The 72,089-nt window shown below is 40.1% G+C and overlaps 5 protein-coding genes across 5 annotated transcripts; 4 read left to right on the forward strand and 1 right to left on the reverse strand.

Moving 5' to 3' along the window:
* The first annotated feature begins 18,549 nt into the window (after nucleotides 1–18,549).
* Nucleotides 18,550–19,557, forward strand: LOC102510954 (olfactory receptor 145). The gene has a single exon (XM_006174350.2). The coding sequence runs from the start codon at nucleotides 18,550–18,552 to the stop codon at nucleotides 19,480–19,482; it is 933 nt and encodes a 310-aa protein (XP_006174412.1). The 3' UTR covers nucleotides 19,483–19,557.
* A 5,510-nt stretch (nucleotides 19,558–25,067) lies between these two features.
* On the forward strand, nucleotides 25,068–26,000 carry LOC102511179 (olfactory receptor 8B4). Its single transcript, XM_006174351.3, has one exon. It carries the CDS (start codon nucleotides 25,071–25,073, stop codon nucleotides 25,998–26,000), a length of 930 nt encoding a protein of 309 aa, XP_006174413.1. The 5' UTR covers nucleotides 25,068–25,070.
* An 11,322-nt stretch (nucleotides 26,001–37,322) lies between these two features.
* Nucleotides 37,323–38,522, reverse strand: LOC102516127 (olfactory receptor 143). The gene has a single exon (XM_006174367.2). It carries the CDS (start codon nucleotides 38,517–38,519, stop codon nucleotides 37,587–37,589), a length of 933 nt encoding a protein of 310 aa, XP_006174429.1. The 5' UTR covers nucleotides 38,520–38,522; the 3' UTR covers nucleotides 37,323–37,586.
* A 14,669-nt stretch (nucleotides 38,523–53,191) lies between these two features.
* Nucleotides 53,192–54,151, forward strand: LOC116661128 (olfactory receptor 8B3). The gene has a single exon (XM_032472428.1). The coding sequence runs from the start codon at nucleotides 53,207–53,209 to the stop codon at nucleotides 54,149–54,151; it is 945 nt and encodes a 314-aa protein (XP_032328319.1). The 5' UTR covers nucleotides 53,192–53,206.
* An 8,448-nt stretch (nucleotides 54,152–62,599) lies between these two features.
* Nucleotides 62,600–67,783, forward strand: LOC102519468 (olfactory receptor 8B3). The gene is made up of 2 exons (XM_006194879.2): nucleotides 62,600–63,500; nucleotides 67,588–67,783. The coding sequence occupies exons 1-2, from the start codon at nucleotides 62,600–62,602 to the stop codon at nucleotides 67,614–67,616; spliced, it is 930 nt and encodes a 309-aa protein (XP_006194941.2). The 3' UTR covers nucleotides 67,617–67,783.
* The last annotated feature ends 4,306 nt before the right edge of the window (nucleotides 67,784–72,089 follow it).

The raw sequence follows: 72,089 nt of genomic DNA on the forward strand, positions 1-72,089 counted from the left end.
ACTAGAGTTGTTAATTCTTGTCTTGTTTTGAAGTGGACATTATATTTATTCCTAGGAATTTGGTATCTTTTGCTGTTTTAAATGGATTTTAAAATTTAATTTTCAATTGTTTATTACCAGTATATAAAATACAATTAATTTTACATATTGATTTTGTACTCAGTAACCGTGCTAATTTTGTTTATTGATTCTAGTTATTACTTTAATTAACAAAAGAGGAAATAGGAAACCTTATTTCTCTTTGTATTTCTACATACACAATCATGTCATATGCAAACAAAACCAGGATTGATTATTTCTTAATGATCTTTTATTTTCCTCATTGCACTAAGACATCCAATACAGTGATGAGTAGAAACAAGAATAATGGACATCGCTATCTTGTTTCTGACCTTGGGGTAAAAGCATTCAGCCTTTTACTGAATATGATGTTTGCTGTTGACTGTTTTTAGATAGCAATGATCAGATTAAGAGTGGGTGATTAACTTTCATTTAAAAACTAGTATTTTTTTCTAGAAAATACATGTGCATAGTAAAAAATTAAACAGTTCAAAAAAGAATGTAGGAAAAATAAGCCTTCTTTTTCCCTTTGGTTCTCCCATGCCTGTATTCTTCCCTTAGGTGTACCTATTTCTAGAAATAATGTAGGCATATACAGGCATATCTCTATATTTATTTATACTTATTTACATTTCTATCTATATATTTATGTCTAAGACCCCTTTTTGTTTTAAAGTTCTATAAAAGGGCATTTAAAGATGCAACTTCCAATAGAAATCGTTTAAATAGGAGTGAGTAGGGGACATTGTTGAGCAGGAAGAAGAGGAATCAAACTCAGAAGAGCCATGGGACAGGATGTGAGTAGGAAAGAAGAGAAAAGAAGAGGCAACACGGCAAACTCAGGGTAGCTTCGGCTCTGGTAACATTTTAGATTCTCCTGATTTTCTGTCCCCACCCTATGGTTTGATTTACTTATACCTTTGTTTGCTTGTTGCTCTGTTGAGGGCAGAGCCATTGAATGCTTACAGTGCCAGAATGGCAAGCACTTTCAATTCAACAGTATTTATATATTTGCTCACTTATCTATTTAAAATTAAACAAGGGTTGGTTTCAGCTTCAAGAGGTAGAGAGCTTGTAAGTCATCACACTCATTCTCACAATAAGAAAAAAATTTGAACGAACTGAAAATCAACAACTCTTCTTAGGTCCAGCAGAGAATTGAGGTTACAGGACAAAATGACTCCCTGAAAACTGGAGAGAGAGGTAAGAATACAGAATCCCAGCTCACTTGGAGCAGGAGCTGCTGGAGCTAGCGTTTGTGCATCGGTAGCAACACCTAAATGGTAATTGATGAGTTTCTGGAGGCTGATTATGGACTAACTAGAAATATAAAAAGCTCATGGAGACTCAGTCTCAGAGAAGCCACTACACTTTTGTGAATTTTACCTCCAGGAGCACCACCAGGTTCTCATGGTGAAGATTGAGGGAAAATCTCCTTCAGCTTTAGGTCGGGGTTGGGGGTGGAGTAACCACTCTGAAACATACTCAGTGCCTTCTGTCCTCCGCCTGCCCTCAAGGATATTACTTTACTAGAACCTAAACTATGTTGGAGGTGAGAAATACCGAACTCCTGATCTTCCTGTTCCCTTGAATCTTCCCGTCCCAATAAGTCTTCTTTATAACAGGGTATAACCCACTGAAAGAGCTGCAAGGCTCAGACTCTAATTAAGAAAGAGTTTCTAAGGGGAGAGAAAAGGACACTAGAGAAAACTGAAGCCTCAGACACCTACAGCTATAGCAAACAGTAAGCACAGCACAGCTCCTAGCCAGATACTCCCAACAGTAGATAAACACCTTTATGAAATGTCTCCTCTTTGCCAGACACACTGTACTAGAAAGGCTATAAATAGCTCATGAAAAGTAACCACCCTGGTTATTTAAACGCAGTTTACATTTTTACATTATTCTCTTCTTTCTGCTTGCCTCTCTTAGGATGACAGTGAAAGGCCATCGTACATCTACCTTTTCTTCCTATTTTTCTCTCTGGGCACATAAACCTTCTGCACTAAGACTTGATCTCATTAATTTTACCACATTTTTGGCATCTGCGAAATCAGAGGACAGAAATTAGTGTTTTGTGAAGCAGATAAGACACTTTGTCCTTTATAATAAATCTTTGAGAGATTTGTAATGTAAATGCCCATTTCTTCCTTTTCCTTCTTAAGATTAGGTGCCTCTACTATGTGCCCCCACACCACCCTTCGCTTAACCTGTTAGCACATTTCCTGCACCATAAAGCAGTCGCCTATTTGTAGGGGCTGATCCTTACACAAGAATATAAATTCAAAGAGGGCAGTGTCTGCGGTGTCTGGCTATCGCAACATGGCTGGGGAGAGTAACCGGTACACAGTAGATGCTGAATAACTGTTTAGTGGGGGAAAGAATGATGGTTCCAGGAGACCAAGGGGACTATTTTTCAAAAGGCTGTGTCTGATTTCCAGACCTACGATTTTAGTCACACTTGAAGAGAACACATAGCATTTCAAAACAGAGGTGAACGGTGCACCTTCCCCTCAGCGGCTGCTCTCTGTTCTTGCTAGTTCCTCTGGGTACGGGCTGCCTCCCACCCTCCTCTGACTCTGGATAAGAAGGATCTTTTCCTAACTCAGTGACACTGGTCGAAGAGCTGATGCACACTGCCAGAAATTAGCCTTGTTAGGGCGGCATTTTGTAAGAAGTGCAGATTCTACTTAAACGTTTTTGTCAACTCTCATCGCCATAAACTCTCAGTTTACCTTACATTTTTGAGCTGACTTCATTAATGCTGAGGGAGCTGGAGTAGTTATGCTTTCACACTACTCAGTCACTCATTCTATGTGGCCTTCAAAGCAACACACGTTTTCAGGAACTTCTGTCTCTCCTGTGCCTGCAAACAAGTCTCCAGTATCCCGAGCATCTCCAGCAAAGAGAAGCAGGGATAGGGGCTGGAATTTTGTGAACGCTTACTTGAAGCTGGCACACATGAAAATTTGATAAAGGGATCTGAGGGACAGTATGAAGAACTGACAGTATGTAGTACACTTCCCAGCAGACAGAAATGTTTTTATGTTCTGCTGTCATGTTAGTGAAAAAACAATAACAAAAACCACATTGCAGCTGAATTGTCCATTTGTCCCTTGAGCTTTTCCACCTACTGGTGCACTTCTCTACGTTCTAAGGTTCTTACGTTGGGTGAGGTTTTGGTTGTGGAATCAGTTGCTCCCTTTTATAATGAAAGGCAACAGACCTGTTTTGCTATTAGTGGTAGGTATCCTGGTTTCTGCTAACTTTGCTTTTCCCAAGGCATTTAGATCTGGAACAACTGATTCCTTCACGTATGCTGACCTTATTCCAATTCTGACAAAAAAACAAAAACAAAACAAAAAACTGGCAGTATTCTACAGACTTAATCTTGCTAGGCGAACGTGGATGTGTTCTTGCTGCTCCCAGCGTTCTGTCTTTGCCCAGGATATGTGAGCAGCCTGCATTTTATCAGTTTATTCTTTCTGTCCGTTTGAGTCTCATATCCAGGGCTGTGCTTATGCCTCTGCTGATTATCCCCCTTTTGTCCTTCCAGATCCAGTCTTCGCACTTGTGCATCCTGCTCTGTCCTCTGGGAGTCTAACTGCGACGGGCTGCAGCAGCAGACTCTTGCCCTCAGTCTTCAGCAAACGAGGTGGGAAAGGGAGAGTGAGGACAGGGTATTCATTCCTCCTGCCCCTCCCTGTGGGAGTGCCATGGGCTGCACCATCCACCAGGAGTCCCACTCAGGTGAGCAGCCCTCCCCTCACACCCGCTCTCCTTGCCTCATACCAGGCCTCTGGGTGGTACCAGTCCCTGCATTACCCCTGTGGTTTGCCTCCATCCAGCTACAACCTTGTAAACCATATGGCTTTGCTCTTTTTTACTCATTAGAGATACGGCAGGCACGGGTCTGCAGCTCTGTTCTGTCTTTTACTAACCAAGTGTATTTAAGCCAATTATTTCACTTCGTTAAACCCAGTTTAGTTACCTGTAAAATAGAAATAATACTAGTGTCATAAGGCTGCTACTAACATTAGTGTACATAATTTGTGGAAAGCATTTTGCATAGTGCCAGAAACTTCCCTTTTCCCTCTGATTTTCTTCCTTTCGAGAGGAAATGTGAGGTTTCACATTCCACATACAACTTAGTGAAATTTGTTCTTGAAAATCTATACGCTGCATAAAGACAAAAACGGGATCCACTTCCTGAGTTGCACAACAGTGAGAGGTTGGTCCTATTACCCCATTTAACAGATGAAGTGACTGAAGTTTAGGGCCTTTAAGTAACTTGATACTCGTAGCTAATATGCCAGAATAATTTTGAAATATTAGATGTTTTTTCTTATTTCCCCTCCTCTCTCACAGGTACAGTTTTGCAATTTTTCTGCCCTTCCCTGGGCTGGCAGAAATCTTAAGATTTACTCTTTGGCGAGTTTGAACCAGAGGGATCTTGGACTCTGGACACCAGGCACAGGTACGGGGAAGGGGACTGAACTGAAAAGACAGGGACTACGTTACATTCTTGGACTTAATCACCAAACTCTCTGAGTCCCGGCAGCATCATTATTAAGGCTACTCTCCCTCCACTCTTAAGTGAGGAGATAGGGGTCTCCTTGCTGGTGACACCGACCAGCCTATGAGGAAAGATCTGTAGATATTGAAGTCAGGGCTTCTCCAGGAAAGTAGCCCATGTGATCCATTGAAGGGTGAAGTCCTCCTGTTTCCAAGTGTGGCCCCAACCCACTGAGCATCCTCAGGACGCTTAGGACATTCTTAGTTTCAAGAGAACAGCCGAGGATCAAGCAGCACTTGAAGAGGGGTTATAATGTGAACAGAGGACACTCGATGACGCTGCCACTGCTGTCGCACACAACACACGGTATCTAGAGGCAGACTGTGAATCTAACACAGGAAAGCGGGACCTGTCATCTTGTCTCGGCCAGTCTTGCCACATTTGTGGTGAAGCTGGGCAGTTCCGATACGGGCTGACCGCAAAGGCACCCTGCCAGTTACTGAAGTTACTGGGAAAGAAGCCCTGACGGGAAGCCCTGGGACAGGAATGCTCGTCGCTGCCCTCCGCTGGATGGAGGATGAGAGCTGGGACACAACCCACCGGGAATTCCCTGGGGCCTGCTTCTTAGGCTCCTTCCAGATCGTCACACTTGGCAGGCACTGTCCATCTCCTGTGCCCAAGCTTTCTGGTTGGGCCTTGCTGTGCCACGGTAGGAAAGGGGACAGCACTCACTCTTGTGTTGGCCCCAGGCCAGCTGGATGCGCTGCCTCAGGCTTCTGGTCTGGGAGTTCTCTTTCCATCCAGCGGCTGGCTGTGCCTGCTGCTCTGCATTTTGGCACCGGTGCTCCTGCAGCATGATGCTGGCGTCTACTTTCTGGGATGGGTGACATCTTTCAGAGGATTTATAGTCTCAGTTTCGAGCTTAGATGCAGAGATGTGGTGTAGGTTAGGAGCAGTCTTGGAGGAAAGAAGTGAATACAGTGGGAAAGCCCTTGGCTTTGGTTTTCCCTCATTATTCCCCAAGAAAGAGAAACTAGAGGCACTGATGTTTTCCCCTACTTTATGGTAAAGAAACAGGCAATGTGAGGTCGATGCCCCTCTGTGGGTAATTTAGAAGCAAACAGCATTACAAGATAAAAGAGGGGTCAGGTCTCCCAGCTCCCAGCTCTTCCACATTGCCTTTAACAGGGATTGTGGAGAGGCTGAATAAATCAAGAGCCCAAACAGTACGAATAATAATGGTTTAGATGGGGTTTATAGGAGATGGGAGGAAATGCAGAGAGCAAAAGAAGCCGCATTTATCCAGCACATACTACGCACCAGGCAGTGTTAGGCACTAACAAAATCTAACCAACAGTGTTGGAGATGAGGAGCAAAAAGGCAGCTCAGAGATGGTAACTGTCTTGCCGAAGAACTGAGGCTTCTAAGTCCTGAAGAAAAATATTGTGCCCCAAATAGTAAGAACTACATAATTAGAAATTTTACTTCTCAAGGTAATAAAAACTAACCTGAAGATAAAAATAGCTTGTTTATAGGTCCTTAATTGAGAAATTATGGAGATGATAATAATTTAAGAGATGATAGTTATGGAGGTGATAATGTAACTATCTTACATTTCTTTGGTCTTTTCTCTTTGGTCTCCAAAAGACATGTATGCTTCAGATAAATTTTCTCAAGCTGTGGGCTACAATTCAAAAGTGGACCATAGCAGCAACTCACTGTTGGAGAATTCTTGAGAAAATGCCATATTAGCAACAATGGGAAGCCTGCAGCTATGAATGTGACCATCAGATCCAAGGGATGCACGGGGCACAATCCCTTAGGGTGGGGCCCCTATAGAGGCAGTGGGGTACCTGGGAGCAAGCATGTGCTCTGCAGTTGTGTGAGCAATGAGATGCTACTGAGTGTGGGTCTGCAGAGCTGTCAGGATGGAGTCCCTGAGTGGGCAGAGTGAGGACACGAGGGTTTCAGGCAGCTGGCTCTGAGCACAGAGTGTCTGCAGTTCCAGTACTGGGAGTATTTTTGCCAGGAGCAAGAGACGCTTCCCTAAATAGCATGCCAGGCTGTGGGCCAGGACACTGGTAATTACAGGGAGGCTTGACCTGGGCTAGGTCCTGCTGGTGGAGGATGCAGAGACTGGGACTTCAGCTGGGACTGGTGCCAGGCTGCTCCCTCTCAGTAGGTGGAGCCCTGTGGTTTTACGCTGCCCTTTCATTAATGAGGTGTGTAGGGGAAAGGGAATGTTGTAGGGCCAGGCCGTCCATTTAATTGCCGTGGGACTTGGTTTGATTTTTTTTTTTTTAATGCATTGAAGGCTGTCATTTTGTTGTTTGGGATGGGACTGGAGATTCAAACTCATCTAAGACTGCTTCCCCTCCCAGGACACTCTGTCCCGGGGACACTGGCTCTGGGTCCTGATTCATCCCCCAGCTCTGCCTGCATTTGGTACACATGTTATCTCCCTGGCCCTGATCTTCTTCTAAAATGTTTCAATCTCACTGTTAGAATTTCCTTCTAGACCCAAAGTTCTTCTGGAAAAGTTAGGGGACGAATGACAGAGTAGAATATTAGAAAGATCATACCTGAAATTTGGAGGCAAAAGACTCCCACTGGGGTTGTAGAAGTTATATATGCCCCAGCTCTCTTTATTTTTTTCGTAAAACAGGAAAATCGTACATCCTCCCAGAGTTGCAAAGACTGATTAAAATATGATATGAAGTAGGTTTTAAACCGTACAGCGGGGTACATGTGTCAGCTCCTGCTTTAAATGTGGGTTTTGAACTTATAGAGAGAGGCAGGGTGACAGTGGGGGCAGAAGTATTAGAAATACATCCTTCGAGGCAGGAAAATGCTGATGATTTGATCAGGATTGTATCCCTTTCTTGCTCATATGAAAGAGGTTCCCTCTAAAGAGAGGGAGTTGAGGACAGACAGTGGAAGGAGGGGATCTAAAGAAGTTATTTTGGGGGAGGTATTGAAATTTGAAGTGTTATGTTTATGCAAAAGGATTAGGCTGATGTACAAAGAGATTACACGCTCAGAGAAAATGGATTCTCTTTGGCTAAGAATTTCATTACTAGAGTAAGACAACTTGAATTAGCTTCCTGGGTCTCTCACTTCTATGAATTCTAGAAAATTACAAACTTCTGTAAATTTCAACTTCTTCATTTGTAAAATTAGTATAATAGTCTGTTTTGTTAAGAGTTAAATGAGATAAAGTACATAAACACTCAGTACAATGTCTGGCTTATATTAAGCATCAAAGAAAAAACAACTATATTATTGCTATTAATTTGAAAAAGGTCGATTCAAATATTTAAATATTTATTTGTAATAAGCACATGTCAAAATTTTATTTTATTTATTAATGAGACAACCAACAAGAAGACAAAGAAGCTGGTTTTAAGAACAGCTTACACACACACACACACACACGATTTTATATAGGGATGTATAAAATCAAATACATACATGCAGATAGTTAGAAAAAAAATACTGAAAGATTGCCATGTTAGATATATGACTGATTAATGTCCTACAGGGTAATAAAATCATATTCCCTTTAGGGTTAACTTCTTTACTGAACTATGCAAATTATGATGACATCAATTCATGTAAAACTCTCACCTTACAAGGTTATAAAAATGCCTGCCCCTTTATCAGTTGTGACTTGTTAGTTAAACACACTGTGATATTCTCCAAGAGTATCAGATTATGGTCAAATAAGTATTTTGGAAAATGCTCTAGCCTGATATCAAATGATTAATCAATCATCTATCTGCATTTTTCCAGGTTTGAGATACATTTTTCTTTACCATTATTAAAGGCATTTTTGGAAGGGATAACCCAGAAGATACTGAGCAGAAATGAGACAACTGATTATAGGAACTTCCCTCGATCAAACCAACTAGGATCTTCTTGATTCTGAGATCAGGACATTGAGAAGAAATGGGGCCCAAGACTTGGAGCTTTTACTGCCTGCAGCAGTGATCCTCAACCTTGGCTGGCCTTTGGAATCACCCGAGGAGCTTTTAAAAAAAATACTGCTGCCAATGCCCGTCTCAAAACTTCCCATCTAATTGGTCGGTAGTGTGGCTTGGGAATCAGAATTTATAAGGAGCTTAAGGTGATTCCATTGTGCAGCCAGAGTTAAGGAGTTTGGGGCTGCAACTCTCATGAGCACTCTTAAGAGGTGAAAACCAGCCTGTTTCATTAGTTGAGCTTGCTGATTTACTTTACTTCAGAAATCAACTCTCTCTTTTCATCTGGGAAGTCCCCAGTTCTGCGTCTGTGGATTCAACCAACCACCGATCAAAAAATATTCAAAAAGAAAAAAATTCTAGAAAGTTCCAAAAAGTGACACTTGAATTTGCCTCATGCCAGCAACTATTTACATAACATTTACATTGTATTTACAACTATTTACATAGTATTTACATTGTATTAGGTATCATAAGTAATCTAGAGATGATTTAAAGTATACGGGAGGATGTGTGTAGGTTTTATGCAAATGATACTCCATTTTACATACGGGACTTGAGCTCCATGAGTTTTGGCAACCACGGGGTAGGGGGAGTCCTGGAACCAGTCCTCAGCAGATACGGAGGGACGACTGTATATACCCACACATACATGCATAACTTTGCATTAATACATAAAGGCAAACACGTGATTTTTTGTGAATGTGTGCATGTGGTATAAGGCTCAAAATAAGGCCGAGCATTATGTGCTGCCTCAACATCTGAGGGGAACCAGAAGGGCCTCGAATGGTCTGACCGTGAGTTCTCCTCCCCACTCCAGTCCCACTGGTGAGATCTCCCAGGCAAACCCCTCCTTATCATGGGGTCCAGGCACAGCCCCTGCTTACTCCTGAGTATCCAAGAGTTTCCGTGCCCTGTTAGCCTGAGAATGTATTCAAATAAGCCAATTACCTTCTCCTATGGGAACCAGGGGGCATCTCATCCTCTTGATACTAGAAAGCCTGGGTTCATCTTAGCCAGTATGGACTGACTGGATGTTTATCTTCAGAGCTTAAAAAAAAATACTGGTACTGACCATTGGCCAAGGCTATGGAATATGTTTACTAAAGATAAACAGTGCTATGTAACCATGGGTCCCTGAACTGTCTTAGGGCAGGATGTACCAGCCTGCCAACATTGTTTGGTAATACTAATTGGATTATAATAATTCAACAATAATGATAATAATAATAATAGCATCTGGTTTGGCAGAGCCAGGGGCGGTTTCAACACTGCAGGCTGGTAACATAGGTAGACTATGCCTACAAGACCAGTTCATTAAAAGAGAAGCAGACTTGGGACTTCTTGGTACCAAGAAGCTTCCCATGTACGCAGGTGGACAAAGTGCACCTGTGTACTTTGGGAGGACAAGGAAGCCGGTGCCAGACATACCCGGACTCCTTTTCATTGCATACCCTTCTCCTGCTGTTGCTGCATCCTTTACCTGTGATGAAGCTGTTCTGTTGAGTATAAAAGGTTTGAGTCTTGAGAGACTTTTCAGCAATTGAATACTCAAAGCAATTAATGCATAGTTAACACATCGTTTGGTGATATTTAAACCACAGGAGTGGATGGAATTATTCTGGGAAATTGTTTGGGATGAGGGGATAAGAGAGGTGAGGCTGGAAATTTGAGAACCTTCACTTCACGATGAGCAGGGAACAAAACACCTGGTGTACTGTGGATAATCCCAGGAAGCAGACGAAGCAGAAGAGGAAATCACAGAGTGGAAAACATTTTTACTTTCCCAAGGCCACACAGCTAGATCTTTAGACTCCTAAACTTGGTTCCTTCAACTACATCACGCTGCATCTTGATTAAAACTAGTCTTTAGGAAAGCTCCCTAGAGAAAGCTTTGAAAAGTACAAGAACGTTTTACAGAGGTTTGCGGCTTCCCTTGACCAGTAGAGATGTTAAAAAATAGCATCGTCTTCACCATCCTGCAATTAGGATTCCTGAGACATCTCTGCCCAACAAGAGAAGTCTGTTGCTTTCTACAAAATTTAGTGAATCTTCATTTTTAGGATTTTTTAAAAACTCAATTGAGACATCCCCACTAATGCCTAGCATAACCTCCCTTCCATCACATTGCCTTTAAATACAAGGCCTTGCTATGTCCTTGTATTTTCTCTCTCTGCCACAATCTTGGAACATGGTGTGCCCGTAACACACCTTAAATCATATATTTTACATTGCTAGTGTTAGTGTGACTTGCTTTTTATAGCAAACATATTCCTGAGATAAATGTCACTTAAAAATGGATTCCTATTTTAAGAGCCCCAAACTGTGGGCTATGATGAAACTGAGCTCTGGGCAGCTCCTGACTTGGGAAGACTTTGCAGCTCTTTCTGTCACTGAGTAACTTTCCTTTGCCATTCCTCAAAATATTGGGAGGTTCCTTCTTTTCTGTAAATATCTTGACCCTGGAGCTCACACCCAGTAGGTACATAGCATGTAATGTAACTGTCTGTTCAGTGTCAACATTAGCATATTTAAAAAGTCAAAATATAGTAAAACCAGTTATGTGAAATCTATATTATTTATCTTTTGTAAATGGGTTTACCATGTAGCTATTTATAGGAAACGTCTAACAAATTCCTTTAGTATTTGAAAAAAATTAATGTATCCCTGAACTTATCAATTTTTAAATCTGGACTTTTACTAAACCAAATTTACACTCTTTTCTGCTGAACTTAGTAAGTATTCATGAACAATAGGTGAATCTGTCATTGTGTTCAATATTGGCTGTGTAAGTGAAACAGTACTTCAACATATGATCTTGCCTTACAGTCACTTACGATATAGTTGGGATTGGGGAAATTCAATCCTGAAACAGTGGATGAGAAGCAAAAGGCAGAAAGACATGGAAACAACCTAAATGTCCATCACTGACAGATGACTAGATGAAGAAATTGTGGTACATTTATACAATGGAATACTACTCAGCCATAAAAAAGAATAAAATGCCATTTGCAGCAACATGGATGGACCTGGAGATCGTCGTTCTAAGTGAAGTAAGCCAGAAGGAGAAAGAAAAATACCATATGATATTGTGGTATCTCATATGTGGAATCTTAAACAAAAGACACAAATGAACTTATTTACAAAGCTGAAACAGACTCACAGACCTAGAAAACAAACTTATGATTGCCAGGGGAAGGGAATAAGAAGGGATAAATTGGGATTTTGAGATTTGCAGATACTAACTACTATACATAAAATAGATAAATGACAAGTTTATACTGTATAGCACAGGGAACTATATTCAATATCTTGTAGTAACCTATAATGAAAAAGAATATGAAAAGGAATATTTATATGTATATGTATGACTGAAACACTATGCTGTCCACCAGAAATTGATACAACACTGTAAACTGACTATTCTTCAATAGAAAAAAAAAAAGTAAAGGGCAGAATTGTACTGAGTGGATAAAAAGAGATATGGAAGAATAAGGACCCTGTGATACTCCATTAATTCAAAATTACTTATTAACGATTACGGTAATTGCTCCTCACAACAATTTTACATTAGGTTTTAATCTCTCTGCTGACAGATGGGGTCCCTGAGGGGCAAACACTATGATCTTACTCAGCCAGTGAGGGATGTGATCAGAACCTAGGTCATCTGACTGCAAAGCCTGCTCAGAGCCAACACAGTGACCTTCTCTGTCACATTTACTAATGACTTCCTCCTCCTTTTGTAATGAAAAGTTCTATTCTTAACCCTGACTCATGGTTCCTGTGGTCACCTCTGTTTATGTGATTTCCCAGTGCATGTCTCCATGACCTCCTCCAGGCTCACATCTCATACAGCTTTTCCTGACCATTCCTCTTAGAGGTACTTTCAGCACTTGACAGTCAGGTCTAAATTCTAGCTTTTCATTTGCCACCTTTACTTCCTTCTTCATCGTCCTGGGATTGAAATCTTAGTCATCTTTGATCCTGGATCTTTCCTCTCCATTCTTTCCCCCACGATCATTAATCTCGCAAACGTGTTAATTCTTCCATCACTACAAACACCTGGAGGCTTAAAGAGACCAGGCTGTCCTAACTAAGAGATAACCAAGTTTGATCCTTTTGAGTCAAGGAAGTGTTCTTGTGTTGAATAGGATAAAAATAGTACCTACTTAAAAGGATTTTTTAAAAAATTAACCACTCTAATATGTGTGAAGCACTTAGCATAGTTGTTGGCACACCGTAAGCATTTAAAAATATGAAATATTAGGACGACTATTAGCATTCTTGAATCCACTGGATGATATTTTTAAGCGTGCCAAATCTGTGCATCTGGTAGATTATTCATTTTCTATAAATGACATAATGTATGTAAAACTACTAGCAGAGTGCTTGGTACACAAGTGTCTGATACATGTTCATTACCCCCAATACAGACCTCCAAGTTCCCTTCTAATTCTAGGATTCTATGTTAAATACATATATCATTTATGTAGAGATTTGTATGTTAAGGAGTTGAAAATGTTTAATAAAAGTATATTGAGATCCAACGTCATGCAGAAGTACGTAACTCCTGACATTTGTTCTCTTAGGAGCTGACTGAGGCCACTTCAAATGAAGATCTGTCAGCTGTCATCTTTCTCCACGGTCAGGTTCCCTACCTGTTCTTATGAAACTGTGCCTTGTGCTTGGCCTCCAGAGGTGGGCAGTGATGGTCACCGCACTTGGGGCCAACCTCGTGCCACCAGAAATCTGAGGGTTAATGCATGTGCATGAGAGATATTGTATTTGCATTTTCATGTGTCACACATGGAATGACACAAATAGATCGTAATTTAAAAAAAGACAGAAAAAATAGAAACAAATAAAATAAAGAAGCACTATATAGAGCTTCAAGTTTTGGAAAGAGGGCAGTTCTGCAACAAAAGGAATACGGTTAAGAATAGTCCTTCCTACACTGCTTCCTGCTTGGGCTGCATCTGCTCTTCAGGGAACATGACTTTAGTGAAGCCCCAGCTGAGAAGATTTTTGAAACGTAGTTCCCATGGCAACGGGCTCTGAAGTGACATAAATCCAGAGAAACTTTTCTTGGTTGTTCTATCATCCAAACACGAATCCTCTAAGGCTCCTAGAGAAAAGTCAACTTTTAATGAAGCTTAGGTCTTTGCTTTCTGTGCCCCCAAGGAGCCCCTTTCCTGTGGGGCTCATTTCCGGTTTGTAATAATGATTTATTTTCTTTAATTGTGAGTTGACTATAGTGGAGGTGAGACCAAGATGGGGATTTATTGTAATCACCAAGGCAGTGGCAAATTTCTAAGTGCAAGATTCATGCTTGAGGCCTCTTGTTATTGAGCTGTGATCAAAATATACCCCCTGGAATGGAGCATTAGCAAGCACTGAGTATGTGCAAATGTCACCCAACACACACACACACACACACACACACACACACACACACACACCCCACACACACCCCCCACACACCCCCCACACACACACCCAGGACTTTATAGGGGTTATAATCAGCTTGCCAAGTGGAGAACAGGCAGCTGCCAGTGAGGTTCTCATTATAAACCCAGTCCATGATGACTCCAACTGCCCCATTCTAACCAAAATGTACCCTCTCATCCACTGAATACCATCTGAAAGTTCATCATTAGAGATTTGTGTTTTCTGGTTAAAGATTTTGTCTTCATTTAAAAAAAAAAAAAAAAAAAAAGGCCTGGAAGAGGGTGTGAAACGTTTATGATCCCCAACAAGCTTTGAAAGACTGATGATGAATTTGTGAAATCTTTTCTGAGAGTTGGTTTTGACACAAAATTGAAGGTAAAGAAAAGGACTTTCTCTTTAGGACTATGAGGGTTCGGGGAAGAGGGATTTTTACCAAGACCAGAAGTGGGTACAGAGAGATTGGAGACTGTAAAGGAAAGCTCACCCGACTTCGTAATTTGGCCTTCGTCATGTGGTAGAGTCTGGGTTATCTGAAAAAATAGAGCATTGGTTTTGGACAGGAAGTAGGGACAAGGTGAAATATTCAACGGCCTTGAGCCTGTCTGCGGATTAAGTTGAATCAGAGAGATGGGCCTGACATCAAGTTTTGAAGAAAAAAATATTATTTCAGAGCTCCTCTCGCTCCTACCAGCTCCCATCTCCTTCCATCCTGTATTAGCCTCTCTCTTGCCTCTTGAAAGGGTCACTCACCTCTTAGCAAGCTTGTTCTCTTCCTCATTCCCTCCCTAAATTATACACATTTTATATTCGTCTTATGTATATTTCCTGTAACATTTATCAAGGCTCTTCCATGTGTCCACCTCTTTGCCAGGCTTTTCCCTTATACGATTTAATTTAACTCTCACAACAACCCTGTGAATTATTATCATTATCCCCATTTTATAGACAAAGAGATTAAGAATTTGATATTAATAAACATTTTGTGAGTGTCTGCAAGCCAGGTTCTACAGTTGGTTTAAAGATATAAAAGTGAATAGACCTAGTTCCCATCCTCCAAATCACTGGAAGGATGTGGATGTTCACAAAGACAGTGACATGTTGTGAGGAGAGCTGCGGTAGATCTTAGGACAAGGTAGGATAGGATTTTTTTGCTAATCCCCATCAGATCTGAGATTTGAGGTCCTACTTTTTCTGGCCTCTTGGCATTTTGATAGAACTTACTCAAAATTCTCTGCAACATGGAATTTCAGGTACTTGATGAATTTCACAATTCATTTTTGGTTTCCTGACCTGGGATCAAACAGCTTTGGGGAAGGCTGCTTCCTCCCAGGTGGAATAACAAACATTTTGGTCAGACCTGCTCCAAATTCTGCTTTAGGAGTACTTTATCTGGGGTTTCCACAAAAAGCCATGCTGGAGACAAGGATCTGTGTGCAGGTAGCTTATTTTTGGAAATGATCTCAGGGAAAAGGAAGAGTGAAACAAGAAAAGACAGAAAGCCAACCCAAGGGTGGGTTACTGGGCTGTTAATTTTAATGGGAAATTTAGGATCAATAATCTCAGGCCTTTTGAGATGCTATGAAGAATGCATCACTAGAGACCCAGAAGAGGGGAGCACTTATCCACCGGCTCCCAGGGTGTGTTGACTCTTTTACACTTCCAGGTTTGCACATGTAATAGTACGGCTGAGCGGATTCCCACACACATTCCACATGTGGTGGCAGAGACATCCTACAGCAGAAAGCAGGGCGTGTGTAAGTGGTGCAGCTGAGAAGCTGCTGTTTGGCTACAATTGCACGCAGCCAGCTGAAAACATAGCCTGAGTAATGTGACATGCGGCATACAATGTGTCTAACACAGAGAGCTTGCTGATGGCACCTGAACTCAGGGTCCTGTAAAAATGTTGAGAGTGGAGGGTAGAGGACAGCCCAACTGTAAGGCAAAGCCCACATTATCTGGTTTGCAATGAGCTAAAAACTTAGAAAGGCCTCTTGCTCCATTTACTTGTGATTTATTCTGAGAGTCCCTCCCTTGTTCCTTATCTTATTGCTGTGTTTTGAGTTAAGGCATTTTGTCTGGATTACAAGATGAAACAGTGCCTGGAGGGTCTGTGGCACCAAGTCACTGACACCCAACAGCTCATTACACTAATTGGCCTCTCTCAGCACATCTGATCATGTCATTCATTCTCCTGTTCAGAATGTTCCGCGGACTCACGTCGCATAGACATTTCCTGTCCTGACAGTCAAGCCTCTCTCCAGTATGACCCTGGGGTGCTGTTCCAGATCTGGTGTCCAATTACATCCTTTACTTGTACTCTGCATTTCAGCTAAACTAAAGACCAGGTGGGCTTCCTCTGGATAAGGTGGAAAACTTCAACGGCAGAGATTAGAGGCCCATGTTTTATTCCATAATCTACCAGCAACCAGCTCTGTGATTAGTTTTGTCTGGAAGATACAGGGTAGGAGGATTATGTTAGTGTATTCCCAAACCTGGATAAATATCCAGATCACCAGGGGAGAGTTAGAAGAGAAAAACAGATTGTAAAGCCCCACTCCTGGAGATTCTGATTTGTATGTGTAGGTTGGACCAGCAGGGTATGTACTTTTTAAATTAGCATATACATACCTAATTCAATTGTAAATCTAGTTTTGTGAACCATAGGATTAGATGATTTTTAGTATTGCTTCAAACCTGTGAGGCCCCCAATGCGTGAATAAGCTGTCACTAAGCTCAAGAAGGCTCTAAGAAACTGGGACACAAAGGGATAACTTTTGTCTTGACAGAGGGGAAGTTGGGAAAAGAGCAAAGCAAGCAAAATAGGGAAACAAATACTGGGTTCAGTGGAGTGAAGAGGGATCAGCCATCAGGGTCAGTCTGAGGGTACCAGGACCCCAAAAGAGAGCTGAGAGGATGGAGACAGGGGACATTAAGGCGAATTCCAACAATTTAGCAATTTGGGAGGGGGGAACTTCTTAACTGATGGGGATTGTTCTTTACTGTCAAGCTCAAATTCCAAGATGGAAGGTTTGTTTTTCCTGGACCAGATATTGTGCAATTTCTGTGATAAACTGAAATGTAAGTGGTGTGTGGAATGCCCTCCTCTAAACTTGCATGGTGTTTTATTTTTAATAAATCATTTTTTTCTGGATCTTATCACATTTTTTGCATATTTAGTTAGATACGTTCTATCTTCTCTTTTCCAGTAGAATGTCAGAGCCTCGAGGGTGAGAGTTTGTATACCGCATTATCTCCCACAGGGAGATAGTAAATTCAATTGTTAAGAAAACCAGATTTGGAGTTAGACCTAGATTTTATATGACCTTTGTGATTTAACCTTTGTTACAAATTACCTTCGTAATCTCGTAAAATACTTCATCTCTAACATGGAAGTGATAAAACCTAGTTCATAGGATTTGGGGGAGAATTAAAACAAAGTATTATATGTAAAATGCTTTGGATGCTGGCATGCTGGGGTCCACATACTAGTGCTGGGACAGAAAGAGCATGGGGTGTACATATATGATGAGTGTTCAGTAAGTGGTAAATGATTATTTTTGCATTTTACTGAGGAGACATTAACTGAACAAATGTTTCTAAAATTGTACTCAAATATTACCAAGGGTATAAGCAAAAGTTCCGTTTTTTTAAGTTAATTTTTAGGGCTGCGGTCCCAGGGGAACCTCTGGCTTTTTCTACCTCTAATCAGGTCCCCAGATCTCTAAACCCAGAATAAAACTGCTCAGTCTCTTGTCACTGCCTGGCACTGATTACAGACAAAGATGCCGTCTTCCTTCTGCAAGCTGGGAAAAAGCCTTGGGGCAAAGCCTCAATCAGACGTCTCGTCTTTTAGTTCAGAAAGAATTCTAAGGCTGTCCAAGCTCTGATCCCCCAACCAGAACACGGACTAAGGGAAGGGGTGTCCTCTTAGTTCCTTCATCTGTGTTAGCACCGCAGCCATCTGTCTGTCTGTCTGCTAAGAGTTGAACCAAAAGGGACACGGCTGAAGCTTCAGGCTGAAGGAGGTGAGTGACTGTATCTGGGCTGAACTTTTTGCCTAACCCCCCAACCTCAGGTCACAGAGGCTCTGGGAAGGGCCACCTCACTTTTCTGGTCTGTCTGAGTCCACCAGTCTGGCACAGCTGGGCTGGCTCCATCCACTCAGAGGACTCTCCCCAGAGACTGACCTGCAGTTATTGTAAACCTGAGCAGACACTGGAGGTAGAAGGGCACAATAAATGGACCAAAGTAAAGATCCAGATTCGTCAGCTCATCCTTGGGTCTCTTCTTCCCAGCAGAACCTGCCCTCATCTCGGAGGCAGATGGGTCCTCCTGATGGAGGTCCAGAGGCAGAGTGACTAGGGGGTCATGGGAATAGACCCACAGGCTTCCAGAAAGGCCTTTCTGCTGAAGTCAAAAATATCTCTGTGTGGATCTAGTTCTAAAGAACAAGGAGGTGACAGGGAGGGCAGCAGTGGTCTCTCTCTCTCTCTCTCCTTCTAAGTGACTGTTTCCCCTTGTTTCCACAGAATTCCTTAAGTGACAATGATGCCTGAGAATTCTTCCGTGACAGAGTTCATCCTCGCAGGCTTAACCAACCAGCCGCAACTCCAGATGCCCCTCTTCTTCCTGTTTCTAGGTTTCTACGTGGTCACCGTGGCAGGGAACCTGGGCTTGATAACGCTGATTGGACTCAACTGTAATCTGCACACCCCCATGTACTTTTTCCTCTATAACTTGTCCTTCATAGATTTCTGCTATTCTACTGTCATCACTCCCAAAATGCTGATGAGTTTTGTCTCAAAGAAGAATATCATCTCCTATGCAGGGTGTATGACTCAGCTCTTCTTTTTTCTTTTCTTTGTCATCTCTGAGTCCTTTGTCCTGTCCGCGATGGCATATGACCGCTATGTCGCCATCTGTAACCCACTGGTGTACACGGCCACCATTTCTCCCCAGGCCTGCTTACTTCTCTTGTTGGGTGTGTACGTGATGGGGTTTGCTGGGGCCATGGCCCACACAGCATGCATGGTGAGACTGACCTTCTGTGCCAACAGGCTGGTTGACCATTACATGTGTGACATCCTTCCCCTTCTTGAGCGCTCATGCACCAGCACGTATGTAAATGAGCTGGTGGTTTTTGTCATTGTGGGCATCGATATTGGCGTGCCCACAGTTACCATCTTCATTTCCTACGCCCTCATCCTCTCCAGCATCCTCCGTATTCGCTCCACTGAAGGCAGGTCCAAAGCCTTTAGCACCTGCAGTTCCCACGTAATCGCAGTTTCTCTTTTCTTTGGGTCGGGGGCGTTCATGTACCTCAAACCACCTTATCTTTTACCCATGAACCAGGGGAAAGTGTCCTCCTTGTTCTATACCATCGTGGTGCCCATGCTCAACCCGTTAATCTACAGCCTGAGGAATAAGGATGTCAAAGCTGCCCTGAAGAAAACTTTAAGCAGAAAATCACTCTCCTGAGAAACGAGCAATACTTCGGAAAGGGACTTTTTTCCTTCCATAGATGATTCAGCTTCCATTGGTCACACAGAAGAAATCTGAACTCTTTCTCAAACAAGTTTGTCTTTCCCATCTTAAAAGTCCTTTGATTTAAGAAGATTCTTAAAACGACAGGATACTCACATTTAGTGGGCCTTAAGGATGAGCTAGTTAAGTTCTCTCCTGTTTCTGAGACTAGATCCAGGCTTACATGCCTTCCCCCAGGTCACGCAGGTACTCAGCAGCAAAACCGTGACTAGAACCCAAGCTCTTCATCTCTAACACTGATTTCTTTCCATTATGGCTCACTTTCTTCCTCCCTCAGCCCTGGAAGATTTCATTTCAAATGTGAGCTGGTCTAGGACATCAAAATCTGGTTCTGTCTACAGAAATCTCAGGCAACTTTTCAAGGGCTAATTTTAAATATCGCATTTTTGCATGAAGGTAGGAGGTATAACATTTTGTTGAGATGGTCTTGGCTAAATGACCAGATAAATTCTTGAAGAATTTTGCAGAGTGTGGAGGAAGTGTGCTAGGACCCAGAGAGCAGCAAGCATGGTCCCTCCTGAGACAGTGGCGTGGGGAATTTGGGGACTTGGCCTTTATGGGATTTGGTGATGCTGGCTGGAAGACCTCATAGAACATGTCTAGGCTACAAAGGACAGGATTGGGGAATTACTTCACACATAATCATTTCTTTGTTTTCTAATCGTGCTTTTAAAGCGAGAGTGAGAAGTCTGTAGCTCAGGGTAGTCAGTTAAGGGTCTGGAGACTGTTTCAGAACCATAGAAAACCTTGTGTTATAAGCCAGTAATCAGGTTAGCACAACAGGGCGGCCAGTCACAGAGGAAATGGCCACAGACTGTTACAGTACCCAGACAGAGGCCATGTGGGGTGTTCTCTGCTTCTCCAGATCACCTTTCTGCCCTTTGTAACTTACTCCACAAGTTAGATTTTATTTTCAACTTGATTTTCATGATTTTGTAAAATTCTACCATATGGCTGTATTATATCTAATGAGCAGTTTTCTACTACTGTAATTAGTTTAATTTTTCCAAATTATAAATAGTGCTTCATTAACACACATTCAATAAATCTTTGAGTGCCCCCACCCCACCCCCAATTATATTCCTAGATGGGGAATTACTGAATTATACAAAATCCTCGAATTGTATTGCAAAATCCCTTCCTGAAAGTTTATCCCAACTTGCGCTCTCACCACCAGCATAAACATATCTGAACTGTCTATTTTGGCCAGATTCTGCACTGGTAAGGGTGGCACTCATGAAAACTTATTACCTTTAATTTTGGTGGTAGTGGTGTTTGTATTACTGTCTCCTCCTCTTTTATCTTTGTTTTTCTTCATTTCATAAACTACTTGTGGTATCTGGATGGGTAAAGAAAAGTAAAGAGGGAAGAAAATTGAAAATGTCTTCTCCCTCCTTCTTTTCCTTCCTTATATACTTCTTTTCTTTTTTTTAAACAGCTTTCTTGGCTTAATCATACTGCTGGTAAGCTTTTTCATCCTAGGAAGGGAAGGTCTTTGGAGCCTTTACTCCTGTGATAATCTGCTGCGAGGTGCCCTTCTGGAATATCTTCCTCCGACCCCTCTGTGAGTTACAGGACCCCTGCTCCGTGTTCTCATGGCACGTTGCACTTCACCTGTCAAGTGCTAGTCACCATGTTAGGGTCCTTGCCCACCTACTCTTCTGTATCCTGCCCCCAGCACAAATTAGATTGTAAGTTTTATGTGAGCAGAGTCCCTGAGGTCCGTTCTGATATGTCCCCCACACCGAGCACACGCAGAGTTGGGGTTTAACAAATGTGTCTTGGATGCATCCAGCAGTTTTAGCAGCTAACTAGCTAAAGGGGCTCCCCTGTTCTCGCTCTTCCGGCAACACATTACAGATAAACACGTGTTCATTTCTAATACCCCATTGCTGATGCCTTGATGATATTTTTCCGATGTTCATTCCTGATTCTCAGTTTTAAGCACACGCTGCCAGGTGTCTGCAGCAGAAACCGGACCCTGTCTAAGATTTGTAACCTCCCACCTTCCATTCCTTTTGACGGTAAAATGCATAGTGTTACATAAAATGGTTAACTTCAGCAAACTCTAAATCACTATCCAATTGAACATAAGGTTTTGAGGGAAACTTTATAAAATACCAACAACTGGGCATTCATTTCATACTCCCCATTGTAACCAACATCCCAGAGGCAACACTGAAGAAAAATTTGTACGATGAAAAATGAATCATTCATGTATGAAGCTCCCATTTTCCCCAGAGTAATGGAAACATAAGGTCGAATGATTGAGTTCAAAAGAGAAATATACTTAGGAAAAAGTCACCAAGACCACAGCCTGATTCTTCTTTGCTGACTTTGCAGGGCACAAAACTGCTTCCTCGAAGGAAAGCTTCCTTTTTCTTTACTCTCACAAATGGTATTCATTCTACATCCTCTCACAGTTGTTTCTGGGACATTTGATAATGCAGAGTTTTTGGAACTTTGCAAGTTCCTTAGTAATTTATTGGAGAAGATTACTACTTTTTTGCTTTGTAATTAAAAGTAATTACATGTGGGGAGACATGAGACTATGAAATGTCACATTCCTTTTCAATCTTAGTTTTCGCATCCATTGATGATTCTTGCCTGAATCAATTATTACTCTGATGGATGTAAAATGGAGATTTTCTAACTCCATTAACCCTTGTTATTTAGTTTTCATTCTGTCAGGAAGAGCCTCTTTTTCCTCCTGTATTTATTTATTCATTCATTCATGCATGTGTATCATTGTGGACTCATGCATTCCAATTTTATCTGAGCTATGATTCATTATTGTCATTATTTACTTTGATCCTCAATTTGTCCCTGATTTGTCTAGTGTGACCCTCTTCACACTAGTTCTTATGTCCTTTTAGTCTATCTCCCTTAGATTTGGAGCACTTTATTACTTTCTGCCAAAACAATCAGGCTCACTCCGTACCTTCCCTGCCCCAGAACCAGTTCTACGTAGAGACAAACGGTCTTTGAAACGAAGATATAAATGCTAGATGAAATGAGCTGTATTTAATGTAATGCTGCAAACAGGTATTTAATGGGAGAATATCCATGTCTGTAACGTACTCGTTTATATGTTTGCTCTTTGTATACCTGTCTGTGTTCAAGCGAGACATGCTTTCTGTGAATGGGCCAGTGTTTTGTGTCCCAACGCCGATGACTCTTAAGTGTTGCCTCTGGTCTCCTTCTCACCACCTTATACCTGTTCACACAACAGTTTCCCCGGGTTCCCTCCCATCAGCGACCAGCGAAACCACATGAAAGGAAGAACTAGGCATGGAGTGGGAGCAAAAAAAGCCCCAAGACTTTATTGTACCATATACAGCAACATATAACAATGTTATACCATTGTATCAATGGTTACAATGTATAATTATACTGGTGTTTATTCCTTGTTCCTACGTAATTCCTCTCCCTTCATTCTCCTTTCACTTCAGACAGGTAGCTTTGGCTTGTATTTATTTGCTTTAGGTGTTTTGGCTAGGTATAAATCAGAAGCACCTTGCAGTTAATACCCCTTCTATTTTTGAAGCCAAAATCTACTGAAGAAATAGTACTGGTTGGCCAGGAGGAGTAGGTTCAGTGAAGGAGAACTCTTAGGGCAACGAGGTGAAAGACAGAGAGAGGCTCCTGTAGTCAGAAAGTGGACAGAAGTCAGTGGGTTTAGCAGACAGCAGGGGCCAGAGGACCTAAACAGCTCCTTATGCTCTTTTTAGTAGGGTGACCATATAATTTGTTATCCAAATCCAGACACTTTTGAGAGTGAGAGGGTTTAGTATTAATAATTATACAGGGATAATGGATGTAAATCAAGTCTATTCAGGCAATCTGGGGTTATTTTAGGCAGCTTCAGTGGAAATTTACAAATGTAGTTGCTCACATACCTTTGAATGTTTCTTAGAATATTCATGTTGCAGATCACATGGTGAAAAATTTTGTTATCTGAACGATGATGGGATTAAAACCTGTAGGTACAGCTCCTGTTAATACCTTAGCCGGCACACATCCGTGGAATAACTTTGTGCAGGGGTGTGTGTGTGTGTGTGTGTGTGTGCTTCTTTGCATGTGTGATGTGATATTTTAATCTCCTCATATATAGTAAGAGCCTGTCTATAGCCCTCAGCAGAGCTGAGGGTGGGTGGTGCTTGTGGTGGTGGTGGTGTGGCATCTCCACTGTTCTGAGCAGTTTATGGTGCTAGAAACATTTTGTCTGAGGTGCTTTCCATATCACCTACAAGTCTGACCTAACTTTTTTTTTTTTTTGTCCCAGTCTCAAAACTCCCTTTGACAATTTGGAAATAGGGGCTAAAATAAGTTTGGGACCATCCTCCCTTAAAGTCACGTGTAAGTGCCAAAAGTTAATGAAAGAGAGGAAAAATGAGCCTCTCCCCCTCCCCAATTCAGCACTAAATAGCATGAAATCCTTCGAGTTGAGGAGAAGTTTGAGTACAACACCCGAGTCCCAAGATGCCAGGTAAACATCATCATTCAGGCTGTAAACAAAGACAGTGCAATTTCTTCCCTATAGGGACAAATCTCTGAGAAATTCCCAGAGGATTAAAACTGTATCTAATCAGATCCCTGAGTTCATCAAGTAGCATAAAGTTCTTCACGACATGCCAGCTGGGGTTCTGATGAAAATGAGGGTTGCTATTTTTTTTCTCCTGAAGTTGATGTATGCCATCTGGGAAAATCTACAAACAGAAATCTCGGTCTATTCCTAGAGCACCTTGGAGACTGAGGTCTGTAAAAGCTCTAATTCTCAGCAGCAAGGGAATCGGAAGAGTTAAAACTTAAGACTGCCTGCCTTATGCCACTTTCTCCTTTGGGCTAATGGAAAAAGAGATTGCATAAGACCTAAGACTGTGGGGGGCCAGGGAAGAGGAAGGTGAATGTCTGACTGTCCATCTTCCCTCATAGTTTTATTTTTAATTCACAACCAAGGGGTCTCGTACATATTGATCCCTGCCCTACTCTTAACACAGACACCGGTGTGAAATGTAGTGAATGGACTCAGAGGAGGAAGGTAGGACGTGCAGACAGAAGGGACACTCATGGCTTTCTCTCCAGGGCAGGAGCCCTGTATCTGGTTGGGACAGAGAGGCAGAATGAATGGAGACAGTGGTGGACAGGAGACCTCCTGTCTCTCAGAGCCTGAGTCAGCGGTCTCGGGTTGGACTCCTGGCCCTTAGAATGTCTTTCTGAAAGTCGCTGGGCAGCCAATTCAGGTGCTCCATCTCCTCACCTCCCAAGTGGGGACAGAATTCTTGCTGCCCATACTAACAGACTCTAGCTTGGAGTCACGATCAGCCCAGGGGAGCTAAGAGATAGTCATAGACACATTGTCAGTAGCTTGGGGGGAGGAGGCAGATGAGAGGAAAAAGGCAAAAAGGAGGGCATCCAAGCACTGGCTCATCTTCTAGACCTTTTTTCCATCAGCTATGCTTGTGCCTATAACCAATTCATGTATTTCATCCCTTGTTCCCACAGCAGCTCCCCAGAAGAGAATGCCTCTAAGAAACAGCTCCTCAGTGACTGAGTTTATCCTTGTGGGATTATCAGAACAGTCAGAGCTCCGGCTCCCCCTCTTCCTCCTGTTCTCAGGGATCTATGTGTTTACTGTGGTGGGCAACTTGGGCTTGATCACCTTAATCAGGCTGAATTCCAGCCTTCATACTCCAATGTACTTTTTCCTCTTCAACTTGTCTTTCATAGATCTCTGTTATTCCTGCGTGTTTACCCCCAAAATGCTAAATGGTTTTGTGTCAGAAAATATCATCTCTTACGTGGGATGCATGGCTCAATTATTTTTCTTCTGTTTCTTTGTGAATTCTGAGTGCTACGTGTTGGTGTCGATGGCCTATGATCGCTATGTGGCCATCTGCAACCCGCTGCTCTACACCGTCACCATGTCCCCTCGGGTGTGCTCTCTGCTGACGTTTGGTTCGTATGTGGTGGGGTTTGCTGGGGCCATGGCCCATGCTGGAAGCATGCTGAGACTGACCTTCTGTGATTCCAACATCATCGACCACTATCTGTGTGAAGTCCTCCCCCTCCTGCAGCTCTCCTGCACAAGCACCCATGTCAATAAGCTGGTGTTTTCTGCTGTTGTTGGAGCGGTCATCACAATATCTAGTATTGGCATCTTAATCTCTTACGCTTTAATTCTCTCCAATATCCTCCACATTCCTTCTGCTCATGGCAGGTCCAAAGCCTTCAGCACGTGTGGCTCCCACATAGTTGCTGTGGCTTTGTTTTTTGGGTCAGGGGCATTCACCTATCTAACAACCTCTTTTCCTGGAGCTAAGGACCAGGGTAAATTTGCCTCAGTCTTCTATACCAACGTGGTTCCCATGCTTAACCCTTTGATCTACAGTTTGAGGAATAAGGATGTTAAACTTGCACTGGGGAAGACTCTGAACAGAGTGCTCTTTTGATAGTTCTGTTTGTATCACTTACTTACTGGTGAGCATCGTTTTCAAGTATCTTTTTATCTACAGCTGGAGGAATTTTAATCTTTTTTCTTAAGTAGCATCTTCTCCCTATTTAAAAATTGCAAATCTCTTACTTACACTCTTTCTGAGGTTTATACTACTTAAATTGGCTCATTGCATGCAATTTAGCATCTATTAAGTGCCTATTGTTTACTGGACTCTATACTAGGTCCAAGAGTTCAAGGCTCTATGCCTTCCATCCTTTTCTTTGTGAGCTAAATGGGTTTATCCAAGCAACTTTTCCAGCTAGGAGACAGGGCAAGTGGTAGTATGAAGGTCCAGGAGAGTGATTTTTTTTTCCTTCAGTTACGGAAGCATCCTTACCAAAGATAAAAGGTAGATACACCTTGGGCCATAGGTAAGATAGTCTCCCAACCCCTAGGGAGGTTGCTTGTCCAGGAAGACTGTAAATCATCTCTTTCATATACACCCACGTACACACAACAGAAGGCCCCACCCAAGGGTTCTTTACACGGCCTGCTGAAATGTAAAGATAAATCAAACTAAAATCTCTTTCCAAGTTTCAAAACTCTTAGGCCTTGGATTGGTAACCATGGGTTAGGTCGTCTTATAATTGGGCCAGATTCTTGGGCTCTGGGTTCCAAGGCTGAAAGCAAAAGAACAAAGGAGAAATTCCATGGATTCACATGACTATGTTAATGGCCACCCCTATTCTGCCCTGGAGACACTGTGCATATTCATAGGCATTTAGGACAATTTTTTTTCTAACTACTTTGTTTTTAATGGAGGTACTGGGGATTGAACCCAGGACCTTATGCATGCTAAGCATGTGCTCTACCACTGAGCTAAACCCACCCCCAACCCCAGGACAATTCTTATTCTTTACAGTAGATTCAGATTTTACTGTCTCTGAGAACGTGTGTGTGTGTGTGTGTGTGTGTGTGTGTGTGTGTGTGTGTGTGTGTATACACTACAGTTAACCATTAGAGAATTAGGAAAAAAGAGGAGTCATATTACACTATTCACTTGTAGGAAGACTTGGAAGGGATCCCAGTTTTGAGTATCAAAGACTGGTCTGTACTAACCTGTGGAAAATTCTGCTATTCTAAAATAGCCCAGATTGTGAGGAGTACACCCTCATGAACTTCCCTGAGTGTAGCAGAAGGTGGACGTAGGGCCAAACCAGCCCATATGGAAAGATGGGCGGATGGGGCCTCATGGTGTGGTCGGAAGAATGGGGCACCCTCTGTGTAGAGGACAGAACTTGGGATGTCCATGAGGAGACCACGTGTGAAAGCATCTGGTACTCTTCTTTTGGATATGGGGAGAGTCACACCAAGTACTCAGGCTTGATATTTCCTTTTTCTTATATTTTTCCAACTCATCTATCAAATTGGATAGTTGCACAGTGTGTATTGGTATGAGAGACAAGGAAACAAAGAGAAGCAAGACCTTCCTCAAATTAACCTCTCTGCTGATACTCAGAGGCAGAAGTCATAGCATCACAGAAGTGGCCGCATCATACCGAGAAGAAAGGTAGTTCAAGTGTTCCAGGTCACGGCCAGAAACAAGACATCCTGCGATGGAGCTGAGAACAGCAGAGAGAAGCCACCTGTAGCGTGGAACTGACTAAGGAGGAGACATGAAATAAAGCCTATCTTCTCCAAAAATGCTAAAGGGAGGCTATCTCTGAAGGTAGAAAAATCTGATACCTGGGTTATATCTAGATTATGATGACAATGATACTTAACCTTTAATGAGCATACAGGCTGTGGCTGGACACTCTGTTTGGTACCTTGCATATATTAACTCACTTATTGGAATTGCGTCAGTGCCATTCTGAAACACTGCTGGTCAGTCCTCTGGACTTAGCTGAAGCTTGCCCTCCAGAGGTCTAGGTCCAGGCATGTGGGGATCTGGGGATATTAGGAAGAGTTGAGAATAAGAAAGAATAAGAACAAATATAATTTGATGTGCATAAAGGGAAGAATTATCATTTGTATAAATGAATGAAAATAAGGAATAAATCAGAACCATAAGGATGTGAGTAGAAAGGGGTAACTATTAAATAAATGCATTAACGCCCCAAAATAACTTTCTTTACATTCATCCCGTATTGGCACTGGGGTGAGTAGAGGTGAAAGCATACGTATGACTTAACGAGACGCTGGCTCAGATTCCTTTGTCAGGGAATATCCGAAATGACAAAAACTCTCTCTTTTTTTAAGTTTAGGTGTTTTAATAATGGAGTGAATATTTTACATAAGGAGTTATATAAAATCCATGGTTATACATGTAGGGGCCTAAGAAAGATGCAAAATATAAATTTTAAGAGAAATATAATTTTTTTAAAAAAAAACAACTTCACTGAGTCACCAGCACAACCTGGTGGCTGCTAAAATGAACTACTTGTTTCAGTGTTCGAAAGTTTCTCTTGTGAGTTATGCCTCCATTCTTGTATGGACCTGGCTTTTTTTTTATATATATATAATCACATTAAGAAATTTATAACTATTTAAATGAAAATTTACACAACTTTTGTAAAACAAATATAGGTATTTCAAAACTGTATACATACTGGTCCTCTAATATCAATGTGATTGGATGATTTGTCTCCTCTCAAAATTGATTTATTTCCAGAGGGCAAGAAGTGTGTCACAAATTTTTAAATTATAATCCTGCTCCTCATAGAAACTTAATACTGCGTGAAATAAAAGAAATGATCGGTAGCTCACAGAGAAAAAAGTGTGACAATGAATATATATACGTTCATGTGTAACTGAAAATTGTGCTCTACACTCGAATTTGACACAACATTGTAAAATGATTATAAGTCAATAAAAATGTAAAAAAAAAAAAAGAAATGATTGTTTTACTTCTTGGCAACATTTTAAAGAGTTTGCGGGTTTTACAGGTGATTTATGCCCATTTTATGGAGTCTGGGATTTTTGTCAGATTCATGATATCTGTAATCTGAGATGGCCCTTCCTCCAAATGATCATGACTACAAGTATTTGGGAAAAAGCTGAAAGATCATTTGCCAGAAAGGTTTTAAAAAATATTTCACCATGGATGAGGGCAGTTGCACTACTACATGACCCCTAAATATAAGATTTTTAAAACTATTGATGACTCATTAAAATAGATTGTTTTTATCTGCTTGTATTTCCACTCACTAATGCAGAAATTCAACTCCTGTGAAATTTCCTCAAGAATTTCTGGGACTCTCCAGAAAGATCTCCTTGTGCTCGGGAAGCAGCCGTCACACTGGCAGCTCACTACTCTCTCCTGCGACCTCCCCCTCCCCCAAAGTTGCAGGATTTGTGCTCTGCAGAGGCGGAGAGCTGCTGGCCCCTGAGTTCCGGTCAGATATGCCTGCTGCCCTCTCGCCAGAGCTTTGAGACCAGTCTATCAGAGTATAGACACATTCTCTGAGGCTCTGTTCCTAGCCCCTGACACAGAATTCCATTTCCTTCATTTCCCACCTCCTGCACACATTTGCTGCTCTGGTTGATGGCCAATTTCATTGCTTTTTTTCTTTTTCACATACCCATGTAAGAAGCAATTAAACGAGCATCTGTGATGTAGCAAGCCCTGCATGTGGCACTGGGGATGCAGCACTGAACTATACAGATATGGTCCTAGTTCTCATGAAGCATCCATCCCAACAAATAAATATGGACACAAAACAGATCATCTCACCATGAATTAATGAAGCCCACTACTTTATCAGACATTATGAATCTTCTTTGGGCTTACCTGAATTCCTGTTCAATAACTATTGATTTTACTAGCTTTGGCAAGTGACACAATTTTTATTGAGTTTTAGATGAGACTGTAGGCTTAATCTAGACAACAACAGAAGTCCAAGTTAGCACAGGGAACCAAATTCAATATCTTGTAATAACCTATAATGGAAAAGAATCTGAAAAAGTATGTATGTATAACTGAATCACTTTGCTGTACACTTGAAACTAACACAACATTGTAAATCAACTATACTTCAATAAAAATAAGTAAGAAACAAAACAAAAATCTGTGATTCACTTGTGTGACTCACACACCATGAATCATTGTGATTTTCCATACCATGTTTATATATATGTGTTACACACACACGCGCGCGTATGTAAATGTAGATAATGGAGATGATGCGAGTTCCTAAATCTTTAAGGAGCCCAGAAACAGTATTTTGAAGTTTTCCTTTTTCTCCTCTGTGTTCAGGATTATATGAAGTTATAATTGCTACAAAGCTGGCAGAAGTCTTCCCTGGAAAGGAAGAGTGTGGATGTTTTTAGGAATGGAGAGAATAGAAGAGAAATGAGTGGAACCACAGTTCAGATGCAGAATAACTAAAAAGTCATCTGGAGGCAGACGTAGTGGAAGGGGCAGGGAAGAAAGGTGGATTTTGGCTGTGTTTGGCGTGGGTGACCTCATACACGCAAAGGGAATGAGTTAGACAAACACATAGGGGTTAGGGACATATGATCAACTCTTTGGTTCTGAATATTGAGCCTAAGTTGCTTGAGTGTAACTTTATTTTCACCAATCTGTACTGAGGTGAGACAAAACAAGCATTTAACACACACACACTTCTAGTGGGCCCATTCTGAACCTTGGAAATCCCTTGGTGTGTTGAGGAAATTTATTGTCATAGCAGCAACGTGCACACAGGATGCCCCATAACAATATGTATTAAGAACACATCAAGGCTTAAGGAAGCTGTCCTAGTACACACAACATTGATTACACTGATACTATTCATCTCAAGTTAAATTTGAGATAATAATAAAATCAATCCAAATTGGCAATAGTTTAAGATTTCTGTTTCAAGGAGAATATAATTTTAAAATTCCCTTCAATTCTTCAATTTCTCTGTTTCTGAGATAAAAGCCTATATCCTTTATCTTTTTTAAATTAAACTTTTTAAAGTAGTTGGTTCACATGCAGTTTTAAAACTAATGCAGAGAAATCCCATGAATCCTTTATTCAATTTCCCCCAATGGTAACATCTTAAGACTACAGCATATTATCACAACCAGGATGTTGACACTGATACAATTATTGATCTTATTCAGATTTTTTAACTTTTACTCCTTTATGTATTGTGTGTGTGTTTAGTGCTATATCATTTTGTCACATATGTAGGTGTGTGTATTCAACAACAAAGTCATTATGCACGACAGTTTCATCACCACTAAGATGCCCTGCGCCATCCTTAACTTGTGTTGTCTATCTCCCTCCTTAAACTTAATTCCCAGACTTAAACTCTAATCTTTAAACCACTAATCTGTTCTCTATCTCGATTATTCTTTCATTTAATTCATATTATATAAGATTATATAAATGGAACAGTACAGTACATAATATTTTGGGATCGGCTCTTTTCATTCTGCATAATTCCCTTGAAATTCATCCAGATTGCTGCCTGTATCAATAGTCCATTCCCTTTTTAAATTTCTGAATAATATGTCATGGTGTGGATAAATAAACACAGTTTATTTATTTATTGAAGGATACCTGGATTGTTTCCAGTTTGGGGCTATTACAAATAGAGTTGGTATAAACATTTATGTACAAGTTTCTGTGTGAAAATAAGTTTTCCTTGGCTTGGGATATATTCCCAAGGGTGCAATTGCTGGTTACTATTTTATAAGAAACAGACAGTTTTCCAGAGTGACTGTAATATTTTATATTCCCCCACAGCTTTTCTGTATCACTGTCAGCATTTGGTGCTGGCACTATATTTTATTTTAGCCTTTCTGATAGATACGTAGTGTTATTTATTTGTGGTTTTAATTGTGTTTCCCTAGTAACGTTGAACATCTTTTCAAGTGCTTATTTACCACCTGCATGTCCTGTTCCGTGAAATATCTATTCATGTCTTTTTATCATTTTCTAATTGTTACTTAATTTTGCTTTTAAGTTTTGAAAGTTCTTTATATATTCTACAAAGACTGACCATTTTCAGAGGAATGACTTTCCTCCCTGTGTTGGGACAGTGTGTGATTTCTCAGTGATTTTCTGATGTTGGTTCCTCCTACCACCCTGGGAATTCTTAATAAATTTTTATTACTTAAGAAAAAAGAAAAAAGTTTTGAGAGTTCTTTATATATTCTTGATACTAGTCCTTTGTCAGATATATGCTTGAAATTATTTTCTCCCTATCTGTCTTTATCCTTTTAACAGGGTATTTGACAGAGCCAAAATATTTAATTTTGAGTGAACCTAAATTTATAAATTTTCCCTTTTATGATTGTGCTTTTGATGTCAAGTTTTATGCCAAGCTCTAGATCCTGAAGATTCTCCCCAAATCTGTGTTCTTTTAGCCAACTAAATTAGATTAACATTACTGGGTTTTGGTCTTAACCCTCAACTCTATCTATCCTACTTAGAAGAGAAAGTTTCAGAAACAGGTGAAGATCAGAATCTTCCAGGCAGGCTTTCTTGGTGATCTTAGCTAAGAGTTTACTCTTCCTCTTCTATGGTTCTAGGAGACTGTGAGACAGAGTAAATCCCATTATTATCATTAGCTTTCATAACGAAATGAATTATTTGGTGCTTTAACTTTGTTAATTACAATTGTAATTCTGATGACATTTGGGAAAGATTGATACAAAAAAAAATTCTCTCCTTTAAAAAGGAGAGAGATTGTGTGTGTGTGTGTGTGTGTGTGTGTGTGTGTGTGTGTGTATATACACATATATATATATATATATGAGGGGAAGGTAATTAGGTTTACTTATTTATTTATATTTGGAGGAGGTACTGGGGATTCAGCCCAGGACCTAATGCATGCTAAGCATGTGCTCTACCATTTGAGCTATACCGTAACCCCATTAAAAAGGAGCAATATTAATCAGAAATGAAAAAGGACCATTTTCCTCTGAGTGAACCCAAATGTACAGCTGTACAAATTATTCCCTTCATGGGTTGATTTTTCTTAATCATATTTTTGACTGCCTTCTGTCTGATACTCAATCACAAAAATTAGGAAAATAGCATATTTCCCCACTAAGTCATAACTAAAATTCCTTGCCATAGTGTGAGTTCCATGAATGTAGGGAACTCTGTTTTGTTCTGTATTATATCCCAGGTGCTGCACCTACTGTTCAGAAATATTTGTGGACTTTTGAATGATGGCCATTCTGACTGGTGGGAGGGGACACCTCATTATAGTTTTGATTTGCATTTCTCTGATAATTAGCGATACTGAGCATTTTTTCATGTGCTTATTGGCCATTTGTATGTCTTCATTGAAGAACTGCTTGTTTTGGCCCCAGGTCAATGTGCTTGGGGAAAGGGTTTTCTCTCCTATATGAATTCTGTAGTAGGAAGCTCGGCATTGAATCTCATTAATATGAGACTGAATGGCAGATTATCCCTCAAAGGTACATGCCCACACATTTTTTTTCATACTTATTGAAAGAGTGAATTTATATTTTCAAGTCTGGTAACTGGTTTATTTACATAATTTCAAATATGACATTTGGGAGTGGAACACTTGCTGTTTTTCCCTTGGATATGATTAAATGGATGCCAAGAAAGTTCAGGTCATTATCCTATAACTTGTTTCAACTTGTTTTCATATTTTTAAGATGCTTTTCATCTCTGGCAGCAGCATTAAACGTTGGTGGAACTGAACAATAAGCCAGCTGGCAAAGGAGAAATGTAATCTCCGAAGGCTTAGTCCCGATATCATGAAGAAAAGTACAGAAGGGCAGATTTGGACCGAGAGGCAATTTAAACGTAAGTGAATCAAAGAAATAGGTTCTATGAGGGCAACTGGAGAATGTTCATCAAATTTACATACACACATATGCTTAGGCTTAATAAATGCACTCTAATAATTTATGTATTGGTTTATTAATTGTAACTTTTTTTTTGGTAATAACAAAGACTGGGATTAACCTAGTTATGGTTTTTCAAAAAGAGATCATATGAATTTTTGAACATTTGTACAAAAACATGTAGGTGCCTTAAAAATTAAGATTATCTATATGTATGAATATAAAATAATCTCCAAAATGTATTATTAAGTGGAAAAGACTCTCTTGCACTACTGTTCCAGTCTAGGGGGGCCCCTTCCAGGCTAGCTGCACAGCTGCCAACCCGGGACTTCACTGCTCCTCTGAATCTACACTTTCCTAAGTCTTACTCATTCTCTAGTTGTTTCTCAAGAACTAGCACATATACGATGAAAAGCAAGTTAAAAAATCAGCGCGTATAGAATGCTACCATTTGTATAAAATCAGTGGGATAACAAATATGAACTTTATTATATATGAATAAAATGTCACTAACAGCACTGGTAGTAACTGACAGGACTGGCTGCCTTCTGGGAGAACAGTCCGGTGGGGGGCTGGGAACAGGGTTGTAACGGAGACTCTTCACTGTATGCCCTTTTGGTACATTTTGAATTTTGAACCATGTGAATGCATTATGGATTCAAAAACTAAATAATAAAAAGGACCCCAATACTAAGAAGCTCTATTTCCTTCATATGCGATTATTAATTCTATATATACACATAGGAAAGGAGAAAAATCTAGGTGGAGATGGTGATGGTGGTAAGAGAGTGTGGTAAAAGAAAACTGTCCAGAGGAAATAGTTTCCTAAGAAGGAAAAATAGCAGCAAGAAGTCTAAGAGGCATGAGAGAGGATGGATTCAGGAACAGAGCTTTCAGAGAAGGAAATGTGCACCGATATAGGAAAATGCTCATGACGGCAAGGGATTAAAAAAAGAGTGTAAGAGCAAAGAAAACAATCAACATATTGAAAAGGCAGCCTATGAAATGAGAAAAAATATTTGCAAACCATACATCTGATAAGGGGTTAATATTCAAAATATATAAGGGACTCATACTACTCCATAGCAAACACACACACACAGGAAATAACTGAGTAAAAAATGGGCAAAGCACCTGAATAGACGTTTCCCAAAGAAGACATACAAGTGGCCAACAGGTATATGAAAAGTTCTCAACGTCACTAACTATGAGGGAAATGCAAATCAAAATTACAGTGAGATATCTGTTACCTGTTAGGATGGCTATTATCAAAAAACAAGCAACAACAAGTATTAGCAAGAAAGTGAAGAAAGGGAATCCATGTACACTGTTGGTAGAACTATAAATTGGTACAGCCATTATGGAACAGAGTATGCAGACCCCTCAAAAAATTAAAAATAGAATTACCATATGATCCAGAAATTCCACTTCCATTTCCAAAGGAAATGACAGCAGGATTTTGAAGAAGTATCTGCACTTTCATATTCGTTGCAACATTATTTACAATAGACAAGATACGGGAAGAACTAAAGTGTCCATCACTGGATGAATGGGCAAAGAACATGTGTTATGTATATACAACAGAATATTACTCAGCCATAAAAGAACACCTTGCCATTTGCAACAACATGGATGGACCTTGAGGACATTACGCTCGGTGAAACAAGTCAGACACAGAAAGACAAATACTGCATGATCTCACTTTTTTGTGGAATCTAAGAAAGTCAAACTCACAGAAGCAAAGAGTAGAATGGTGGTGGCCAGAGGCTATGAGGGTGAAGGAAATGGGGAGATGTTAGTTAAAGGTACAAATTTCCAATGATATAAATAAGTTCTGGGGACCTATACTTGAAATTTACTAAGGTAGTCAATCTTAAGCGTTTTCATTGCATACACAAAATGGTAACTGTGTGAGCTGAGGGATCTGCTAATTAGCTTGATTGTGGTAATCATTTCACAATGTAGACATACATCAAATCATCATGCTGTACACCTTAAATACATGCGATTTTTATTGTTCATTTTTATCACAATAAAACTGGGAAAAATAGTGCATAACTTTATGCATAATACCACACGAATCTCTTCCTAAATATATCTGCAGATGCAAAGAGGGAAGTCTTGAAGATAATATACCAAATCACGAATGGCAGTTTTCTCAGTGTGGTATTTGACACCTAGCATTCTAGGAGCCTAAAGTTTAGGGCAAGGCAACTGTCAGTCCTAGTGAGGAAACTGAAATGCAGTCTGGTTTTACTGGTTCAAGTCCAGCACGACTGCACAATAGCAGGGACACCTCTCCTATGTCTCTGCTGCCACCCCAAGAAACAAGATTTTACCTACCATAATGAATTTTTGTGTTCTAAAAATGCCATAATCACTTTGCATGCACAGCTAATTTAGTTACTTGATTTTATTATCTTCTACTGACAGGCATAGGTTACATTTTGGAGACAGTTTTTAATTTCATGTACATAATAAGCAGTACAACACATCTCTATTTCATTTTAGTTTCTGAAGGTAAAACTGCATGCTTTTCTTAATTTATGTTGTAACCAAACATAACAGTTCCTTTTTTTTTTTTTCCAAAGGAGATCCAAGTTTTTCAGGAGGAACATGTTACTTTGCAAACAGTAGTGCTGGATACTCAAAACATTAGCCAATTTAAAAGATGCCTATGTTACAATAGACTCAGAAAAAAGCAAAAGCTGGGAGATCCCACCACCACTAGACCTGCCTTATCAGAAATGCAGAAGGTTGTACTTCCAACTGAAAAAAGAATGGCATGTCTTTCAATGGTATCAAACCAACTCTATTTTTCAGTCTCAAAGATTTAAATTCATGAATTTTAAGAAAACTTATTTTCTGAAAGAAAGTGAAAGTTTTTAATTATATCAAATTTCAGTTCGCTTTAGAGAAAAACTCATACCAAACAGCTCAAGCTATTAATTTCATGAATATTTATTTTGCCAGATTCCAGTCTGAGACTAACTATGCATAGGAGGAAAAAGAAGTGAACACTAGGTGGTCAAGGTTATTCGATTAAGCAGAGATGTAAACAAAATTATGATAGTCTGATGTACAGACATATACACACACACACACATATATACATACACATATATTACATCATATTCCTGATGCTATTATAACGTCAGGCAAAATTAGTTTAAATTAACTAAGTGTATTCCTCTCAGTTCCTAGTTGGTATTAACATATCCCATACTTAGCCTTGAATATTCGTGATCCCTGTTGACTAAGCATAAGCATCTCCCAGATACTACTGAAGCTTTGTTGAGTTAGGAAATGCAGTACTATAGAAACCATAACTAAAAGAACGCTGAAATTCTAGAAAATTTGTAACTTACACAGCAGAAATTCCTCAAATGCTTAAAAACAGAAAGGGCCATATTAAGATTGCTTTTAGGGAAAACAAAGAGGGGTGCCCTCATCAGACCGGATCCCACATGCACACTGACGTATGAGAAGCACATAAAAGAGGCAAAGTGGGAGGTGGTGCTAAAAGGAGTAGGAATAAAGTTCTGTTAAGAACAAAGTTCAGTTAAGAATGCTGCTGTTAAGAATAAAGTTCAGTTCAGTGAGTAAGCATGGAACCAAGAATAACCATGAGATTCAATAACTTTCGCATGTTTAAGTGGCATGCTTAGAGAGAAAAAAGCATCTAAAGCAAAAACTTCATTCTGAAGAAAATTCCAGGAAAACACACTCACACATACACAAACATACAGACACAACACACACACCCCAACAATCCTGCTTAGTTTATAATTCTCTTCAGGGTTTTCTTCAGAGCAAGTTTGATATCCTTGTTCCTTAGACTATAGATGAAGGGGTTCAACATGGGTACTATATTGGTATAAAACACTGAGAAGAACTTCCCCTGGCCCACAGAACCATCAGAAGAGGCCTTGAGGTGTGTGAATAACCCAGAACCATAGAAGAGGGCTACAGTTATTATGTGGGAGCCACATGTACTGAAGGCTTTGGACCAACCCTGAGCTGATGAGATGTGGAGGATATTGGAGAGGATGAGAACATAAGAAACAAAAATAATGAAGCTAGATATTATGACAACTGTGCTCACAATAATGGATTCTACCAGCTCACTGGCATAGGTGCTGCTGCAGGACAGCTGGAGGAGGGGGAAGATGTCACACATGTAATGGTTGATGATATTGGAATCACAGAAGAACAATCTGATCATGTCCCCTGTGTGGACCATGGCACCAGCAAACCCCATCACATATGAACCAGACATGAGCAGAGAACAGACCTGAGGGGACATAGTGACCGTGTACCGCAGGGGCTTACAGATGGCCACACAGCGATCATAGGCCATGGCTGTCAACACATAGCACTCAGAATGGACAAAGAAACAGAAAAAGAACAGCTGAGCCATACAGCCTGCAAAGGAGATGATGTTCTTCTCTGACACAAAGCTCATCAGCAGTTTAGGGGTGATGACCAAGGAGTGGCAGAGATCTATGAAGGACAGGTTGAAGATGAAAAAATACATTGGAGTGTGAAGGTGAGAGTTCAGGTATATTAGGTTAATTAGGATCAAATTCCCCACCACTGTGACTGTATAGTTCAATAAGAAGAGGAAGAAGAGGGGAAACTGGAGTTGCACATGGTCTGTAAATCCTACCAGGATGAACTCAGTTACCGAAGAGTCATTTTTCATAGCCATTATCTGCAGGGGTGTGATCTGTGAGGAAATGAGAGAAGAATGTCACATTAGGAAGGGACTCAGATCCTTTGCTCCTAGACTGAGGGCCTGTTCCACGGGGGCTCAAGTGTGACTGTTGGGATGGTGCTCTGGAAGAAGAGCCAGATCAATGACTTCCTATCTTTTAACTTTCTTCTCTCATCTGTCCTTCCCTCCCACGTTTTCAAATCTCAGCTGCAAGTTCTCACCTACCTTAGGATGACACAATGCAGGATAAAATCTTTCAGCAGGGGCCCAAAGTGATGTCCACATTTGCGAGATAAGGAAACAGTATCTTGAAGATACAAGTAGGCTGACCCAGGTCATATAGCAAGAAGGAAGCCCAGAGTGAGTACTTGGACTCCTTTCTGTCGAAATTCCTGAAGCTTGAGACAGAGAGGTCACTGTGACCCCACTGTGCCCACTGCTCAACCCACTGTCTCCCTCATACTTTTCAGAAACTCAGGTCCTGGCTTAATGAAAGTGCTGGGAGTGTCCCCTATGATCCTGCATTCCTCCTACCCATCCCTTTTATCTAGTTTCACCTCAAAATCACAATGAATTGTTTCAGAAGGGCAGGTGCCCTCCCCACATCTCTCCACTGCTGCAGCAGTGGGAATGAAAACATCAGAACAGAAAAGATCCTTCTCCAAGGATCAGTTCCCACCAAGAATTTACAATTGTCTGTACTGGGAGGGAGTAGCCTCCACCATGTTCCTAGTTATCCCCCAGAGCTCATGCTCAATTCTAAAAAAGGAGTGCTGAGGGCAGCATCATTTGCCATTTCCAAGATTTTTTTACATTTTTTCTGTGACTGATAAAGCATTTTTTTACATTTTTCTGTGACTGATAAAGACCTCACTTTCACCAGACCTAAAGCGTTCTTTTCCCTTCACTGTCCTGAAGGAGACAAAGGTTCTGACAATGGAGGAGGCAACATCCCTTCTGTTTGCGGACTTGCATATGTCTTCAAAGCAAGGTAAATGCATCAACTTTGCTTCTCCAAACCAACAGCTGGCTAACAGTGTGAATGCACCTTACTCTCTGTGGAGCTCAGCAACTTGTTTGGAAGCTTGGAAATGAGCCTCATTTAAGATCAAAGTTTGATTGGGTCCCTCAGGGAAGAAATTACTGAGCCAGTGTTTACATCTTTTGTCAATAAGTTGATATTGATACCTTTGGGACTCAATATTCTTCTCCAAGGATCAGTTCCCACCAAGAATTTACAATTGTCTGTACTGGGAGGGAGTAGCCTCCACCATGTTCCTAGTTATCCCCCAGAGCTCATGCTCAATTCTAAAAAAGGAGTGCTGAGGGCAGCATCATTTGCCATTTCCAAGATTTTTTTACATTTTTCTGTGACTGATAAAGCATACGTCATAGCTTTAATACCACCCATCTTTTGGTACCTCTCACATGTATAGAGAAGTATAACAGAGAAATGTTAAGAGATTGAGCTCTGGAGGCAGACTGACTGAGCTTGAGTTTAAATTCTTCCACTTACTACAAATGTGATCTTGAACAAGTTACTTGATCTCTCTGAGCATTTTGCCTCATACACATGAGTTTAATAATAGTTCCTAATTCCTAAGACTGCTTTGAGGATTAGAAACCTCTAGAGCACTTAGAGCACTGCTTGGCAGATGGTAAGTGCTGAGCTGGTATTCGTTCCCCTTTGTCTTTATGCTTATCTGTATCCATAGCATGGTCCTCTTCCCTAAGTTCACAATTTTGTACCTAACTGTTTGCTAGACAGCCCCCTTCAAATTGAACTCAGCATCTCCTTGTGGTGCCAGAACTGTTTCTCCTCCTGTCATCCTTTACTAAGTTAATGGCACCACCCTCTACCTCATTAGCTAATCTATGAATGGTTGTCATTCTGGGCTCCTCCTCACTAACCATTAGCATCCAATCTTCAATGTTCACATGACTCTATCTCCTTAAAATCCCAGGTTTCTGATCCTTCCTCCTTATGGTACTGCCTTTGATAAAGCTCTCTTACCTCAAGTCTGAGATGTTTTCTGTCCTTAACCTGGAGTCCTACCATCACCAATTATAAATGCTTTTTTTAATCGATGTGTAATAAATTACCATAAACTTAGTGGCTGAAAATAACACCCACTTATTAGGCATAGTTCTGTAAGTTAGAAGTCTGGTATGGAATGACATGGCTAGATTCCTTGTGCAGGTCGAAATTGGGGTGTGGGCTGCATTCCCTTATGGGGGCTCTGGGGAAAAATCCGTTTCCAAACTCATTGAGGTTGTTGGAAGAATTCAGTCCCTGTGGTTGCAGAATTGAGAGCTCGATTTCCTTGCTGGCTGTCAGCTGGGGGTGACTCAGCTTCAAGGAGCTGCCTGCATTCCTCATCATGAGGCCCTCTTGTCTTCAATCCGGCAGTAAATAGCACGTCAATGACCTCCCCTTTCACCACTAGCTTGAGAAAAACTCTCTGCTTTTAAAATGCTCATGATTAGGTTGGGTCTGCTCTGAAAATCTCCCTAATTTAAGGTCAACTGTATTACATAAAACAGCAAAACCCCGAGAGCGGTAGATCACTCTATACAAACTCAAGTAAGAGGGGATGATACAAGGGAAAAAGTCATCGGGGGAGGGATCGCATTCTAGAATTCTGCCTACCACATCTATCTTCCCTGGAAATCTATTCTTCACACATTTTATATAGCATTACTTGTGAAAATGTAACATGCCTTTGTTTAAAACCTTTCAGCTTCTCTCTCAATACAGGTGCAAACCCCTCAGCCTATTACAGAAAGACTTTCAGGGTCTATTCCCCAACTTTTGGCCTTCCTTCCCAAGGTTTACTTCTCGAATTTTACTCTGTAGTAATACTGAAGAGCCTGAAATTCCTCTCACACGTTCTGATGATTTCTTGGCTTTATATCAGTTCATCTGCCTGAAATGCCTTCTCCCTTGTTCTTCACTTGGGTACCATTTACTCTCTAAGACTTTTCCTGCTATCATTTCTGATAGAACATCTGCTCTCATCTCTTCTCCTGTCTCTATTCCCAGAACCCAGAGTGCCTTCTCAGAAAGCTGCCAAAGAGTCTTACTCACTTATCTTCTTCCATTTAAATACAATGAGTTTACCTGGGTGCCTTCATTTAATGTGTAAAATCCGAGAGGGTGCAGAGTCACCCTTATTTACTTTTTATTCATACTGCTATTAACAGGTCTATCTTCCTTTCTGTGTCTTCTTTTGTGTTTTGGTCTTTATATTTCTAAATAACACGCAGTTGTTTCTTGATTTTTCAGTAGTATGCCTCATCAATTGACTTAACATTTGGGAAATTAAATCTAGTCAATTTTCACCTGCCACCACCACAAACATACTCCCTAATGTGTTCATCTTCCCAGTAAAGTTAATTTTTAAAATTAGATTAATATTCAGTGTTTACATGATTATAAGGATGTAAATGCTCTGCAAATCTAAGCAGTAAGCCATGCTGCTTACTTTTCCTTCACAACCCTGTTCTCTCTAGGGTAAATGATGGTCTTAGTGGATTTAAGTTGCAAGGTACTCTGAGAACAGAAAGGAATAAGATGCAGATCCTGCCCCTCGGTTCTCTCATTCTAATCAAAGTAAGAAAAGAAAGTAGTAATTGCATAGTTTATAAATAACTGGTGTTAGCCACAGTACTAAACTCTTTCATTAACTTATCCTTAATAATCTTCATGACTGAGACAAGTATTTGTTTCACATTTGAAGAAACCAAAGCTGAGGTTGAAAAAATTTTGCCAAAGTCATAGCAACTATGGCAGAGCCAAGATTTAAACACAGATCTTTATTAACGTAAAGTTAATTTCTCTCACAATGTTATGCAGACAAAAGGGAGTAAGTACTGCCACAGAAGTTTGTACAACGCACAGTAGTGACACATATTAATTAAAAACTTTTTCATTGTAAAAAATAATTACTTTTCACTGTAAGTGAAATGAACTTGAGACAAACAAAAAAGTTCATTTAACTGGCAAGTCCAGGGCTGCATTTTGCTTCAGATTTGACTGGATCCAAGGGGTCACGGAGGTGGTGTCTGTCTTTTTCTTTCATTTGCTTGTATATGCTTGGTTCTACATGGCTTTTTCTCCATGTGTGGACCCAAAGACTCAACTCAGCTCTTCATGAATATGTACCTCCACCTTTATCACCAGATCACTCCTTTGCTTGATCTTATCTTAGCTGAAATTTCAAAATGGGCCTTACTAAGAGCTGGGGTACAACTCAGGGGAAAATGCCTTACAATGAGACCACAGGACTAGCTTGGGACTCCATGGCCCTTCTCCGTAGGGAGCTTAACATAGATAAGGCATGAAGAGAACCCCAGAGAGATGGTGAAGGGGGATCAAAAGGTGTTAAATTTTCAGCAAAGTGAGAGGGCATCCTATCAACTCTGGAGCGGATCATAAATTTCTTGGAAAGACTTCTTAAAGAAGATAACATTTTTAGAACACCAGCTAACATCACAGAGCTACAGCTGTATGTACTGAGAGGAGATCTATACAAATGGGCAAGAGATTACATCAGAGAAATCTGTAGAATATTAAACAAATGAAAGCACCTAAAATATTCACTTCAAGGGAAACAAAAAAGAAAATGAAAGCAATAATAGTACTTGATATATTATCTGTAAATGGTGTTTAAAACTGTTTGATAATGTGACTGCCAGTATTTACCTAAAAATGTAGTTATAACCGTATTGCAAGAGAGATGTGTGTGTCTGTGTGTCCATGTGTCCGTGTGTGTGATGAGAGGGAGGTGAAAAAGATTCCATAGGAACCACATTGGAAACTATTAGAGTAATCTAAATATGAGATGAGGAGAAGCTTATAAAATCAGTGTAACTGAGAGAGAAGGCCACACCAGGATTTCTAGCAGGTAGGTACTCTGGGACTTGGAGACTGGGTGAAGAAGTTAAGTGAGAAGTTGCTTACTTCTAGTTTGCTGCCTAGATGGCAGTGACAAGAGCTTAGACAACGATGACCAGAGGAGAATCAACGCTGAGAATCACAAGAAACTGTCAAATGCGGTTTGGGGCACTTTAACTGGAGGCACATACACAGACATAAGATAGAACTGTCCAGGAGGCAGGCAGGGAACAGGTTCAAGCTACACGCATAGATGACTATGAATGAGGAGGAGAACAAACACTTACTGGACTCTTTCTATGTTCCAGGCAGTGTTCCATTACTTTACATTTATTCTCATTTTAGAGACAATAATTCTCATCTAACAGATGTGGATACCAAGGGTGGAAGAGGTTACAAAAACTGCCTAAAATCTCACAATTAGAAAGTGGAGAATCCCTCTGGGCTTACATTTCAGACAGTCTGACTTGATGGTCCACTTCCTTAAACTCTGCCACAACAAACCAGAACCTCAGGCTGGTAGAATCACTGATGCTCTCAGCTCTCCTGACACTGGGAGAGTGACACAGCCACGACTGGGCTGCCTGCTGTGGGTGCTGCCTCCTGCTCAGACCTGGGTGAGCTGGGTGGCACCACAGCTGCTCGAGCTTTTGGCCTGCCCCACCCTTGCCGAACCTCTGTCTACCAAGCTGATATCCACACCTGTAAGATGCCTTGTTCTGCCTGTCCTCCAACCTCAAACCAATTGTCTGAATTCCCAATCTTCTTTCTTTTAACTCTTTTCTATTTAAAGGCGCTAGAGTCATTTTTCCTCCAGTTTTATTAAGGTATAACAGACAGACAGCACTGAATTAGAGTCACTTCTTATTTGTCCACAAAAACCCTGACACAGTAAATTTCCCCCACGTACATAAGCCAAAGTAGAAACTAAGTGACAAAACACATTATCTGTCAAATGGGTTAAATTCTAAGTTAGAAATACGAATAAACTTTGCAGTACAAGATTTCAGGGTGTTTTAATTCACAATTCATCACCAAAATCTGTGTAATCTTTGTACCTCACTTCTCAAAAGGGAAGACTCTAGCTTCCTCTTTGGCAAACCAAGTCATTATTAGTTTTCCCAGTAAGTCCTGTTCCATGTGACATAAACTCACTTGATACAACTTTGGATTTTTCCACCAAAAATTGTCAGAAGTAAGTTGCAAACACAGTTTATATTTCTTGAAAAAGATGTCAAATCAAAAGGACCTTTTTCACTGGAACTTCCAGCTATGGTTGAGTAAGAAGGTCAGCAAATCTCCACGATAACATCTATAAACTTGGACAAAATTGGCAAAAACAATGAACTCAGCACATTGGAAATCAAGCAAAGCACGCAACAATCTGAGAAATGCTGATGCTTCAGAAAAGTGTTGAACTTTACGTAAGAACAATGGGAGTCTGTGATAGTTTGTATAGGGCTCTTCCCAATGCAAAATTTTTACTAGATATTTTAAGGTTAAAGATAAAAAGAACTGTATACAAATACTGTACTCTAGTTGCTAAATTTGTTTCCCAAAGGAGTATGTGTTTGCAACTCTGAAACTCCATTATATGTGTACCGAGATCGTCGGGATGATAAATAAATTGTAGATAATGGAAATGTTATACTCAATTGCCTTTTCCTGGCTGACTTGCTAATGATTCCCAATGATTCCCAATGATGCCGCGGGGAGCGGCCTGCCCCACCTGCGTGGCTCCTCCCACAGCCCGGCCGCCGCACGCGCGGGCCCAGGCGGGCCCCACCGCATCCTGCCCGGGGCTCACGGGCAGCCCAGCGGCCTCCCTGCCCTGGGCCTGAGCACAGGGACAGCCTCACTCTTACCTTCTCCGAGGAGTCTCTGAAGACTTAGTCGGCGAGGCGGAGGCCGGCGGCCCCAGCGAGGTCCTGCGCGCGGGCTCCCTGCACCTCGGCAGGTGCTGGGCCTGAAGGTGAGCGTCGCTGGGCCGGGGTGACAGCACGGAGGCTGCCACAGGACACGAATGGGGGCCCTCAGGCCAAACCTCGTTCGGCAGCAACTTCGACAGGGGTGACTCGGAAGCCACCCTGGGGCAGATCAGCCACCGTCAGAAGCACCGTGGAGCTCCTGCCTCGGGCCCAGCCCTGGCCCACAGTGGCCCCGAGCGAGGCCATCCACCAACTGACGGCAGCCTGGCCCCTGGCACGTCCCACAGGGACAAATGTTCAGCCATCTAACGCCGGGCCAGTCTGAGGACGCCAGGTGGGCTGAGCCGCACACCTGGCGCTGAGGACTTGATGGGCGGAGGCGCCGCGTGGAGCGCGGGGAGCATGCGCACGGGCCGCGCGCACGAGGCCGACGCGCAGGGTTTCGGCAGAAAGGAGGCGGGCGGCCGCGGCCCGGCCGGGAGGGCCTGGCGGAGGAGGACAGCAGGGACAGCAGGGTGAGTACGTTCACGCCCAAGATTCTGAGTACGTTGCAAAGAAGTAGATCTGGTCACCAGCTTGGGCCAAGTTTGTCTCAGGCGGGGCCCTGGTGCCAGAGCAGCCCTGACCCGGCTGAGCTCAGCTCCGGCTCCGCTTGGTGGATGTCCCGCCCCCTCGCCCCGCCGCCCCCTCGCCCCGCCGCCCCCTCGCCCCGCCGCCCCCTCGCCCCGCCGCCCCCTCGCCCCGCCGCCGCCTCGCCCCGCCGCCGCCTCTCCTGTCTTGGCGCTTTGGGCCCTCCCTTCCCCAACTCTCTTGTCACAGGTTAGTCTCTGGGCCCTCAGCCTTCCTCTTCTTGCGCATTTATGTCTCTGTCTCTGGGCTTTAGGTCCCTCTGGACCTTCACTCACTTTAGGTCCCGTTTTTCGGGGAAGGGGGTACCTTTTTGTACTTAAGTACCCCATTCTCTTGGGTCCTGGTGTCTCGGGGCTTCCATATTCTCAGGGTTCCGCCTCTGCTAACGACTTCTGGGCTATGCAGCCTCTTCACTCTGCCGCCTCTTCGCTGTCTCTTGCCTCCCCATCTTCTCTGTCAGGGCCTCCCACCTCCCCAGGCCCGTTCTCCCACCTGCATCTCAAGTGGCTGGGGACTCACTTCTTGTCCTGCTGGTATTCCCCTTTCCTCCTTGCCTTCAGGCACCTTTCTCGGTGGCCCATCCTTTTGTTATGACGAAGCAGAGCTGGTTGCAGGCAGTTTGTAGAGGTGAGGTGGAGAACCAAAGGATGCCTCTTGAGAGGTGTAATGGGGCAGGCCGCTCGCAAGGAGTCAGGGGGCGGAGGGTCCCTGAGCGGCTGCCTTGCCCAGGCCAACTGAAACAGACCTGGCCCGCTCCTCCAGCAAGGCTCTGGCCAGCACCTGGTTAGGAGTGAGAGCACTAGGCTTTGCTCTCACTCGATAGAGCAAGGCTTTGCTCACCATGATAAAACCTGGTCTGGGTGGATGATGCCCCAGCATCATGAAGAGTCCCTGGCATGCCCTATAGACACATTTTCACAGGTACCACCCTCAGCCATGCCTGGAAAGGGGCTGAGTGTGGGGCACTTCTGGAACAGGTGAAGGCAGAGGAGAGTGTATAGTGGCTCCTGGGCCCCAATCCACCGCTCACAGGGGTCCTCGTGCCCCATGAGGTGGGAGTGGTCCTTGCTCTGCAGGTGCCCAGCAGACTCCAACTCCACCCTTTCTCAGAGCCTTTCCTTTTCGTTACTTACCTGCAAAATCTGTCCTCTTACCTTTCTTGTGTCCTTTTCACCTCCAGAGAGTAATTTTGATTTGGAATGATACCTTTTGGTGCCAAATGCTTAGAAAACCCCTCAATGTAGTTGCTAGCACTGTGAAATGAGTCTTTCTACTATTTCAAATAGTTTTTTTTAAATATATAAAGTATAAGAAACACCAAGAGGAAAAGGATTTAAGAAATGAGGCCACTAAGCAAAGGCAGCAGTTCTGACTCCCAGCAGCTGGAGAAGGGAGAGAGGTGGGGCTTGGGGGCAACTTGTGCTCCTTGACAGCTCTCTGTCCACCAAAGCCATTGCCCAGGGAGTGGAGACAGCAGGGACTTTTGTTCAGGTGGAAAAGGTCACTGGGGAGCTGGGTGAGCTGGAGTGTTTCTTGGCCTTAATGCGTTTCCTGCCATGTTTGTTTTCACATGGGGTGGTGTGTCACTGTTCTAAGCAGACTATTTGAGGTTTGTTGCTAAGGAAGAATCTTAACAGGTGGTGGAACATACTGCCCATGGAGAGGCCAAAGACTGGGAGCTCAGCCAAGGCCCTCGGAGCCTCCTGTCTGCATCCTCCCACATCTTGCTGAATAAGATATCTCCTGAAGTGTGACTCTACATATTTTGGTGTTAGCAATAAAACATAATGTACACCTACACACACAAATGGTGATGTGGTACATTTTCATGAAGAGGAGCAGTGGGACATACCCTGTGTTCCCCTTGTCTTTGACTAATTATAAGACCAAATCAAATTTTGACAAATTGTAAGACCAGGTCAAATTCTGGCCCAACTGTGCAGGCCTGGGAGAAATGACAAGCTTGAGCATGAAACACCACCCTCGGGAAAGCAAAAAGGAAGCTATCAGCAACTGAGTTAATTTCACAGGATTGAAAGACCTTATACCTTAATCATACAAGCTTAAGAATTCTGCTGTAAGTTGGAACAAGAAATGTGGAGCAGATGTCACCTAGAGAAGATCAGAAAGTGCCAGAATTACTAGCAGGACTGACAGAAGGTAATTCTCTCCTGAAGCCAGTCAGAAAGACTAGAGGCAATGACTACTTCTTCAGATACGAAGACAACAACAGAGTCTTCAAGGAATTTGAAAAATCAGTGTAATGTGACACCACCAAAGGAACACAATAATTTTCCAGAAACTGACCCCAAAGAAATGGAGGTCTGTGATTTGCCTGATAAGAATTTAAAATAGCTATTTTATGGGAGCTCAGCAAGCTACAAGAAAACACAGAAAGATGGTTCAAAGAAATCATGAAAACAAAACAGAAACAAAATGAGATGCTTAATAGAGAGAAATAAAAAAGAACCAAATAGAAATTTGGAGCTAAAGAATACAATGAATGAAATGAAAAAAAAATGTGATAGAGACCATTGGCATCAGGTTAGATCAAGCAGAAGGATGAGTCTGTGAAGTAGAAGACTGGACATTTGAAATTATTCAGTTAGAAGAGAACCAGAAAAAAAATTTTTTAAAAAGCATGTATAAGCCTACTATGGGATATCATTAAGAGAAACATTGTAGGCATTATTTCCCAGCAGGAGAAAGATGGAGAAAGGGGCAGAAAGCTTATTTAGAAGAGTAATGGCTAAGAACATCCCAAATCTGGGGAGATTTTTGGAATCCAGCTTCATGAAGTTAAAAGGTTACCCAGTATCACAACTCAAAACAATCTTCTCCAAGACACACTGTAATTAAGCTGTCTAAAATCAAAGAATTTAAGAGCAGCCAAAGGAAAAATAATCTTCAGTTGCAAGGGAACCCCCCACTAGACTATCAGCAGATTTCTCAGGAGAAACCTTGTAGCCCAGGAAGGGAGTGAAATAATATACTCCAAGTGCTGAAGGGAAAAACTGCCCTGCTAACCAAAAATACTTTTACCAGCAGAGTTGTCTTTCAGAAATGAAGGTGATGAACATAAATACAAATCAGAAACACACTCATAGACATAGAATACAAACTTGTGGTTGCCAAGGGGGCGGGGGGTGGGAAGGGACACAACTGGGATTTCAAAATGTGGAATAGATAAACAAGATTATAATGTATAGCACAGGGAAATATATACAAGATCTTATGGTAGCTCACAGAGAAAAAAATGTGTTCATGTATAAATGAAAAATAGTGCTCTTCACTGGAATTTGACAATGATTATATGATTATAACTCAATAAAATTATTATATGATTATATACTCAATAAATGATTATAACTCAATAAAAAGTGTTAAAAAAAATGAAGGTGAGATAAAACTTTACCAAACAAACACAAGTTGAGGGAATTAATCAGCACTAGACCTGCTGTAAAAGAGATGCTGAAAGGAGCTCTTCAAGCTGAAACAAAAGAATACTAATTAGTAACATGGAACATAAAATATACAATACACTGGTAAGTAAAAAAATCTAGTCAATTTCAGAATACAATACTATGTAAGATGGTGGTGTGTTAACCACTCAACTCAAGAAAAAGTTAAAGGACAAAACTATTAAAAATAACTATAGCTACAATAATTTGCTAATGGATACATAACATGCAATGAGGTAAATTGTGACATCAGAATGAGGGAGGAAAAGGGTAATATTTTTGTATGTGATCACAGTTAAGCTGTTATCACCTTAAGATAGTGTTATACCTGCGAAATACTTTATGTAAGTCTCATGGTAATCACAAAGCAAAAGCCTACATTAGATACAAAAAGATAAAGAGAAGAGAATAGGAACATAACATTAGAGAAATTCATCAAGTCACAAAAGAAGACACCAAGAGAGGAAAAAAAGAACAAGGGAATTATAAAACAGCCAGAGAGCAATTAAGATGGCATTAGTAAGTCGTTACCTATCAATCATCACTGTAAACGTAATTGGTTTAAATTCTTCAGTCAAAAGGCATAGAGTGGCTGAATGGATTAAAACAGAACGAAAAAGAGACCTAGTTGCCTGCTGCACGCAAGAGACTTACTTTAGCTTTAGCACATAGACTGAAAGTGGGGATGTGAAAAAGATATTCTATACAAGTGGAAACCAAAAAACAGTAACAGTAACTATACTTATATCAGACAAAATTAACTTTAACTCGACAGCTATAGCATGAAACAAAGACGGTAATGATATGATGAAGAGGAAACATTACAGCTGATACCACAGTAGTACCAAAGATCGTAAGACTACTATGAACAACTATGCACAAACAAATTGGATAATCTAGAAGAAACAGATAAGTTCCTGGAAACAATCTACCAAGACTGAATTATGAAGAAATAGAAAATCTGAACAGACCAATAACAATTCGGGAGATTGAATCAATAATCAAAAATTCTCCCAGCAAAGAAAAGCCCAGGACCAGAAACCAGAAAGGTTCACTTGTGAATTGTACCAAACATTTAAGCAAGAGTAAGACCAAAACTTCTAAAATGCTTCCAACAATTGAAGAAAGGGAACACCATCAAACTCAGTTACAACCAGAATTGCCTTCACAACAATGTCAGGTAAAGACGGTGAGAACTGAAAACTACAGGCCAGTATCTCTGATAAACATAGATGCAAAAATTCTCAACGGAAATCTCACAAACCAATCCAACAGCACATTAAAAGGATCATACACACAACACAAACACATGCTGCGTGCAGAATTACCTAATGCTGAATAACATCCGTAGTCCCATACCCTGTTAACCTTATACCAACGTCAAATTCCTGGTTTTGCTGCTGTTCTGCGGTTGTAGAACATGTCACCGTGGTAAGAGGCTGGGTGGATTTCAAGGGACTCTATCCCTAAGTTTTGAAATTTCCTGTGAATCTATAATAATTTGAAAATTTTAAAAATTCGACTTCTCACAAGCGTGATTATAAGTTAATACATACATGGAAATTATAAAGTCATGTTTCTTTGTAATGGAAGCTGATTAACAGTGATTTTTCTTATAGATTTGATTTTAATCTATAAAAAGCAAATACATACAGCATCAGAACGGCCTAAGGTAATTCCATTTCCATGGAATTATTCTACCAGTAGATGTTTTATTAGGCAATCATCTCTGAAATCAAATAAAAAGATCCTTTGATTTTTGTCTGTAAAATTTGTATAAAAACTGATTAAAGGGACTCAAATATTTTAAAGGGCCATAGTAAGTAAACTTTTCTGAAATGTTCATATATATTTATGAACTTAAATTCTTAAAAATAATGTTAACCTAGATTTATAATTAGTGAATTTTCAATGACATTAATTACTTGCATCTTTATGAGGGACAGGAGAGAATCCTTTCTTCTATGCTCTGGGGGATATATAATCTCTGATGGAAAATTAACATTTACTGTCACAATTATAGTGTAAATGCGCACCCTCTGCTCTTCCCTGAAAAGCTTACCATGAGGGGAAGATCCTAGGGGGACAGCTACACCTGGATTTCTAATCAGGTCCAGAAGAATTATAAGCCTTTAGCAGATGCCATGTGCTGTGTGACACGGTGGCTCAGATACCAAGTCTGTGGTTTCCCTTCACAGTCTCTTAATAAGTTTATAACCACAAGATTACTCTGAACCATAGACTGACTGCTATGATTCAGACCGTGGTATCTGGGCTATGATTCTTTTACCAATAAAGGGAGAAGACTCTGTGACTACATCTGCTCAGCCTTGATATCTGCAAAGCCCGTTCTTCTTCCAGGACAGTGGAGGTGAAACACGCCTACAGGGCCAGGACTGAGTCTCCTCAGTGGAAACAGAGTGAGTTAGCCAAGTGTCTGTTTTTGTCTCTCTGTTGCTGAAAAATGAGGGAAAGGATTGATACTGAAAAACAAGAAACTCCGAAGTCGGGAGCTCTGACGCGACTGCCTGCATTGTTCTTAGCACACCCTCTGTGTTGGCTGCATCCTCATTCTGGTAGCAGGAGAACGGTAGCAGTTCCAAGTGACAAACCCAGAACATAGCAACGTCAGAAGAAGAAGAAATCAGTTTCTAAGAATTTCTTAGTTGAAATATACATATAGAAAACTTGACATACGTAATAAGTGTACAGCTTGGCATATTTCCACAAACATAACAACTAACTAAATCAGCAGTTAAATTAATTACGCTTCTCTTCCATGCTGTCCTACAAAACCAAGGAAAGCACACCCACCTTCCTTTATTCATTCTCTGTCCAGCTAGGATGGAAGGGAGGAGGAGAATGTGTGGAAACACTGGAATGTACGATTAAGTACAAAGCTTAGGGTCCAAGGGTTCACCTCAGTACCTGTTACTGATCATTGACTTCCTGGATTCTTGTAGTTAAGCATCTGAAAACCTTATAGACTGTGAGAGACTTCCTGGCAGCAAATATGTATTTGGGTCTCTGCCTCATAGAAATCCTCTCTTTTGTTGTAGGTCATCACAGGGGAACTGAGGTATCTAGTAGGGTGATGGATACCCTGTTTTTCAAGTATGTTAACCCATTACTGTATTTATTTGCTTTAGGCTGGTAAGGATATAGACTCAAAATGCTAAAAAGAATTTTAAAAATCTCCATTTTCTTGCTTCCCCTCTCCCACATTTTGATTCTGATGTCCCCTTTTGCATCTTCATGTTTATTCTCTTGCTGTTTATTGTAGTTACTGCATTTCCAATTGTGGTTTTCTCTGCTCTGTAGATTCCTGCTTTTTATTTAGAGAAGACCTTTCAGTATTTCTTTCAGGATAGGTTTAGGTTTATCTCGTAGGGTAATGGAAACATGACCAGGAACTAGGAAGTGAGGGATCAGATGAACAGGAGGGAGAGACAGGGATGCATCCCCACTCCTGAAGCTCACCATCAGGTAGGCTCGTTCCTCGTCGGCTCCGCCCCTCTGTCTTCTGGTAAAGATAGAGCAGTTCTTTGTAACACGCAGCTCACGCAACCAAAGGCGGTGATTTCAGTGCTGAGGGGTGTGTGTGGCAGTACCTTCAGACCCTATGAAACAAAGGAGGACTTCTGTGATTTCTGCCAGTCTGAGTCTGTTTCTCATAACGCTCATATAAAAGACAGTTTGTCAGGACAGAGCTGTGTTCCTATTAATGGAGTTGTCTTCTGTTCTCACAGATTTCCGAAGTTGAGAATGCTGGCTAGAAATGACTCCTTAGTGACTGAATTTATTCTTGCCGGGTTAACAGACCGTCCAGAGCTCCAGCAACCCCTCTTTTGCTTGTTTCTGATGATCTACATTGTCACCTTGGTGGGCAATCTTGGCTTGATCATTCTTATTGGTCTAAATTCTCACCTCCACACCCCCATGTACTATTTCCTCTTCAACTTGTCCTTCGTTGATCTCTGTTACTCATCTGTTTTCACCCCCAAGATGCTGATGAACTTTGTGTCCATGAAGAATATCATCTCCTATGTCGGGTGCATGACTCAGCTGTTGTTCTTTCTCTTTTTTGTCATCTCTGAATGTTATATGTTGACCTCAATGGCCTATGATCGCTATGTGGCCATCTGTAATCCGTTGCTGTATAAGGTCACCATGTCCCGTCGGGTCTGTGTGGTGCTGTCTCTGGCTGCATATGTGATGGGATTTGCCGGAGCCTCTGCCCACACCGGGTGCATGCTCAGACTAACCTTCTGCAATGTTAATATCATCAACCATTACTTGTGTGACATCCTCCCACTCCTCCAGCTCTCTTGCACCAGCACTTATGTCAACGAGTTAGTAGTTCTTATTGTGGTAAGTATTAATATTGCGGTACCCAGTGTCACCATCCTGGTTTCTTACATCTTCATCCTCACTAGCATTCTTCACATCAGATCTGCTCAAGGAAGATCAAAAGCTTTCAGTACCTGTAGCTCCCACGTCATTGCTCTTTCCCTTTTTTTTGGTTCAGCAGCATTTATGTATCTTAAATATTCTTCTCCTGGATCTATGGAGCAGGGAAAAGTTTCTTCTGTTTTCTATACTAATGTGGGACCCATGCTCAATCCCCTGATCTACAGTTTGAGGAACAGGGATGTCAAAGTTGCACTGAAGAAATCCCTGTTTAAAATCCAGAGGAGAAACATGTTCTAATTAGAAACAGCAATAATGTAAAGACATTCAATTTTGTACTTAATTTTTATTAATGATTTTCAAGGTGAGAATTCATTCATAACCATGTTGCTTCTACAGATTGTATTATGTGTGGTGTAATGGATTTGTGTCATCATTTCCCTTATAGCCAATCTTGTCTCATTTTTTTCCTCTATCTCTTGCACCTTGTAACAGTTTACTAAATACTAATAGCATTTTTATAAAAGGAAATATGAACTGATTTTTTTCATACTCCTTTTTTGTCTCCTGGGCTATTCCTAATCAGGACAAATATGGTGAATTTTGTAAGTACATGAAGTTAAAATTAGAACTTGCTGATCTAGATACAAAAGTGCCAAATACTGGAAAAGAATTCTCTCTGTGGTTTTTTTTTTTTTGGTATAAATGTATTTTTATTTAAGTATAGTCAGTTTACAATGTGGTGTCAATTTCTGGTGTACAGCACAGTGCTTCAGTCATACATGAATATACATATATTCATTTTCATATTCTTTTTCACTGTAAGCTACTACAAGATATCAAATATAGTTCCCTGCACTATACAGTAAGTAGAAACTCGTTTACTCTGTATTTATCAGTTAATATCTAGAAATATGAAACTCTAATTTATCACCTCCCGCCCCCCTCCTCCCCTGGTAACCACAAGTTTGTTCTCTATGTCTGTGAGTCAGTTTCTGTTTTGCAGATAAGTTCGTTTGCCTGTTTTTTTTTTAAGATTCCTCATATAAGTGGTACTATATGGTATTTTTCTTTCTTTTTCTGGCCTACTTCACTTAGAATGACAATCTCCAGGTCCATCCATATTGCTGCAAATGTCATTGCTTTATTATATTTTATGGCTGAGTAATATTCCATTGTATAAATGTACCACCACTTCTTTATCCAGCTATCTGTTGATGGACATTTAGGTTGTTTCCATGTCTTGGCTATTGTAAATAATGCTGCTATGAACACTGGGGTGCATGCATTTTTTCAAATTAAAGTTCCCTCTGGATATATGCCCAGGAGTGGGATTGCTGGATCATCTGGTAAGTCTGTTTTTAGTCTTTTGAGGAATCTCCATACTGTTTTCCATAACAGCTCTGCCAAACTACATTTCCACAAACAGTGTAGGAGGATTCCCTTTTATCCACACCCTCTCCAGCATTTATCCTTTGTGGACTTTTGAATGATGGCCATTCTGACTGGTGTGAGGTGATACCCCATTGTAGTTTTGATTTGTATTTCTCTGATAACTAGCAATATTGAGCATTTTTTTATGTGCCTATTGGGCATTTGTATGTCTTCACTGGAAAATTTCTTCTTTAGGTCTTCCGCCTATTTTTGGATTGGGGTGTTTGTTTTTTCCTTTATAGTTGTATGAGTTGTTTATATATTCTGGAAATTAAGCCCTTGTCAGTCTCATCTTTTGCAAATATTTTTCCCATTCTGTAGATTGTCTTTTTGTTTTGCTTATGGTTTCCTTTGCTGTACAAAAGCTTGTAAGTATAATTAGGTCCCATTTGTTTATTTTTGCTTTTATTTCTATTGACTGGGTAGACTTCCCTAGGAGAACATTGCTGAGATTTATATCAGATGATGTTTTGCCTGTTTTCTTCTAAGAGGTTTATAATGTCTTTAAACAATATTGTTACTGGTATACACAAGGAGGATTCAAAGAAATGTCTTCATTGCAAATTGTGTAGACAGCTTGCAGTAGGCTCAGATCCTCCTAATGTTGTCTTTTCTGTTTTTCATACTACTTTTTATTATTCTTACTTTTCTTACTCCCTTTGAAAATGGCAAAATCTGTTTTACATGACACCTGCTTCTGAGAGCCTCTTTCAGCCAAATGCATTTAATATTCAAGAGAACACATAAAAGCCCACCATTTATTGCCAACACAGCATTAAGAGAAGGGTGGTTAGAGGAATAATACATACATATCTCAGGACTCAATAAGCATGATGGGTGGTTTATTATACAACTGCATCCATTACTATCTAAAATGACACCAAATGTTTTGAAAGAAGCATATAATTCTTATTGTAAATTTTGTTTTTTATTGCTTAAGGAAAATACTACACATTTGGTTAGGAGAAACATCTTAGCCATGTTTTACTTCTCCAGTGATGTATCATGAAAAACAGGTGCATGTTAAGACAGTAAACCATATTCCTATCAACAGCATTTTGTGAAATTACTTAAAAGTTGCCTCACCAATAAGATAATAAATATATTTACCTAGATGCTCTTCCCTATAATTTCCCCATTTCTCCAGTGCATTTCCCATTCGTATATTTGGCGTATCAAATATAGCGTTAGGTCAAAAACTTCTCGTATTGGATCCCGTTGTTTGAAAAGTAGTAATACATTTAATGTTATAAGGGATGATTAATAAAATATAATAATAAGTAGCAATAACAAATAATCCGAAAGAACTTTGGGGTATAATTTCTTTTGGGGAGTGGCATGTAGCAGCCATAGAGAGGTGCTGTTAACTCCCCTTCAGTAGAACCAGCTGTGGGAGCATCACTGACTGTCTCTAGCTGATACTCCTTTGGATCCACCACGGTGTTCAGGCAGAGCCCATGCTTACTCTGAGATGTCCTCAGCCAGTGGCTTAGCACAGTGGGTCATACCGGAACTCATCAGTTTCTGTGTAACATGAGTCTTCTGATAGGTGATCTTTGCCTGGGGACTTCCTGTCATCCTAATAGACTTTTTGAACTGCACTGTGGTCTTAAGATTTTCTTACCCAATCCTTCCTTCTCGCTCTCCTTTTGTAGGTATCACACATTCATCCTGGTCTGAAGCGTTTTCCACTGACCTCCACTTCCTCCCATTTTATCCTTTACAGACACTTACCGCAATAAATGTCTTGGAAATCTAAGCATTTCTTAGCATTTGTTTCTTGGGGAACTCTAAATGATGCAGAGGATTTACACTAACTGATTTTATAACTTAGTTGCAGGATATGGTAATCAAGACTGGTTAGTTTTGTTATAAATACAGACAGATAAATCCATGGGGCAAGACAGAATATTCAGAAACAGATCCTCACTTTTACAGTTAATTGATTTTTGACTGAACAACTAAGTAAATCTATAGGTAAAGAAAAATCTTCTAAGCAATTGATGCTGGAAGTACTATGTGTTCATGAGGGAAACAGTGAACTTTGATTTCTACTTCACATCATACACAAAAATTAATTTTAAATGGAGATCAAAACCATACACTTAATGCTTAAGTATAAATCTTCTAGAAGAAAACAGAAACGTATATTGGTATAGGCACAGATTTCTTAGACATATTCTAGAAAGCACTAAAAGAAGGAAAAAAATAAAATGAACATTTGAATTAGAACATCTAGTTATCAAAAAATATTTATAGGCAAGCTACAGACTAGAAGAATATTTGCAATACATAGATTTGATAAAGATACAGTTTCCAGAATATATATATAACACTATATTCTTAGTTAAAATGTATCTCTGATAAAAAGACCATTTCTTGTACTGGCATGTCATTTGAAAGACATATCCCAAAGGAACATGTGCAAATGGCCAACAAGCACATGGAAATGTGCCTAACTTACTGCACCCCCTTAGTTGTATAGTCAGTAGCTGGACAGCACTCCCATACCAGCTGTACCATCCTCCCTCACTGCATTGCCCGGACTCTGCCCCTTGAGTAGCTCAAGCACTTGTCAGGCTTTCCTCTTGGTCTCTCTCCATGTTGGACGCTGCACCCTCTCGGTAGATTTCAGGCATCCAAGCACCAGCTGTGGGGCATCTCCAAGCCCTCCACCAACCCAAACACCAATTCTGTAGAGTTTCTCCTCCAAGATTCTGGAATCTGGTTATGCTTCTTCCTCTTTCTTTCTGTTCCATCAGTCCTGGGAGTGGTAGCTATTTTATATAGTTCATTTGTCTTTATATTTTTCTCTGGTTCATCTTTTGCTCTTTTTTCCTTTCTATGTATATATCTCCAATTCTCTTTTTTAAATATCCTTTATAGGAAGTTCAAAATAAGCTATTTTTTGACTAGAATTTGAAACAGGAAACACATTTTATGTGATATTGTTGGGCTGACTTGCCCATCTCACAAGGCATATCCCATCTAATCAGCACATGCCAAACCCTGATGACAGTGATTTAGTCAGAAATAGTCATTTTGCTATAGTCTTTTCTGCCAAAATTATTTTAACAAACTTTTCTCTTCTCATTGAAGTTACTGAATTGGTAAGATTAAATCTAGAGATTCTAGAAGTCCTATCTTCACTACATGAGGAGAGCTCATCTGAGGTTAAAATGTAGAAGAACCAAGCAAACAAAATGTGGGAAGAGAGACACACCTCCGTGAATGGTTGGTCCCATCCAAGCAAATAAAAAGCCATGTATATTCTTGACTTACCAGTTTCACACACTTTTTGGGAGTATGCTGTCTCGGCAAAATATAGTTGCAGTCATGACACGTGCCTGCAATGTGATATCCAAATCCCCAGCACACCCTGGCGGCAGTATGAGTCAGCATAGTGCCTGGAGTGGTCTGTGAATCAACAGGCTTATTTTACAAATTGACTTTAAATTCTTTTGATCAACCTGGCAAAAGTGATCATTATAAGAAATTAAAAATCACAATTCCCATAAAACTGAAATGACTAAACACTTAAATGTAGTTTTTTTAAAAATTACTATAATTATGGAATTTGAAGTAAAAATTACTTCAATATAATAAGCATTTTCAAGTCAACTTTAGGGTACTTGGAAATATTATGCTCGTAAATGGAGAATTTTTTCAAGATATGGGTAGTGTCATATATGACTTTATTATCCTTCTGTATATACTTCATAAATACTATTTTAACTGGGAAAAAAGTTTGTTTTATCCGTGGGAAATTCCCATATGAACACATGTTAAAGGCACAGAGCCTAGATCATGTCCTAGATAGGTGTTCTTGGGAGGGCAAGAGGCAGATGTGTCCAGTGTGGCGGCACGTACCATGCTTTGGCCAGAGGCAAGAATGGTCATCCAAGTGAGGCATCCACTGCTCTATTTCAAAAGCCCAACCAAAGACGTCCTCCACCACCTGGACACCAGCTACCGCAGCCATGTGCAGTGCCCACTGTGGACAGGAGTCCCATAGGGCTGCTGGAGGAGTTTGTGTTTCAGGTGCTCAACCTGTGGTGCTGGCAGGCTAGGCAGGGAATTCTGATGTTCATAGCTCCCAGCAGATGTCTCAGTCTCTGTCTCCCCATTTCAGATACTTCTGTTCATCTCCAGCTAATTTATCCTTTTAGTGACATCTAAACTAGTTGCAGTGTGATTGCTCTAAGAATACACAAGCCTTCTGCAAATAAGAGCTTCTTTGTTAATTTGAAATAATTGAAATGAAAAAGTGAGGTTGGTGCTAAATTGATTGAACATTAAATTTTTAAATAAAAGAAAACTCATTACTTACATATGATTTCAATTGTAAAGTTTTAAATGGTGGTAAAAATGACTTAAACTCTTATCACTTACGCATACAAAATTTCTCACTAATGATGATTACAACAGCTATTGGAGATATAGTCATTAAAAATTCTTGATCAGGAATTGCAAACAGTTATTTCAAGCACAAAGCCTGTTACAAAGAAATTATATTCCAGAAGCAAGTACAAATTTTCATTGAGAATTACAAATATATTTTATTTCAGATTATTATTTAATAAAAAATCATAAATCTCATTTAAGACATATTGTTGATGTTTAAATAATTTACATTATAATGGTATATAATGAATATACCAACTTTTCTGATTCTACCAGCAAATGTAACATAACCCTGAAAAGTTCATAAAACATACATTTGCAGTTTAATAAATGCTAAATTTATGTAATCACAAGCCAGTTCATAAAATAGAATATGGTAGAATATTTTATGCAGTATTTTTAGCTGTTTTGAGTGGGTAGTTAGATCCAGCAGCCTAGCCCAACAATACCAGATGTGAAGGTTGTTAAATGGCTTATTCAGTCAACTTTCTTCTCAAATTAGATTACATGGTCAGGGGGCATTTACTGTACAGTTTTATTTTAGGTGAATGTCTTCAGCTGTTGTATCTTCAAGTATTTTTCTACCACTCCCCTTCCTTGTAATTTTTAATTTTGAGGGGTCTGAGAATAGTAATTGGGACTCATTTTAGTAACGATTAGATTTTCAACTATCCTGTGTGTAAAACCCGTATGAAAGATTTCTCACGTATTTCTCTTGACTCTCTACCTTTTTTCTTTTTATTTTCTCTCGTTGAATCTGCCTGATTCCATGGCTTTGCCTTCTATTGGAATAATCCCCAAATCTTTTCTCAGACCCGGGTCTTCCTCTTGAGCATTACTTCGCTTTATTTAGATTGTGTACTTCTGCTTGGTTGTTCAGCTGGTGACTCAAGATCACCATGTTCAAAACTGAACGCAGAATGTTTATGATTATTTCTGTTCTTTCTGAGTTCTCTGTTTTTAGTAACCCCATAATGTAACCAAACACCTAGGCTAGTATCTTTGGGAAATTTTTTTTGGTCTATTTCTGTCTACTTTGTGAGAAGTTCTGATGAATCTTTCTTTTCAGTGTCTCTTCTATGTATTTCTTGAAATTACTCACAGTAGCACTTTTGATTAAGGACACTTTTATCATCCATTGACTATTGTAATTACCTCTTGCAGCTCACCCTGCCTTCAATCTCTTTTATACCAGTCCATTCTGCCAGCCTTTGCTGTATTAATCTTTCCAAGCGTGCATGTAGATTATTTCAATCCTGTAAAAAAGAAATAAAAATCTTGAATGGTTCCTACTGGCCTCCCATAGTGCACTGACCTTGATTTTGGCATTTGAGAGCTTCCTATACTGATCCAAATCTGTCTTTTTATCTGAGTCTATGCTGTAGTCCTGCAGGAAGAGGCATTGGGACCTTTTTGAGAGCCTGTGGAAATCCTCTGTGTGAAATTCAGGGACGATGGAAATTAACTTCTTTTCTCTGAGCTCAGTAACTGATCTGAATCGCTCTTAGATGGCATCTCAGAGTTTATCAGTGACCTTTACGTGCCTTAGTGATGTTCTCCTCATCCCATTCTCAGGTCTACAAAGAAGAACGTTGGCACTGCATAAGCCTTTGCCTGTAGGGCGAGAGTATTGTTGTAGTATCCAGTATGGGTTCCAAGAAAGATAGAGGGATCCTCATTCCTTAATTCCTCATTCCTTTATTCTTTTATTATGCTCATATTTATTTGGTATCTAATATATGCCAAGCATTGCTCTAAGGTGCTACAGAAATTGCACTGAAGAAAAGAGACAATCTATTTAAAGCTTAGATTCAAATATATGTGGGTGCATAAATGTGTGTTTATGTGTAGTAGGAACATGCAATAAACAAATAAATGTATAGTATTTAATACAATAGTAGATGCTAGGAAGAAACTATGTGGATGCAGGAAAGATCATCCTGCTTTTCTATTTGGGGATGTGCCTTATTTGGTAGGAAATTAAAATGTATGTAAAATGGTACACTTCAATAAGTCCATGTTGTTATCATGATCTGAGCTGAATAGGAAAAGTGGGTAATTTCTTCTTGCCTCAAAACCTGATCTCTGGGGAAGGTACTAAGAAAACATATGTTTTCCCACTTTTAATCAGGTCTCTAGGCTTTCCCAACTCATAAAAACCCATGGGTCATATTAGCGGGTGGCTCTCTTGGCACCAGTAGAGGGTATTTACTACCCCCTAGACTGGAGAGGACACTGTGGGCATAGCCACCATCAGAAATCATGATCTGTAACTCATGGCATCCCGGAGCCTGGGATACTGAAGTCTGTGCTCTGGCTCCCTTAGTCATTCAAAACACAAACAATAACAAAAACCTCTGTTTTGGATTGTTCACCCCTAAAATTCATCAGTCACTTGCCTGTCTGTGTGAATAGTAGGAGGAGAGTTAATGAGGTAAGCTGACCTCAGTTTTGGCATTTGAAAGCTTTCAGTACTGATCCAGATTTGAGTTTTGATCTGAGTCTCTGCAGCATTTAGCAGAGAGGGACTTTTTGAGAGCCCGTGGAAGACCTCTGTGTGACATTCAGGGAGGATGGAAATTATTTTCTTTGAGCTCAGTTAACCCAGCAGGATTGAGGTCCCCATGCAAAAGGGTAAGTGTTGAATTTAATCTGTCCTGTTATTCTTCTAAACCTCATTTATGGAAGCCAAGCACTCCTTGAAGTGACATGTCTTCTTTCTGCTGAGATGACTGTTGATCATTCGGTGAGCCTGGAAAACTGTCGAAGCAGAAGTGGAGCAGAGATGCTGTAGTTATGAGTGGTCGCAGAGTTACTGAATCTTGTCCCTACAGAACTTGCCTGTTAGTGTTTTTGATACATTTTAATGTTACCCTTTGTCCTGTTCCCACAGATACGTCCTAGGAAAGAATGGCCTTAGGGAATGACTCTTCACTGACTGAGTTTATCCTGCTGGGTTTAACACAAGAGCCAGAACTCCAGCTGCCCCTCTTTTTCATTTTCTTGGGAATATATATGGTCACTGTGGTGGGAAACATTGGCTTGATTATTCTGATCGGTCTGAATCCTCACCTGCACACTCCCATGTATTACTTTCTTTTCAATCTTTCCTCCATTGACCTCTGCTACTCTTCTGTCATAACTCCCAAAATGCTGATGAGTTTTGCAAACCAGCACGTAATCTCTTATGCAGGGTGCATGGCTCAGCTCTATTTCTTCTCCTTCTTTGTTATTGATGAGTGCTGCATTTTGACATCAATGGCTTATGACCGATATGTGGCCATCTGTAAGTCCCTGCTTTACAAGGTCACCATGTCCCATCAGGTCTGCCTCCTGCTGACTGTGGGTTCATATGCGATGGGGCTTGTGGGCGCCACGGCCCACACTGGATGCATGCTGAGACTGTCCTTCTGTGATGGCAACATCATCAATCATTACATGTGTGACATACCTCCTCTCCTTCGGCTCTCCTGCACCAGCACCTACATCAATGAGCTGGTGGTGTTCATCGTGGTGGGCATTAATGTCATAGTGCCCAGTCTCACCATCTCCATTTCTTACACCTTGATCCTCTCCAGCATCCTCCGCATCCGTTCTACAGAGGGCAGGTCCAAAGCCTTCAGTACCTGCAGCTCCCACATCATTGTGGTTTCTCTTTTCTTTGGATCATCAGCATTCATGTATCTTAAGCCTTTTCCTGCCGGGTCTCTGGATCAAGATAAAGTGACCACAGTGTTTTACACCATTGTGGGGCCAATGATGAATCCTTTCATCTACAGTTTGAGAAACAAAGATGTCCAAGTTGCCCTGAGTAAGACTTTGAGGAAAAAGTTGTTCTGCTAAATGGAATCTGTGTTAGTGATGCCAAATCCTCATAAGGGCACATGATGAATAAAGCTATGGAGAAAGTAGTAAGAAATCAGAAAAGAAATGCAAATGATTTAAATAAGAGAGTAAATTAAGTTCATTGTATAAATCACTTCACAAGGAAAAAATGCTATAAGAAGGAGGAAGATCAGCCCTTCATCCTTTCATAGAAAGTAGGGAACGCAGTTCATTCCATCATTCTCCAGCTTATTTTCAGAGATTATAAGGTTTTAAGTAGAAAAAGTTGAATGGGGATGAGTCCAGGAATGATAAGATTGTGAGAATTTTGACTGAGTCATGTCCAGAATTCCTGTGACGCTTTGTCATGGAGATATGGACTTTGCTGGACTTCAGATTCAGTCATTGACTCATTTATTTAACAAACATCTTTTGAAAGACTGTTGAGTTTGAGCATTGAGGATGGTCTTTTCGAGTGCTGGTGGGGCTTTTGTCTGGGAGATTTCTTTGTTTCCCCAAAAGTGGAAAAGTATAGGGAGATGCACCTCTCACCCTGGCCTCTGATCTCTTCTCACTTTAGTCACAAGGGAATGCTGGTAAAGGGAGATTTTCTTCTGATCCCAGTCCCTAAGAAGACTAAAATAACAGTTTAGAGCAGTCAGGAGTAAAGGAAGCAACATTGGGTTTTACCTCTTGAGACTTAAGGGCAAGAAATGTGGGCAATAGGATATGCTGTGTCTTCACTGGGAAGAATTTTACTGGAAATGTTTACCAATTATGAGTAGAGGAATTTTTGTCCTTTCCTCAAATAGACTTTGAAAACTAATTCATTAGCAATCAGCACGTTCCCTTACTATTTTCATTTTCCCCTTTGTCCCAGAGGTTACATGGTACAAATGTTGTAGTTTATTTACTCAACAGATAGAAACTGAACACCTATCCTGTATCACGCTTGGCTTTTAAACTTCAGAGATACAACGGTGAACAAGACAGACAATGTCTGTGCTCTCGTAGTGCTGTCTATGGGAAAGAGGAGTTGGGGTGCAAGTGGGCAGGAGGAGGAGGCACGGTGAGCAAATGGACAAAGACAGGAGGTCAGGGAAGGCTTTTCGGAGTAGACGTTTCAGCTGAGAAGAGGAGAATTGGACACACAGCGAGACACCAGGGGCATGAGTGTGTCCACACAGAGGAAGGACCATGTGAGGACACAGGGAGTGGGTGGCTATCTGCAAACCAAGGAGTATTGCCTCAGGAGAAACCAAGCCTGAGAACACCTTAATCTTGGACTTGAGGCTTCTCAACTGTGAGAAAGTGAATTTCTGATCTTTAAGCTACCTAAGTCGCCCTAGAAAACCAATGCATAAAATATCTACTAAATACATGAAATTTAATAATAATGAACTATTTACTAAAGACTATGCAGCATTTTTTAAAGAGTTGAAATTCATGGTGTAACCATCTCATATAATGCTGAATATACTCATATCAAATTTGATAGTCAAAAAGGCATACCTGTCAAGCTTATTTTTACTGAAAAACTAATCTCTTTATTTGAATCATCTTCTTAGTTCACTCTGAATTTCGAGACTCTATCAAAAATAATATTCATCAAGAAGTCAGGGAGTGAATATGTTTACGTGTGTGCAGAGGTCGGGCTTTATGAGCACATTTTACAGGAACCCCGGTTATAGGACAAGTCTTGGAAAGGCCAGAACACAGAAGGCCAGCTCCACTCCTCTCCCTCCCTCCTGGTGGGGAAGCCTCAGGGGAAGCCAGTCGCAGAGCTGTGTTGGCTGCAGCAAGCTGCCTGCCCCTTTTCCTTTGTTCTTAACTGACCCCCGGCATCTGGACTGCTAGTTTCATACGCACTTTGGGTGAGGAGAGCTAGAAATCCATCCCTTGTTGTGTGTGAGCTTGAGGAAGATGTATATACTGCTGTTGTCGGATGCTAGTCCGTCTCCCAGTTCTATACATTTCAATTAGACCAAGTTGACGTGCTGTTCAGACAATATTATCCTTAACTGATTTTTTTGCCTGCTTGATCCTTATCATTCTGTGCTGCCTCTCTTTAATTAAAGATTAAATGTTCCTGGTAAGCTTCCTTGTGCTTATATCTACTTTCTGAAATCAATATAGTGACTCCAGCTTGCTTTTGAGTGTTGTCATGGTATTTATTTACTTTTAACATAAGGTTTTATATTTAAAATGAATTTCTTCTAGACAGTTTATAGCTGGGCTTGTTTTATTACCCACTCTGAAAATCTGTCTTTTATTGATGGATCTAGACCATTCACGTTTAAAATGATTAAAATGATACAGTTGGATTAACATCTATCTTGTATAGAGCTGCTTTCTGCTTGTACAGATGTTCCTTTTTCTTTTGTGTCTTCTCTTCCTTTTTTATTCTCCATATTTAATTGAGCATTTTATATTATTCTATTTAGTTTCTCTCTTAGCATTTTAATTATACTTTAAAAAAATTTATTCAGTTGCCTTATAGTTTATAATACACGTTTTAAATTAATCTAAACCCATCTTCAGATAACGCTGTACCACTTCGTATGTAGTGTAAGTACCTCAGAATATTTATATTTTTTCCCTCCTGTCCTCATAACATTGCTATTACTTATTTCATTGATCCGTGTTATACACATCAATGCATTGTCACTATTATTATTTTAAATACACAGCTATCTCTAAGAAAATTAAGAATAAAGAAAAGAAAATATTTTATTTTACCTCCATTCATTCATTCTCTGATGTCTTTTTTTCCTTTTGTCAATTCAAGCTTCTGACCTGTATTAGTTTCCTTTTGCCTGAAGAACTTCTTTTAGTATTTTTTGAAAGTCAGGTCTGCTGGCAACAAATTCTCTCAGACTTTGTTTTTCTAAGAAAGTCATTATTTCACCTTCAGTTTGAAGGGTAATTTTATTGGATACAGAATTCCAGGTTGGTGATATTTTTTATTTCAACACTTTAAGTATTTCATTTACTCTTTTTCTTGATTGTATGGTTTCTGATGAGAGTTCTGCTGTAATTCTTATCTCTGTTCCCTATAGGTAAAAAAAAAAAAAAAAACTTTTTTCTTTTGGCTTCTTTGAAGATAAAGGCAAATGAAAGAAAAGTGCAAAGTAATTACCCAGCTTTTCTTCCACCTTATTAAAACTTATTATATTTTTGCAGTTTTAACAACAAGACTTATATATCAAGAATCTTTACTTGATTTTAAAAAATATACTAAAACCTTCTTGGAATATTTCTTAGAGCAATTTCTTTTTTCTTTTAAATTAATTCAAATATTGTCTAAGACAAAAGTCCCCATCAGAGGCAGCTATTTACTTAGAATATAGCTGAAACAAGTTCCAAGAGGATAATTCCCTTCACTGACAGGGACTGTTTTAGACCACATAACTGTCCCTTAATTCACATCCCATAATTCATAGGGAGAATTAACACAGTTCAGTTTTCACACACTGTTGTAGTTCTCATACAGAAGAAAGCCTTACTTTAGGACAGTTGACATTGTAAGAAGACTTTCCCCTCAAGACCTAGTGTTCCCAAATTCTTTTCTTTACCAAGAGCTATGCTATTGACGGTGTAGACAATTTATGAACTCGCAAATCTCAGAGTGAACGTTTTTCCTGTAAGTCACTGACAGGACATTTGATACTCCAAACAGGGTAAATCTCAGATTACTGCACTTCTCTTTATATTACACACATACTGTCCCATTGTGTGATTTGCTAGGACACATACCTGAGTTCTGTTGTTCAGAAATGCAGTTGTTCATTGCCTTTACATTAAGGATTTATATCCTTCTGATCTGTTTAGAAAACAAATTGTGGCAAGATTTGAGGAAAGGAGAGAACATCTCTCAATCATGGCCACTTGTTTTTGAGCAGGGGTTGGGAATTGAACACATTGGTCACATAAGTCATGGATTGGCAGGTCCTTTTTCTGCTTCTCTGTCTTTACTCAAGTTCCAAGAGAAAAAATATTAACGTCCACTTGAAGCTTTATGGTCACATTTTATTCAGAATAGGGAGCTTTGGTTAGTACGAAGATGCCCAAAGAAAAGAGTCTTTCCTCAAAGAAAGTGTGAGACTTTCAGATGAGAAGGGGGAGAAACATATACAACTCTCAGCCCTTACCCCAATAATAGTTGTTTACAAGGGACAATGATAAAACTGAAGGACAAAGAAAAATAAAGGACTGAAAATGAAGTACTAGGCGGAAAATCTAACAAAGCACCTGGCGTAACTAAATTAACACAAGCAAAATAGACTTTAAATATGATTATTAGAGATAAGGAAGCCATTGCATAATAACAAAATAACAGGGTATAACAGTTTTCAACTTGCACACACTTAGCAGTGTAGCCTCAAAATATATCATACAAAACATAAGATGATTGCAAGAGGAAATCAACAAATCCAGATTCATATTGTGAGATTTTAATATGCCTCTTTCAGATATTGACAGATCAACTGAAGTCTAAAAGGGAAAATAGACAATTTGAGCAAAAAAAATTAATAACCTGGATCTGTAGATACTATGCGTAGGACTTTGTAGTCAACGATGGAGCATACATTATCTTTTTAAGCAAATGTAGAATTTTCATCTCAATATTTTAAAATTTAGGAAAGGTCCTCAGATTCAGTCTCAAATACAAACAAGCTGATATCATGAAGACCACATTCTCTGATTAAAATGTAAAATTAGAAATAAAAAACAAAAAGATATTTACCCTGCTTACATTTGAGAACATATGAAACACTTCCAAATATTTCATAGGGCAAAAAAATGAGAAGTTAAAATGATAAAATATTTAGAACTGAGGGACAATTAAAACACATATATTGAAACATTTAAGATAACTGCTAGAGTTAGAGGGACATTATGTCCTTAAATTAATCTTGTTTTAAGATGCCATTTTGAAATTAATGCACCAAGGTTAGAATGGCAACATCAAGGTAAAGAATAACAATACTTCAGTAAAAATACAATACTAATAATATAACAATAATGTAATACTTAATAAATATTAGAAAAGGGAGTAGCACAATACACAAAATGAGAACAGCGACAAAAGCGAAAGCTGGCTATTTAAATGGCTGATAAAATAGAAAAAAATTCTGGAAAGGTCAATCAAGCAATAAATGAGAAGATGCAAATAAATATTAGGAGTGAAAAATGGAGACATAACTGAAAATGTCAGATATAGTAAAATACATGCCGAGGATACCACGAATAATTTTACATAAACTTGAAAACTTAGATGCAATGGGTAACTTTGTGTAAAAACACAACTTATCAAAAATATTTTTTTAAAACTCATTTAAAAAATGGTCTGAATAAACCTTTAAACAACAAAGAAATTTAATCAGTAGTTTGAAACCTTATTTCCCCCCAAATACTAAGATGGTTTTACATGTAAATTCTAACATAACTTCAAACATAGATTATCTATGACTTATGTGAACATTTTTGTGGAGCAGAAATAGAGAGATGGCTCCCTTTTATTGTTATAATAATATTGAGATTTCAACTCCAAAGAGGATAGTATGAGAAAGAAATATTAATAGGGCAATCTCACGTGTTTGGAAGCATCAGAAATTTATTTCCATTGTGTACCACAGAGATACTTAAATTATTGGCATTATGTCACAAAGTAGCAAGTTGGAATTTGAACAAGTGGCCTAAACTAATTAAATTACTGAAGTCATTCATTACACGAAAGAATATTTTAATTAAATTTATTCCAGAAACAACTATATTTGAGACCTTGTGTTCCCTTATTGATTTTATGACAGACTATTAAATGGAAAAAATACAGTAGCTTTCCCAGACAGCAAATCTCTGTGTGGCTGTCGGAAGATAACTAGAGTAGAGATTCAGACAAAAAATATTGCTAGGTAAAAGGCTTGGCACAACACTTTTTAAATTCTAAGGTGTTACAGAAGACAGTGTATTTTATTACTGAGTTTTACTAATAGAGACCAATCCCTTGGGTGATGAGATCTTTTTGAGACCTTATTTGCTTTTTTTTTTTAAATTGATTGTGTAATGCACCCAGAGCCAAATCTTGAGAGATTTGTAAACGTTTGGGAATTAGTTGTTATATATTTTAAGCCCCATCTTAACATTTGCAAATAATATCAGGATCCAATTTTTGAAGATAAATAAATGTCTTCAGGTAAGTAGATATCAGCTTCTCAGCAGAGAAAAAATTCTGCATGCTGTTTGGATTGATTCTATTTTAAATGCTATAATTAATCATTTCTTCATGATGTTAGATTAATAATATCAATGGGTTATATAGTGCTTAATGTTTACTGGGTTTCTTAAAAACCTCTATTAACTCAAAAAAATTCCTATGAGATGGATTTTTTACAGATGAGGACAGTGAGTCATAGGTAATATAACTTGCTCAAAGTCACACAACTCTAAGTGGCAAAGCCAAGAGATGATTCTGGGAAGACTGGATGCAGAGACGCGTTAAAGCTCTAATCACTATGCTATCGTATTCATTTATTTTTTGTGATTGTATTCATTTAATTTTTAAATGACTGCAAAAAAACATACATTGTAAGACAGGCCAACTGCTCTGAAAACTTTGCCTGGAGAAGGGTAATCCTGAACTCTACGTGTAATTATGTAGTTGCTTTTTGTCAGTCTGTACACTGGGTGACAGTTTCCTTGATTTGATTTCCGGTTATCTGCATTTCAGTTTCAGTATTTCCTATCAGATGCTCCAGTGAGCCAAACAATTTCCACAGAGCCCAATATTTTAAATCCCTCTTGTCCTGAATTCTGTTACTGGCTTAACTGTCACTGGCTTAACCGAAAGATCTTTTGTGTGTAGATGAATTTTCTAGTTAAACAGTGTCCTATCAAAGGCACAAATGACACATGCAAGTTAAATTGTCAAACTTACGCTGCTGGGCTGTTAACCATCATTGTTAAAGTTTAGGAAATTGGTGAGACTATTTAGATGGGGAAGGGTCAACATGCTTGGTTATATCAACAGCATTTCATGACCTTATCCTCCTGCTGCTCCTGCGTGCTTATCTGGGCAGTTCACTGCAACTGCTTTTCCTAGGAGCAAAAGCAGAGTTGATGTGATGGCTAATATAGCTCATTCTTAAATCTAAATCCTGACGTCCTACATTCACAGCTTCTAATATGCACCAAACTCCTCACAATTCTTCCAAAGTCACTGGAGGAACCTCAGAAATCTCCTGTCCACTCTGCTTCTTGTATTAAGAACTTTTAAAGTTTTTTGCTTTTTGGGGTTAAAGAGAGTGCTCTTCTTGATGCTACAGATGCAGAAACAAACACTGCTTTTCTCAGAACACTCATCCACTTCTCCATCCACGCCCCCTGGGGAAGGGTGCCTGCTGCTTCAGAGCTTTGACGTAATACAAAGTAATCTCATTTTTAAAATGTAAGAAATAATAAAAAATGGCAACTGGTAATTACATAGTGGTTTAAAGTTTTCAAAGCTCAGGACAGATCTCTTTATCTTCATAGCTCCCCTTTTTATGGTTAAGGACACAAAGATTCAGAGTAAATAACTTGCTCTAGTCATACAGACTCTGCAAGTGTTTTTGCCCATTCTTCTGACTCTGCGTCATTATACAGTCGTAGGGTATACGATTTTAAATTAACAAGGATTTTCTTCTGATGTAATTTATACAGATATTTTGTAACATTTGCTTTGGAGAGGATTATCTCCTTCTCATAGTATTTGAATCCCATGAAAAATCAAACTTTATTCTCTACCCAGAAGATTGAACTTTTTGAATTCAACTTTCTTGACAAAAATACCCACTCTGTCAGAACCCAAAGGGACATGTAGCTCCATTCCCAATGATATTTCAGATTCAGATATCTAACCAATTTTATTATTTTCTCTCAAATGAAGTTACACTGTAGAAAAGATAATAAAAATAGGATTTCTTCAATAATCCTAGCTCTGTATTCTAGATCCTATAACAGATTAGTTTAGGAAAATGTTATTAGTGGAGGTTATCTTTCTAGGAGAGAAAATAACAGATTAATATCTTCCCTAGATTTATGTTTAAAAATGTAGGCATTAAGCAAGGAGGGTTGTCTTAGATTTGCATATCTCTGTTAACTTAAAGAAGCAAAACTTTTCAAAGATTTTAACTAGGCACACAGACACATACACACAGACATATACATATATATGCACACGCACGTATACACATTTACAGTTTTAATTCTGGATGTTTTCTGGGTAACCTGATGAAGGATTTGGTGAGCAGTATTCTTACATCCTGGAGTAGCTGATGATGCTACTTCCATTGTGCTTCCCAAAGGTGGGAGCTGGCACCTTTCTGTGCTCTCTGTTGGTTGTATTATACAACTTTAAAAAACAGTAGCATTGTAGGACACTAGCGATGGGGGAGAAAAATTGGGAAGGAAACAAAGTAGGGTCTTTTTCTCCCAACAGAGAAGCATATTACCTATGTAAGTAGAAGTTGCTTACTTTCATTTAGTTTGGTATAACATTTCATTCCCAGTGAAATTTCACACGTGTAAATACCAT

This window comes from Camelus ferus, chromosome 33 (genome assembly GCF_009834535.1).
Source record: "Camelus ferus isolate YT-003-E chromosome 33, BCGSAC_Cfer_1.0, whole genome shotgun sequence".
Taxonomy (NCBI): Eukaryota; Metazoa; Chordata; class Mammalia; order Artiodactyla; family Camelidae; genus Camelus; species Camelus ferus.

Bases quoted from the DNA above. Each gene is read 5' to 3' on its own strand.
- LOC102510954 (XM_006174350.2), top strand. From the start codon at position 18,550: ATGATGCCTGAGAATTCTTCCGTGACAGAGTTCATCCTCGCAGGCTTA.
- LOC102511179 (XM_006174351.3), top strand. From the start codon at position 25,071: ATGCCTCTAAGAAACAGCTCCTCAGTGACTGAGTTTATCCTTGTGGGA.
- LOC102519468 (XM_006194879.2), top strand. From the start codon at position 62,600: ATGGCCTTAGGGAATGACTCTTCACTGACTGAGTTTATCCTGCTGGGT. The intron at 63,501-67,587 runs GTAAGACTTTGA...AGATGCCCAAAG, and splicing joins AGATGTCCAAGTTGCCCTGA to AAAAGAGTCTTTCCTCAAAG.
- LOC116661128 (XM_032472428.1), top strand. From the start codon at position 53,207: ATGCTGGCTAGAAATGACTCCTTAGTGACTGAATTTATTCTTGCCGGG.
- LOC102516127 (XM_006174367.2), bottom strand. From the start codon at position 38,519: ATGGCTATGAAAAATGACTCTTCGGTAACTGAGTTCATCCTGGTAGGA.